Below are 72,089 nucleotides of genomic sequence, written 5' to 3'. Positions count from 1 at the left end.
AGTTCGACAAACCAAACATAGGATAAATACAAAGAGAAATAAACCTAACGCATCATAGTTAAATTGATAAAAGTCAAAGACAGAAAATATCTTGAGGCAGCAAGAGAAAATGGCCCTTCACATACAGAACCAGATTCACTGAATGGCTGATTTTCCATCAAAAGTACCACAGACCAGAGACAATGAAGCAGTAAAATGACATATTTACGTCCCGAAATATTTTTAAAATCTGTCAAACAAGAATTTTGTATCTGGTGAAATTATCCTTCAGAAATGAAGATGATGTGGACATTCTCATATAAACAGAAACTGAGAGAAGTCTTTGCTCACAGACTTGTTTTTAAAGAAATATTAAAGCAAGTCTCTCATACTAAAAAGAAATGCACAGAGTAAATGAACAGCATGGAAAATGGTACTTATGTGGGTAAATATAAACAACAATGTGTGTGTACATATACACACATGCATACCTCACAGCAAAACTGTGATTCCATGTGATTGGGTTCATAAAGTAAATAACTGATATATATATAGTGATGATAGCATGGTGGGTGTGGGATAAAACTATGGTAGTGCAATGTGAAAGCAGATTGTGATAAATCAGATATGTATAATATAATCTCTAGAAAAACTACCAAATTAACTAAAGTTATGTTTAAAACATCAACAGAGGAATTAAAATAATTACAAAGAAGACAGTAATGGGAAACCACACCAACAAACAAACATGTGGCGTAAAGAAAAAAAGCACATGAAAGAAATAAACTAAAGCACATTAAGGGTTACATTAAATGCATGTGAATTAAAATTTCAATCAAAGGCAGAGATTGTCAGGCTTGATTAAAAATCAAGATCCAATAATATCAATAACAAGTTGAGATCTACCTTAAATTCAAAGATACAAGTACATTGAAAGTAAAATAAAAAACATATAGCATGCAAATATAACCATAAGAGAACTAAGGCAGCTATGTAAATATGCCCGACAGGAAAAATGGGTAAATAATTTGTGCTGTATTCGCAAAAGTCAATTTTGTAAAAAAGAAAAAGTAACTGAATGTCCATTATGCACATAAATATGACTAACTTCATGTACTAATTTTGAATAAGAAAAGCAAGTTATAGAGGAATACGCAGAGAGAGATTCCATTTGTGTAGAATTCAAAAATATAGACAACCCACAATGCATATCTCAGGAAAATGAAGGTATTAATAAAATTATAAAAATGCAAGGGATTATTCAACATGAAAATCACAGTAGATAGATTTTGTACACGAACTAATTTATATTTTTAAATGTTCATCAAATCCATGTTTTTATATAACTCCTATTCTATTCTGATTTTTTGATTTGTAAAAAAATTGATATTTTCTCTTTTATTCTCCTAAAACTTTTAATGATTTCTTCATGATCAGAACTCAGGTTTTTTATCATAGTGTGTTTACGTGTGTCACATATTAATTTTCATTTTGTTTTTTCTTAGTTAAAGGTAGAGACTCAACATACAGGTATTTTTTCTCAATTTAGAAACTTTTACATGTTTTTAATTAAAGTAATTTCCATCTATCTCATTTATTCTTTCCCTCTGGATCAAATACTGGATTTCCTCAAACTTCTCTTTCTACTTTGAATTTTCCCAGTTTTCTTTTTTAAAGATGTTTCTCAGATTTACTTGAATATTTAGAGTTTTAAAAACTTTTTTGAATGCGTTTATTTCATATATATCTGTGTTTTTGGTTATTCATTTATTTTACTGATTTTTTTTTTTTTTGAATTTGTGTTTTTGGTTTCCAAGATGATTTAATTTTCTGGCTGCATCTTTAACTTCACAGTACACTATTTTATAGACTTGATAATCACTAGGCTCTCTTAAAATGTTTTCAAATTATCTTTTATTTTCTACTTTATTTCTGTTGTATTCCTGAGTTTAGTTGTTTCATCTGCATATCCTGCTCCTTTTATTTCACGCTCTTAAGTTGCTTCAAGTCCTGGGAAAATAGCTCCTGTTTTGGTTATAGATCTAAGGAAGTTCAATTAGTAGACTGGGTTTACAAGTAGCTAAATAGGTCAAATCCATCCCTCTCTGAGCTGACTGTGACTTGTATAATTGGCTACTCCTTGTCTAAGAGCAGGTTTCAAGGATACAGTACAAGATCAAGAAATAAACAATCACAGAAATAATAGTAGAATAATAGAAACTTTATTAGCTGCCTGGGAATGTTGTTATGCTTGTTACCTATATGTGTTTGTGTGTGTGTGTGTGTTGTTTTTGTTGTTGTTGTTGTTTGCTTGTTTTTTAGTTACTGTAGCAAGGTGAACTTATTCAACTTTTCTGTTACCCTCTCCAGTTTCTCACCTCAGAATGTTGACTGATTTGTGGTTCCATTTCTCTGTTTCATCCTGGGGAGAAAGCATTACCATGCTATTTGTCATGAAGAGTATAGATTCTACCGATTCAGCTCTGCTGTATGTAGGCATTCAGTTAATTTCTATAAGATCATCCTACAACCAATATTAAATTTTGATTTGCTTTATGGAAGATTTTGTAAATAAAATAATGTAAGTGAAACATATCTGTGAGAAAATGACAGTGCTGTGTGTAACATCAGCAACCCCAGACCAAAGTTCATTTAAAAATGAAGAATTTGAGGATACCTGTAGGGTTGGGATTGGGACTTGAACTCCTGAATTCAAGAGATCCTTAAATTCTTCATTTTAAAAGAGTATCATATTAGTATCTAACTCACAGGACTGTACTGTAGATTAATTGAACTAACAGGGTTGAACAATTTGAAGAGTGCTTGGTGTACGGTGAGCAATAAAAAACCAATCAACCAGCCAAACAAATAAATGAAAATGATAATTAGCTTGTATTGCTACACTTTTGATAATTATTTTTTGCAAGAAATTATTGAATGATTGATATATATATATACACACACACATATACATATACACACACATATACACACACTATATACTTTACATTGGAAGGTAGGAAGTCTGCATCACAGAAAATATATATTCTATTTATTTTTTCGCTAGAAAACAATACTAGATGAAGACATGATTTTTTATTTGGAACTAAACAATGTCTCAGTTATGTCTGTCTATTAAAACTTCAGCTAATTATCTCATGTCTCTGGGTCTGTCATTTTTATTAAATAAAGCAAAGTAACAACATCACACATTCACAGGATTACAGCACAGACGGTGAATGAAAACCCTTGAGGCATCATCTATTTACTAATGAAAGTAATGTCTGCTTCCTTCCAGGGAGAATATAAGAGTTAGTGTATCCTCCTTGATTTATTTATACTCTTGGGCATATTACTGTCTTCTATCTACAGGTACCAGATGACTAATTACCACTGTGAATCCTCAGTGAAATCTAACTGAAGACCAAAGTAAGAAACATATTTGATACCAAAATTTAGAGAGGCCAAATCAGAAGATGGTATGGTTATTTTATAGCTTGACATGTAGACCAACCTCTTTATTATTGGGCCAGATGACTTAGGTCTCTCTATCTTTTAAAAAACCTGAAATAATTGGTTTGCACAGATTGCACCATGCTAATAATTTGAAATTAAGCAACTCCTCCATGGAGTCACTCTCACCAAAGAGATCAATATTGAATAAGGAAAAGTGTTTCTGATGCACAGGACCGGATCCCTCTGTTCTCTTTAAAAAGAATTTAGTGAAATACTGCTATTGTGGATAAAGATTGAAGAATGAAAGATTTGCCTTATAGTTTTAAACAGAATAAACTTTTAAAAATTTAGCAACATCTTATAAATCATAAACATAATTTTTCACACACACTGAATTTCTTTTTTAATAATGAGGTGGTGTCACTCACTGAATTAATGTAATTAATAGCTGATTTATTTCTTTGTCAGGAGAATTAATTTTAGCTGTATTGTACTTACGAGCAAGACATGATTTTATTCCCATACCAAATCTTAGTTAATGAAACCTTTCACATTGTATGGGCAGAACTTATGTTGCTTTCTATAACAGTTTATTTTGACTAGAGATGGAAGTCATGAAATAATGCAGGTGTCTCATTTCATAGCTTAAATCTAATGTAATACATAGTCCAAAAACATATAATGATGATATTGGGAAAACAAGTTTAAATCACTCACTTTTCTCCTTTTGTCAGAGCTTTCTCATTGACTTAGAATAGATTTAAAAGCCTCCTGAAATAACAATACTGTAAATTATCTTGTAATGTGCTATTTTTTTGTGTGTCTCAGGGCCTTTATATACAAGAGGGATATGGTTTAGCAGGGTCATTCTTAGCTCAATCAAGTAATACACAACCTGAAATGCTTGGCACTTGCTTGCTTTGTAGAAGTGGTCCTTTTATTCTTCCAACAGTGAGTAAATTTGATCATATATTTTAATAACACACATGTCTCAAGCAGTATTTTTCAATAGTTCATTTGCCTTCTAATAATATTCTGATAAAAATACATGTTTCGTATTTCATTCAATACATTAGGTGATAGCAGTATGGTTTGAACATAACCACAGAATTGTATAACAAACAGGTTCTCCCTATCATTTCATTCAACTGCCAGATAAAACATGAGTAAATGTGTTCCAGAAATATTATAATACAACACAGGACCACAAGTAAGTAGTGAAAATTGAAGCCACATTGCTAATTATGTAGAGCAAGAAACATGGGGGAAAATACAAAAGTGAGTCAAAAAGATGGGACCTCGGGGTGCTGTCCCATTAATGAAAGGGGAATTCAATAAGCTATTTCTACTAGTCTGGGTAGGTGGTCATAAAGAATCTCTCTGCTTAAGATTATGAAAAGGCCTTTTCTACATCTATTGCCTTTGACAAAATTCAACAGCCCTTCATGCTAAAAACTCTCAATAAATTCGGTATTGATGGAATGTATCTCAAAATAATAAGAGCTATTTATGACAAACCCACAGCCAATATCATACTGAATAGGCGAAAACTGGAAGCATTCCCTTTGAAAACTGGCACAATACAGGGGTGCCCTCTCTCACCACTCCTGTTCAACATAGTGTTGGGAGTTCTGGCTAGGGCAATCAGGAAAGAGAAAGAAATAAAGGATATTCAGTTAGGAAAAGAAGAAGTCAAATTGTCTCTGTTTGCAGATGACATGATTGTATATTTAGAAAACCCCATCATCTCAGCCCAAAATCTCCTTAAGCTGATAAGCAACTTCAGCAAAGTCTCAGGATACAAAATCAAGGTGCAAAAATCACAAGCATTCTTATACACCAGTAACAGGCAAACAGAGAGCCAAATCATGAATGAACTCCCATTCAAAATAGCTTCAAAGAGAATAAAATACCTAGGAATCCAATTTACAAGGGATATAAAGGACCTATTCAAGGAGAACTACAAACCACTACTCAGTGAAATAAAAGAGGACACAAGCAAATGGAAGAACATACCTTGCTCATGGATAGGAAGAACCAATATTGTGAAAATGTCCATACTGCCCAAGGTAATTTATAGATTCAATGCCATCCCCATCAAGCTACCAATGACTTTCTTCACAGAATTGGAAAAAACTGCTTTAAAGTTCATATGGAACCAAAAAAGACCCTGTATTGCCAAGACAATCCTAAGCCAAGGATTAGGATTGGCTAATCCTTGATTAGCCAATCCATGATCCTTGGATTGGCTAATCCTTGATTGGCCAATCCATGATACAGTTGGAGGCATCATGCTATCTGACTTCAAACTATACTACAAGGCTACAGTAACCAAAACAGCATGGTACTGGTACCAAAACAGAGATATAGACCAATGGAACAGAATGGAGCCCTCAGAAATAATATCACACATCTACAGCCATCTGATCTTTGACAAACCTGACAAAAACAAGAAATGGGGAAAGGATTCCCTATTTAATCAATGGTGCTAGGAGAATTGGCTAGCCATAAGTAGAAAGCTGAAACTGGATCCTTTCCTTACTCCTTATACAAAAATTAATTCAAGATGGATTAGAGACTTAAATGTTAGACCTAAAACCATAAAAACCCCAGAAGAAAACCTAGGTAATACCATTCAGGACATAGGCACAGGCAAGGACTTCATGTCTAAAACACCAAAAGCAATGGCAGCAAAAGCCATAATTGACAAATGGGATCTAATTAAACTAAAGAGCTTCTGCACAGCAAAAGAAACTACCATCATAGTGAACAGGCAACCTACAGAATGGGAGAACGTTTTTGCAATCTACTCATCTGACAAAGGGCTAATATCCAGAGCCTATAAAGAACTCAATGAAATTTACAAGAAAAAGACAACCCCATCAAAAAGTGGGCAAAGGATATGAACAGACACTTCTCAAAATAAGACATTCATACAGCCAACAGACACATGAAAAAATGTTCATCATCACTCGCCATCAAAGAAATGCAAATCAAAACCACAATGAGATACCATCTCACACCAGTTAGAATGGCAATCATTAAAAAGTCAAGAAACAACAGGTGCTGGAGAGGATGTGGAGAAATAGGAACACTTTTACACTGTTGGTGGGATTGTAAACTAGTTCAACCATTGTGGACAACAGTGTGGCAATTCCTCCAGGATATAGAACTAGAAATACCATTTGACCCAGCCATCCCATTACTGGAGATATACCCAAAGGATTATAAGTCATGCTGCTATAAAGACACATGCACACGTATGTTTATCACGGCACTATTCACAATAGTAAAGACTTGGAATCAACCCAAATGTCCATCAGTGACAGACTGGATTAAGAAAATGTGGCACATATACACCATGGAATACTATGCAGCCATAAAAAAGGATGAGTTCGTGTCCTTTGTAGGGACATGGATGCAGCTGGAAACCATCGTTCTCAGCAAACTACCGCAAGAACAGAAAACCAAACACCACATGTTCTCATTCATAGGTGGGAATTGAACAATGAGATCACTTGGACTCTGGAAGGGGAACATCACACACCGGGGCCTATCATGGGGAGGGGGGAGGGGGGAGGGATTGCATTGGGAGTTATACCTGATGTAAATGACGAGTTGATGGGTGCAGCAGACCAACATGGCACAAGTATACATATGTAACAAACCTGCACGTTGTGCACAGGTACCCTAGAACTTAAAGTAAAATAATTAAAAAAAAAGATTATGAAAAGGAAAGATATGGATTGTCACTTGATAAATTAAACCTTCCACTCACTGAAGATAAATAGTAGTGGTCTAAACTTACACTATTCACTTTCTGCTAGAATGACCTAGAAAAGAGCATGTATGCAGGAATCTAAGGTGGTCATGTGAAAGAGACAACAACAAAGCCTTTCTCAGGAGGAACTTCCATACACAGGCCAAGAATCTCCTGTAAAAACAAGCTCCACTGAAAGTGAGTTAAACAATAGCAAAAATTAATAAAAAAGAAAATATGCCAAAGCAAAGGTCTACCATGAACAAAACTAACAGAAACAAAATAATAGGAATCTGTGTGTGTGTATGTATGTATGTGTGTGTGTGTATGTGAATGTGTGTGTGTATATATATGTATACACACACATATATAACATATATAATATATAAAGGTAAAAAATGATACAAAAGATAGGATGATAATATCTGAAATATATCCAATAAACATATTGGAAGAAAAAATTGAATGAATTGTATAAAAATAGCATTTAATAGAAATGCCTGAGGATTTTATAAAAATAATGAAAGGTCACTTTCATATTTAAAATTTTAAGTGGCACTCTAACCACAAAACATGATAAATTGGTGAGGTGATAGATATATTAATTACCTTGATTGACTCTTTCCATAATGTATTCAAAGATCAAAACGTCACATTGTGCCCCATAAATATACAGAATTATTATTTGTCAATATAAAAATTAAAAATCAATCAATAAATAAAATGTAAGTAAAATTGCTGAATATTAAGGATGAAGAAGAATCTCAAAAGCACCCTGTCTACTTAAAAGGATCACATCAAGGCAAAAAGAATAAAGAAGAGAAAGAAAAAAAGAATATTATTTCTAAATGAAAGAATACAATTTGAAAAACTTATTAAAATACTTACACATGAAAATCCTAAAATATATCAATATAATTCACCATTCTCAAGTCATTTGAAAATTTTAATAACCAAATTAAAGGAAATTAACAGTAAATTGATAATTAAAAAACCCATTTAGCCTCAAGAAGGATTAATATACACTAATTTATGTGAGAATCCTAAAATTCAGTAACAAAAGAAAATAGAAGCATGGTCTCTAATGTATTTTCATTCATAATATTCAATAATATTCTAGAAATCTCAGCCAGTATATTATAGATGCTTTTAAAATGTTTAAAAGTCAAAAAAACAAAATAATATTTCATCACTTTCAAAGAAATTTTCCAAAGAAAATTCAAGTATTTTCTTAACCAATCTACAAAATCTAATAAAAAATGTCAGCAAACTGTTTGGTTATAGGTAACATATCCAAAATCAATGTTATTTTAAAATATAAATTTTAATTATCATATACTTCTGCTACTATAAAACAGGCAGTGGGTGTTCCAGATTAATTATCTTTAGTGAAAGAACTTGTCAACCAGACGAACTATATGAAATGCTTTTCAGACACTGGGCATTAGCCAGTGCAGAACCATGCTTACAGATAGAAGAGAAGCATACAAAGTGAGCCCTTTAATTGCCCAAGTTACTTTCTAGAGAGAATTGTCAAACAGTGCACGATGAAGAAACCCAGAGATCTGTGTGAGTTCAAAAGGTGGAGTTCAAAGTCTAACGAGACAAAGAAGTCTGTAATTTGCAGAAAGAGTACATCACAAGAGCTCTGAAGATTGGCAAGACTCTCCTTTGATTTCATTTAGCGGATATAATCACTTATCAGCACATGCATAAAAGTAAAGCATCTGAAGCTAGATAAGGAATCACCCTAAAGGATTAGAGAGAACAATCCTGAGCTCACCAACCAGCCAGGATGAGTAACATCATAATTCAAGGAACACTGTGTGGAGTACACAGAAAGGTACTGCCTCCATTGTGGGACAAAGCTAGCACAGGACTAAAGGCTGCTCAGATTCTAATTCAGCCAAGAGAACTTCCTTTTCCAGACACGATGAAGTAATAATGATAGATTTACCTTCCTGCTTGAAAGTGTTAGGGTAGATGACTCATTCACTTTAGATGAGACTGTAAACTGGTAAAACTCAAAATATATATAAAAATGTCCATAGCAGAATTGCTCCTAAGAATCCCATACTGGGAACAACTCATATGCATCTCAATTCATATGATGCAACTCACAAACATCAATAGTAGAATGTATATATAAATTGTGATTTATTCATAAAATGTAAATGAGTGAATTATATACCTGCTTGCAACAAAATGAAGCATTCTCAAACATAATATTGAGTGAATAAAAGTCAGGCATGAGAGTAAATATCATGTATTACATTTATAAAATTTTCAAAAACAAGCAAAACGGACCCAGGTTTGTTGAATATTTGGATACTGGTATAAAATCTTTGCAAGGGAGAAACATTTTAGAGATGAGTCCAGCATATAAAAACTTTACAGTGCTGTCATGAGTCTTTTCCTGGAACTGAGTAGAAATTCATTAAGTTGTAAACTTAAGATAAGCATTTATTTGTATACTTGTTGCACTTCATACATACATTTCTGAAACTATGGGAAGAAAGGCAAAAGCATGAAAAAGATGAGCAAATATAAGTGATAAAAATAAGACTATAGAATTCAAAAAATGCTCAAAGTCACCATACATGCAAATAAACTGAACATACCTTTTAAAGAATAGAGCTTGCCACACTGAAAATAAATATAATGTCCTCTTTGATAAGAGCTAACATACAGAACACAGAAATGCTGAAAGTAATGGGATGGTAAAAATAATATCAGGAAATGATGTTCCAACATAAGACGGAGGCAAATAGATTTTATGACATGAGATATAAAGAGATTCTTTAAATATTATATAGATTTCAATTTAACACAGTAAGCATGCTGTTTATATTTTAAAGGGCCTTGAAATAAACAAAGAACATTTTATAAAACTGTATAGAGAAACTAACAAATTGAACATGATCTCAGAAATTTTGAAATTTTCAATTATTAATAGGTCAAACATAAAAGGTAGCAAAAATATACAACATTTAAAAACAGTGAGTAACTTTATTCATTGCACATATAAAACATCTTTTACCTAAATGTTGAGAAAAAGTGGTGTGTCCTCTAACATACTTGCTACATTTTCACAAACTGAGAATGCTGTAGGCTGTAAATTTAGGATTTAAACTCCTAAAATCAGATGAATTAAAAAATTATTATATGAACTACTTTATATGCCAAATGCATGCAAAAATAATATTTGCTTTTAGTGCATATTTGTAAGTGGCAGAATTTTTAAAATTGCCTGGGAATGAGAAATATCAGAAAGTTGTTATCTCTGGATGGGGGCAGAGATGAAGAGAAAAGTCTTAAAAAAGCAAATTGAAATCTAATTTAAAATCTTTATACCTTATAAGTAGGTACATGATTGTCTATTTTATTTTTGTGTGTTATAAAAATATTTTATTTAAGAAAGCAATATAGAATAAATCTTATCTAGATTGTCTGAAGAAACTCTTGTCCTTGGAAAGATGAGAATAGAGAATATCAAAAATGGAAGAAGGTAACTGCAAGCTCAGTAGAATTACCATAGCGAAGGACAGTTGTGGAAGACACCAGTCACTCCAAACACTTATGTGTCAGACACTATTCTAAGCACTGCACTTCCATTAATTCATTTAATCTCAAAATAGTCCTAGGATTTTAACCGCTATTAGAGAGATAAGATAATGAAGGCAAAGTGAGGTTGTTACGTGGCCTGGATCACACAGCTGGGAAGTGTAAGAACGCCATAGATTAAGCTTGATCACCACAGACAAAATCTAGACTTTAGGGCTCACTTGAAGTCAAGACGTCATGTTGAGTTTATGTTTAACTGCTTAAATTTTTAAAAAATACGTATACAAGTATATATTTATATCTTAATTGCTATATATAAGGTGTGTGTGTGTGTGTGTGTATAATGTATTTCCAAAATATATGGTAAGAGAGTGTTAACTAAAATATCATGGAGTCTTTTTGTTAATTCTGGGTATTAGCTTCACACAGAATCTACCATGGAATTAATAGTTTTGGAACCTGTACTCCTTGGCAAGTGAACTTTTTATGCATTTTTTTACTTCCACAAATAAATGATATAGAATTAACGGTTTGAAACATTTCACAGACGTTCTTGAACTTATTTTACACAAAGCTAATAAACTGTCAGGACTGTGCCTTAGAGAACTAGAGTGGTGTCAAATAAGGTTCTGCTGACAAAAGCATAGGAAACAACATCAGAAAGTTTGATTTCCTCCCCACAAAGTCCTCGTGTTTGTTTTAACACATTTCTCAATAAATTTTCATCTGTAAAAGATTCTCAAGCTTAGAAGCCTCAGCAAAGACCCAGTGGATTGATCTTAAATATATTACCAGAGAGTCCTTAATCTCCTGATAGGTGTATAGGAAACTTACAAGGCCATAATTGATCTGTCAGCTTCCACTGCATTACTCAGGGCTGTGCTGCAGTCACACTGAATACTGCAGTCATTCTATTCTCACAATTCATATACATCTGATCTTGCTCTAGGCTGAAATATTCTTCTTTACTTCTTAAATTACTCCTAACCTTTACTAGTTCTCTAAGCTTGTATAGTAGCTTTTTTTTTTCATTTTCATTGACCATATTTTGAATCTTTGCAATTATCCCTTTACTCCTTTGCTTTTTGAGTAATTATCAGCACACTGCTGTAACTTATAAGATACATCTGTTCTGAGGATCTAATATACAGTATAGTGGTGATGGATGTGTTAACTAATTTGATTATGATAATCATTACATAATGTATATGTACAACAAATCATCACATTGTACACCTTGAGTATACATACAATATTTATTTGTCAATTAAATATTTTAGAAAGAATAGATGAGGTAGGCCTATCACATGAGTCTGACTGGGACATCACACCCACAAGATACATCTGGAGGGCTGGAGTCCCATTTTTACAAGTTGAATAGATGGATGCGGTGACACACTCCTGAAGTCCCAACTACCTGGGAGGCTGAGGCAAGAGAATACCTTGAGTCTAGGAGTTTTGGTTCAACCTGGGAAACACAGCAAAACCACGTCTCTAAAAATTAAATAAAACGGAAAAAATTTATGAGTTGAGTTATAAGTAGATTACAAGCTATAGGACGCTATTTGTGTAAGAATTGAACATCAGCAAGATGAAGGATGAGATATTAGACAGACCCAAATCCACGAAGCCTGAGTCTTGACAGGGACACGGGGAAATGGGAACACAAAGGCAGAAGACCGCAATGGTGCTTTGGGCAAGCCTGCTTCAGTGGGGAACCCCATGTTCTGGCATCCATGCTGGCTGAACTCCCTGGTCACAGTGCGAGATTAGGCTGAGTGAAAAGCTATAGGTCTTTCTGGGACCACAGAACGCAGAGCTGATAATGACATGATCAACAAAATATTTCTTAAAATCTTTCTCTCTCTTTTATAATTAATTATAACCTTCCACCCAAAACAATTAAATAATACCATTTCCTATTTTGTATTAGTTTTATAATTAAATTCTTATGAAAGTGTTTTTTAAAATTAATGCCTCCTGACTGATTCATTTTTCTGGGTGTAATCCTAATAGGCTTCACATTTACTTTCTTTCTTTCTTTCTTTTTTTTTTTAGACGGAGTCTTGCTCTGTCGCCCAGGCTGGAGTGCAGTGGCGCGATCTGGGCTCGCTGCAAGCTCTGCCTCCCAGGTTCACACCATTCTCCTGCCTCAGCCTCCCGAGTAGCTGGGACTATAGGCGCCCGCCACCACGCCCGGCTCATTTTTTGTATTTTTTAGTAGAGACGGGGTTTCATCGTGTTAGCTAGGATGGTCTCGATCTCCTGACCTCGTGATCCACCTGCCTCGGCCTCCCAAAGTGCTGGGATTACAGGCGTGAGCCAGCGCACCCGGCCACATTTACTTTCAAAATGGCTGTTCTCATTTTCAGAAAAGTATAATGAATACTGTACCCACAGATATGGAAAACATGACAATTCTGAGAACATATCTCGATAATCTTCTCTATGACCTATTGTAACTCTACTGTGAAGCAAACACTATCTTGGATTAAGAGTATTTTATAGGTGAAGGCAGGGCAAGGTGGCAGAATAGAAAGCTTCACTAATGATTCCTCCCCCCACCGGCAAGAACACAAATATAACAACTATCTACACATGGAAAGCACCTTCATCAGAACCAAAAATGAGGTGAGCACTCGCAGTACCTTTGGTTTTACCTTCGTATCTCTGAGAGAGGCACTAAGGAGGTATAAAAAACAGTCTTGAATTGCTGATGCCACCGCTCCTCTACCCCTGGGCAACAGGGGCAGTGGTGTGGAGTGCATCTCTCAGCAGTGGGGGAGGGAGGGCACAGCAACTGTGAGGCACTAAACTCAGTGCTGTCGTGTTAGAATAGAAAGGAAAATAGGACAAAACTCCGCTGCTGCTCACTTGTGGAGGGAGCATTTAAACCAGCCCTAGCCAGGCCAGAATTGCAGATACCAGTGGTCTGAACTTGAGTTCCTGTAAAAACTCACCACCAAGGGCTGAAGTGAGTGGGTCTCTAAGAAAACTTGAAAGGCAGTTTAGGTCACAAAAACTGCAACTCTTAGATGAGTCCTAGTGCTGAACTGGGCCCAACAACAGTGGACTGGAGGGGCACCTGATCTACTGAGACACCAGCTAGGGAGACTAAGGGAGTGTTGGCAACACCCCTCCACTAACCCTAGGCTCCTTCCTTCCCCTTGAGAAGAGGAGAGGGAAGAGTGTGGAAGACTTTATCTTGCATCTTGGATACCAGCTCTCTGCCAGAGCAGGATAGTCCACCGGTCAGAATTATGAGACCTGTGCTCTAGGCTCTAGCTCCCAGGTGACATTTCTAGATACTCCCTGGGCCAGAAGAGAATCCACTGCCTTGAAGGGAAGGAATCAGTCCTGACAGCACTCATTCTAATTGAAGAGCCCTTGGTCCGTGAATAACCAGCAATGATACATACCTAGGTACTAACTACATCAAGGGCCTTGGGTGAGACTAACTTGTGAGGTAGAGAACCAGGTGGGCTCTTGGAGTCCCTGATTCCAGCATTTCTGGACCTGTCCTGTGCCAACAGGGAGTCCACTGCCCTAAAGCTTGAGTCCCAAGTCAGATGGCATTCATAGAAAACTGACTTAAGAGATCTTGGACCTTAAGGGAAAATTGACGGTAGCCTAGCAATACTTCCCATGGACCTGTAGTAGTGGTGGTCATTAGATAAGGTCTCTCTGCCTTTGGAAAGGAGAGAAAAATGTGGAAAAGGCTGCATCTTGTGGTTCGAGTGCCAGCCCAGCTGCAATACAATAGAACACCAGTTACATTTCTAAGGTATTTTACTCTAGTTACTGACTCCTTATTGGCACTTCTGAACCCAGCTGGCGACCAGGGGAACTTGCCACCCTTAAGGGAAGGACACAGGCCTGGGTGACTTTGCCACCTGCTGATTAGAGAGCCCCAGGTCCCTGATTGTGCATAGGCAGTAGACAGGGAGTAGCTATAGCAGGCCATGGATGGGACCTAGTGCTACACTGGCTTCAATTCTGACCCAGTACAGTCCTAATGGTGATAGTCACAGGGGTGCTTGTGTTACTTTATCCCCAGTTCCAGGTGGCATAGGACAGAGACAGAGAGATTCCCTTTCTTTGGAAGAAAGTAAGAAAAGAGAACAAGTGTCTTCTCCTTGTAATCCAGAGAATTCTTCCAGATCTTGTCCAAGATCATAGGACAGTACCTCTGTGAAACTATAAAAAGCACACATTTCTGGCTTTGAGATACCCCCTAAAGAAAATACAGCTTAGATCAAAACACTCAAGTCCTTTCAAATATCTAGAAAGCCTTTCTAAGGACAGGTATCAACAGGCCCAGACTGTGAGGACTGCAATAAATATCTAACTCTTCAATGTAGACTCGGACAAACATCTAGGAGTATTAACAACCAGGAAAATATGTTCTCACCAAATCAACTATAAGACACAGGGACCAATCCTAGAGAAACACAGATATGTGCCCTTTCAGATAGAGAATTCAAAATGGCTGTATCAAAAAACTCAAAGAAATACAAGATAATACACAGAAATAATTTAGAATTCTGTCAGATAAATTTAACAAAGATGGTGAAATAATTAAAAAGAATCAAGCAGAAATTCTGGAACTGAAAAAATGCAACTGACATACTGAATGTGTCAGTCTTTTAATAACAGAATTTATCAAGCAGAAGAAAGAATTAGTGATGTTGAAGACAGACTGCTTAAAAATACACAGTCGAGGAGACACAAGAACAAAGAATGGAAAACAACAAAACATACCGCTAGAATCTAGAAAATCGCCTCAAACAGGCAAATATAATAAGAGTTATTGGCCTTAAAGAGGAGGCAGACAAAGAGATAGAGGTAGAAAATATATTCAAAAGGATAATCACACAAAACTTCCCAAACCTAGAGGAAGATGTAGATATTCAAGTACAAAAAGGTTGCAGAACACCAAGCAGATTTAACCCAAAGAAGACTAGATCAAGGCATTTAATAATCAAATTCCCAAAGATAAAGGATAAATAAGTGAACCTAAAAGCAGCATGAGAAAAGAAACAAATAGCATACAATGAAGCTCTATTACCTCTGGCAGAAGACTTTCCACTGGAAACCCTACTGGCCAGGAGAGAGAGACATGACACATTTAAAGTGCTGAAGGAAAATCCTTTTTATGCCAGAATAGTATATCCAGTGAAGATACCCTTTAAGCATGAAGGAGTAATAAAGACTTTCCCAAACAAACAAAAGCTGAGGGATTTCATCATTAGAGCTCTCCTATAAGAAATGTTAAAGAGAGTAGTTCAATCAGAAGGAAAAAGACATTAATGAGCAATAAGTAATCACCTGAAGGTACAAAACTCACTGATAATAGTAAGTATAAGAAAAACACAGAATATTATACCACTGTAAGTTTGGTGTATAAACCACTCTTATCCTAAATGGACAGACTAAACAATGAATCAATCAAAAACAATAATTATGACAACTTTTCAAAACATAGACAGTGCAATATCTTAATAAATAGAAACACAAAAAGTTAAAAAGCAGGTGAAAACAGTCAAAGTATAGAGTTTTTGTTAGTATTTTTTGTTTGTTTATGCATATAATGTTAAATTGTTATCAACCCAAAATAATGGGTTATAAGATAATATTTGCAAGTCTCATAATGACCACAAACCATAAAAACATACAAATACACAAAAAATAAATAATAATTTAAATTATATCACCAGAGAAAATCATCTTCACTAGAAGATAGGAAGGAAAAAAATAAGAAAGAGAAGACCACAAAATGACCAGAAAATAAATGCAAAAATTACAAGTGTAAGTCCTTACTTATCAATAATAACATATTAATGTAAATATACTAAACTCTCCAATCAAAAGACATTGACTGGCTGAATGGATGTAAAAGCAAGACTTACTGATCAATTGCCTATAGGATATACACTTCGCCTATAAAGACACACATAGACTGAAAATAAAGGGATAGAAAGAGATATTCTAGGCCAGTAGAAGCCTAAAAAGAACAAAAGTAGCTATAATTGTATTAGCAAAATAGATTTCAAGACAAAAACTGTAAGAAGAGAAAAATAAGATCAGTACATAGTAATAAAGAGGTTAATTCAGCAAGAGGATATATAAATTTAAATATATATATGCACCCAACAGTGGAGCACCCAGATATATAAAGGAAATATTGTTAGATCTAGAGAGAGAAATAGACCCCAATATAATAATACCTGGAGATTTCAACACCCCACTTTCAGTATTGGGAAGATCTTTCAGAAAGAAAATGGACAAAGAAACATTGGACTTAACTGTACTATAGACCAAATTACAAAATAGATATTTACAGAACATGTCATTCAAAGGCTGCACAATACACATTCTTTTCCTCAGCACATTGATTATTCTCAAGGAAAGACCATATGTTAGTTCACAAAACAAGTCCTAACCATTAAAAAAACCTGAAATAATATCAAGCATCTTTTCTGATCACAATGAAATAAAACTAGAAATTACTAAGTAGAGAAATTTTGGAAATTATAGAAATATCCAGATATTAAACAAAATGTTCCTGAATGACCAGTGAGTCATTGAAAAAATTAAGAAGGAAATTGAAATTTTTTGAACAATAAAGGAAGCACAAGATACCAAAACTATGGGGTAGAGCAAAAGCAGTACTAAGATGGAAGTTTATAGCTATAACTGTCTACATAAAAAAAAAAAATCAAATAAACAACCTAATGCTGCATCTTATGGAACTAGAAAAGGAAGAGCAAACCAAACCCAAAATCGATAGAAGAAAAGAAATAATAAATATCAAAGCAGAAATAAATGAAATTGAAATTAAGGAAACAATACAAATGATCAATGACACAAAAGTTGGTTTTATTAAAAAGCTAAACAAAATTGAAAAACTTTTGCCAGATAAACTAAGAGAAATAATGAAAGATACAAATAAATAGAAACAGAAATGAAAACAAAAATGTAATTTGTCTGTTTTCACCCTGCTATTTATAGATTAATTTATAAATATAAGAGGTTTAATTGACTCACAGTTCCATATGACTGAGGAGACCTCAGGAACTTTACCATCATGGCAGAAGGTGAAGGGAAAGCAAAGCACATCTTATATGGCAGTAGGAGAGACAGTGCGTGCAGGGAAAACTGCCACTTTTAAAACCATCAGATGTCATGAGAACTCCCTCGCTATCATGAGAACAGCGTGGGAGAAACCGCCCCCATAATCCAATTACCTTCCAACAGGTCCCTCCTTTGACAAGTGGGGATTACAATTCAAACTAAGATTTGGGTGGGTACATGGAGCCAAATTGAATCATTCTGCCCTGGTTCCTCCCAAATTTCATTTCCTCTCACACTGCAAAATCAATCATGCCCTGCCAACAGTCCCCCAAAACTTTAACTCATTCCAGCATTAACTCTAAAGTCAGTCCAAGTCCAAAGTCTCATCTGAGAAAAGGCAAGTCCCTTATGCCTTTGAGCCTGTAAAATCAAAATCAAGTTATCAAGTCAGTTACTTCCAAGACACAATGGGTACAGGCATTGGGTAAATGTTCCCATTCCCAATGGGAGAAATTGGCCAGAACAAAAGGGTTGCAGGCCCCATGCAAGTCCAAAACATGGCAGGGCGTTCATTAAATTTTAAAGCTCCAAAATACTGTCCTTTGACTCCATGTCTCTCATTCAGGGCACACTGATGCAAGGAGTAGTGGATTAGTCCATTTTCACACTGCTATAAAGAACTACCCAAGACTGGGTAACTTATAAAGGAACAAGCACAGGCAACCAAAGCAAATATGGACAAATCAGGTTAAGTCTTAAGCAGAGTATAAAGGTTTGGAACATTTGCCCCCAAACAGTGTGGTAGAACATAAAAAAGCATTTTCTGGGGAGAAATTCAAGCTGGCTGCATAAGTAATGAGGAGCCGAATGTTAATAGCTAAAGAAATGGGGAAAATGTCTCCAAGGAATTTCAGAGATCTTCAGGGCATCTTCTCCCATTACAGGCCTAGAGGCCTAGGAGTGTAAAATGGTTTCGTGGGCAGGGCCCAAGCCCTGCTGGTCTGTGCAACCTTGGGATATGGTGCCCTGCATTCCAGCTGCTCTAGCTTCAGCTTTGGCTAAAAGGGGCCAACATAGAGCTCAGACTTAAAAATTTAAGTTAAAAAATTTGGGCACAGGTGCTGGGTGCAGTGGCTTACACCTGTAATCCCAGCACTTTGGGAGGCTGAGGTGAATGGATCATGAGGTCAGGAGATTGAGACCACCCTGGCTAACATGGTGAAACCCCATCTCTACTAAAAATACAAAAAATTAGCCGGGCATGGTAGCGGGTTCCTGTAGTTCCAGCTACTCAGGAGGCTGAGGCAGGAGAGTGGCATGAACCTGGGAGGAGGAGTTTGCAGTGAGCAGAGATCACACCATTGCACTCCAGCCTGGGTGACAGAGCGAGACTCTGTCTCAAAAATAAAATAATAATTAAAAAAAAAACTTGGGCACAGCAAAGAAAACAATCAATAAAGTGAAGAGACAACCCACAGAATGGGAGAAAATATTTTTAAAGTACTCATCTGACAAATGATTAACAACCAGAATATATAAGAAGTTCAAACAACCATAGGAAAAAAATAACCTAATAAGCTGATCAAAAATGGGCAAAAGATTTGAATAGAGATTTCTCAACAGAAAACATACAAATGGCAAACAGGCATATGAAAGGGTGATCAACATTATTTACCATCAGAGAAATGCAAATCAAAACTATAGAGAGATATGATCTCACCCAAGTTAAAATAGCTTATATCCAAAGACAGATAATGATAAATGCTGGCAAAAATGTGCAGAAATGGTAACCCTCCTACACCATTCATGGGAATGTAAATTTGTACAACCACTATGAAGAACAGTTTGGAAGTTCCTCTTAAAACTAAAAGCTACCATATCATCCAGCAATCCCACCGCTGGGTACACATCCAAAGGAAAGGAAATCAGTATAGTGAAGAGATATTTGCATAGTTCAACAGGTAACTACAATCAATAATAATTTAATTGCACATTTTTAGATAACTAAGAGTATAATTGGATTATTTACAACACAAAAAAATAAGTGCTTGAAGGAATGGATACCCCATTTTCCATGATGTGATAATTATGCATTTCATACCTATATCAAAACATCTCAGGTACTCCATAAATATATACACCTACAATGTACTCAGAAAAATGAAAAATAAGCAGGAATGTATTATCATAGTTACAAAAGAGATTCTTATGGTGCACAAGGGAAGAGATTAAACATAGCCTGAGAGATAAACTGAACTTGTAAACAAAAGTTATTGCAAACACAATGGCCACAATGACCAGTTGTCCATTTGCCATTTCTGATTGTTTTTGAAAGCATACCAGTTTCACAATCTTTTCTTGTACTTTAAGGCTCAGTCAGTGACAGGTAGAAGATATTAACATGGATCGAGACTTGAAATGTCTCAGACCCAAATCCAAACTTCTGGGGAGACATACTTGTTGAGAATTGTGGATCCCTTCATTATGACCACCATGCTCATGGATGCATTGCAAAAGCCATGGAGTAGCTGAGTGGAGAGGCTAGAAAACATCCACAAGGCTGGCTTTTCTGTACTTCGGGTCACCACATGACTTCTCTGCTAGGTACGCCCTGTGGTGGACATTGTCAAGGGTCACTCAGAGCCACACCTTTTCCACCATGTGGCCATCCATGCATCTTCTGTAGGTCTCTTGCCACCAATCTTCTGATCTTGCCCTTTCTATGCCCCTGACCAACCAGCCAAGCAATTCACTGCTGTACCAATGTGTTTGCATGCTGCAGGTCACCTAACATTCCATACAGAGTAGACACCAAGTGTATTGTCCCCGAGATCTCCTTTTTGAGAAGATTTTGTTCTACCACATCATTCAGGGCCATCCCTTAGTCTTCATCAGTTAACCATAAAGCCACAAAAGTGGGTGAACGAGAGGCAGTGACTGCAGCTCTCTCTAGGTGGCGTAGGAGTCTGGTATACCTATTTATTTAATTTACTTGTGTCTTTTGCACCAGCTGAAGCGTAGCGCCTGACACTGTATTTCATTACACAGCAGATTGCTATTGAACCTGTCTAAAGTTACGATTCAGAAGTCTCAAAAACACATATGATGGACTAGACTGTTCAGGTAAAAGGAACCTTTTTTCTTATCAGAAACTTGGTCTCTACTAGGTGTCAGTGACACGCAAGGAGGTGATTTTCAAGCAGAGCATAACTTTGTACCAGAAGTCAAGGAGTGTGTGCCTGTCTCACTGGGGCTTGTCAGAGACTCACATAACATCATTTCTTACAACATCATTAGCATTTTCCAGTCTTCTGGCCATTAGGCTCAAGGGGCAGAGCAACTTGCTCTATAGCCTAGGTATGCTGCAGAGCATTCTCTTGCTCTGAGACCCACTTGAGGCTGAAAGCATCTCCCAGTGAACAGGTTGCCTCAATATTTCCAAATGTTATGCTGCTTCCATAACTTTTTGAAGCCTGATAAACACCACTGTCTTTCTTAGTGCAAGTTGCAACAACTCGTTCTTTACCTGAGCAGGGATACACTGGCAATGCAGGAGAGCACTAGATTCCAAACACCTGACTGATTCTCATATGTGTCAATCTTTGAGTCATGTAGAGTAAATATCTGCTACTCCCAGTTCACCAATTAGCTGGACTTTATTACAATATGGACTTACGTGATAGTTTTTCAAATAAAAAATACACAAAGACTCTGCAGCTTCTATAATAACAGGAGATCAGGAGTTCACACTGCTCTATAGCAAGATGGTGAAGGTGAATTACTCTCCTTGCCATTAAAGGATGAACTACTGTTTATTTCCTCTGATTGGTATCAGGCAGAAAGTAGCTATTTGTATAACAAAATTCAAAAAAATTACTATACTATACAGTCATGTAGTTTTGTGAATCAGTAGTTAAATCCTGTTAGACTTATTTATGTTCTATCATAAGACTTTGCTGCAATGCTTTTATCCTTTCAGTTGTCAGACATTTGAGTTCTTTCTAGTTTGAGGGTATTGAATAAAGCCACCGTGAAGTTTCATGTAAAATAATTTTTGTGAACATTTGTTTTCCTTTCTTGGGGGTAGGGGTGGAATTGCTTATTCTTATGTAAAGATATGTTTAACTTTATAAGAAATTTCTAAATTGTTCTTTTAAGTGGATGTATCATTTTATATATTCACTAGTAATATATGAGTTCTATTTGCTCCAAATCCTTATCAAAATTGTTATTGTCAGCCTTTTAAAATTTTTACCACATCTCATGAATATGCACAGGTTGAACATTGTGAGTTAATTCAATCTGATGGCCAACGACAGTGAACATTTTTCTTTTTCTGTGTGTTTATTGGCCGTTTATATATCCTCCTTTCTAAAGTGTCCCTGTAAATTTTTGCCCCTCTATTTCTGAGTACGTTATTTGTCTTATTATTATTTAATTATAACTTACTTTATTCTAGGTGCAAGTTCTTTGTCAGATGTTATGTGTTACAAATATTGTTTTCTAATCTATGCTTGTACTTCATATTTTCTTGTGTTTTTTAGAAAGCAGATTTTTTTTTTATTTTAGTGAAGTCCAATTTACCAATTTTGCTTTAGAGTTAATATATTTTGTGTCTTTTCTAAAAAATGTCCTTGCCAATCCCAAGCTTTTAATTGGTTTTTAATCTCACATCATGATCAAAAGAAGATATTTATAGATTGAAAAACTGATACTGAGAGATTTTTAAGAAGTTATTCAAAGTCGTATAATAAAGATAAGATTATTTAAAACAAATTCTTTTCACCTGATGCTTTCACTAATAATGGTGAACAAAATAGGGCTTTTCTTTATTTCCTATATAGGCTTTTATACTACAATATTTACATACCGAAGAACCTGCAAATAGTCAAAAGTCAAAATATCAAAACAACTATTTTATTAGAAAAGTAATGATGTAGTAAACAAGGTGTGCCATACTTAAAAGAATAAGTTAAATTTTCTATAAGATATTCAAATATAAGTGTTAATTCAAAAGTAGATTTTAATATAGTTGTATATCTTAATTTCAAGCTGGAGTTACACATTCGTTAATAAAAATTGCTTTCAATAATCGTTTTTTTCTCTGACACTTTTCCTGGTCTTGTAATTTTCTCACATCACAATACACAACAGAGAATATAAACAATACACAATAAAACACAGTGCTTCGTTTTAAAAGAGAGCTCAAATAGAGGAGTCAACTAACAAAGAGATCTGAGTATTTCAACATACTTTATAAAAGCTTTTTCTTATTCCTGAGGGTAGAAAGAAGAGCTTTTTTCACATTACCATAGAACCAGTAATGGTATGTACCCAGTGAGTTGTGGGTCTGATTCAATTCCTATGAAAAGATTCCCGCTTTAACAGAAATGCCTGCATTTTAAAATGCAGGTTACAATGCCACTTATAATGGCTGCAATGTTATTCTGAGTGCTTTTCTTCAATTTCATCTTAAAATAGCTTTGTAGGATTATTTTTTCTCTAAAAAACTTACACATATATGTGAAAAAAAAAGCAGACCCTTCACCCTCTACTTTCTGCTTGAGAATGTCTTCACTTGTTTTCCCCCCTAAAGAAGGTATGGTTAGTTCTATGCCTCAAGACTGTCAGATACAATCTCAATAAATACAGAGGAAAACTGCCTGCTGCCTGAGAAGTATACCCCTAATTAATATGGTAACAAGGCTACATGTTTCCTTGACTCTTCAGAGTCTTTTAATTATGAAATTAGTCTAATCACTATTGTATTTTACAAACATGTTACTATTACAGGTATGTTGAGAATCAATGGGAAAAGTACAGTTTATATGAATATAATATAAGATGAAATCAACAGTGTCAAATGAACTATATTAAAGTAAATTAAAATCCAAATTTTATTTCAGTTATCTAAACTTGTTTGGCTATTGCTTAAGTAATTAAAGAAAATTATGTATATATTGAGGATGAAATATGATGTATTAGCACAAAGTCCACCAAATAGAAGATGCTTAACAAAACTTGGTTGTTGATCAATTTGTAGCACTATCATAACCTGATATCTTTCTTTCTGACAATCACAAAGATAATTTTAGGTAATATTGTATCAGAGTGTTTAAGGCTGTGAGCATTCACCTAATGACAGACTTCTCCAGAAAGTCTACAACTAACTAATGAAATTATGAAGGTTAATGTTAAGGAAAAAAATTCACATAGCAAGAGCTGAAACACAAATTTCTAATGCAACAAAATGTTGAGTGACATTTTAAGCAACAATTCTCAAACTACAAATGCACTGCTCAAAGTATGCCAAATACCTGCCCCTCGGCTCAAAACCTGAGACTCTTAACATAAAATTTGGGACCTAGTTTTTGATACAATTTTTAATACATAGTAGGATTCATATTTTATTTATTTACTTGAATCAGTGCAATTAATTATTCAACTTTTTTCCATTTATAAAATTATGATGAATGTTTATTAATTTTACTAAGAAATATTTTATTTTCTGGTTATATCCAAATGTCTGATTGCAATCAGTTTTTAAATTAAGTTTTCTGATGGTTCCATGATTTTACATTAAATTAATGAATGTAATGTTGGTTTTCTGGAGACATCTTTGATTCACGAATTTCAGATAAAATACAACTTTGTCCAGCACTGAAAGTATATAAACATTATCTTCAAAAACCCAAGTAGATTTTCTGACAAAATGCGAGGCACAAAGTGTCAAATAATTATTGGTCATATTAATGAGCAAGACATAATCCTATTCAATCTAGAGAAGATAAAATATTTACTCCAAGTACTAACACCAAAGTTACATAAACATTTAAACACCTTGGAATACTTTTTCAGAAAATGCAACTAAATATACTGGTAATGACAACAATAATAAACAATGCAATAATCATTAGTTTTGTCCCTACTATATTTGATTCACCGATAGGGAATTTGTTTTATATATATATATATTATATACAATAAATGTGCTCTTTATTGTATATAAAGCATATGAAAATGTACTATTTAATCTCTATATAAAGTGTATATATACAATACATTTATTATTTATTATAATAATATTTGTATTATCCTGCTGAAAGGTGAGGGAATCAAGGTTTTAACCGATGCATTAACTTACAAATTATCACATACAGTGAGTGAGAAAATTAGCTTTTTATTCAGACTTCAATCAGTTCTTTGAGATATCTTCAACCCTTTGCCATTTAAAGGTAAAATCATTTTATATTTAATATGATTCACAATAGATGATGAATTCAAACAGAGCATATACGTGATCTACTCTTCAAATATATGAATGCATTTTATTTACATCTGTTTATCTAAGGATTATTTCAGTCTGAATGATTAACAAACTCAAAAGAGAAACATTTTAAACTAAAAAGTCATTTCATATGTCTTAAAGTTGTCATGTATCAAGTGCATTGAATTTCACTTAATATAATTTATTTTGACAGTGTATTTTTAGGCTAAGGTCCTTCACCTGCATATCTTGGTTAATGTTTTTATTTCCACTTTTGTCTTCCATTAATTATAATTTTGAAGACAATATATTATTGCTAGTTAACTGTAAAAATACAATGTCTGTTCTGCATGCCTTTTTATTGTCTTCATCCTTTCTTCATTACTCTTAAATCTGAGCCAATTTCCTAAATTTATCACCAATTGCCTTGACTGTATTTTTTCATTGTTCTTTGTTGTCTTTTGTTGTATTGCAATTCTGATGTGTTTGTATTTTTAATGTGTACAGTTATGCTTGTTTCTTATTAATGACACTTTTATTTATACCAGAATTCACCGGGACCATTTCCTAATATCTCCAGTTGCATATAATAAAGATATTTCAGATTAGACACTTCTTGCCTCTTGTTTGCACCTCGCTCTTTTCATAGGACCCACGTGCTGCAGTGTATGCCAGAGGGGTCTGTGGGTGGGAAGGTGTGGTTCCAAGTTGGCGCTTGATTTAAGTTGAGTCCTGACTTGTTTTCAAATTTTGCTGTTTTGGTGTTTACGAGATGTGTCAGTGGTCAATTTTGTGTCAATGACAACTCATTGTCAAAGATAAACATTGAAACATGGATTTCCCTCCAAGATTGTGATTCTCAGCCTTTATCAGCAATATAATAAGCACCTCAAATACCAGAAGGTGAAGTAATTAGAGAGATAAACGGTGTCTCTCTAAACTGCAAGTTTCAAGACTGAGTGAGACCCGAGCTGAGAGAAGAGGCAGAGCTGTAAAACAGATGAAGTTTTGAACGTTTGATGTTATGTAGACTGGGGTTTTTGCTGTCTGAAGGTCAGATAGTTCATTAATAATTAAAAATGTCTAAAATAGCTAAGGGATCTGTCTATTATACAATCCAGAGTCAGATAAGTGGGAACCAATGACGCACTTTGAGCGACAGTAGTTTTGAGAAAAAAAATAAAGCGATTAAATGATCTCTGCAGACATCCCCTCTCTCAGTAAGCCATGTCTGTCTCTGACTGAGCTCCTGTCGATTTGAAAGCCTGTGGACAATGGGGTACAAATGAGCTGCACCTGGCACTTTGCTTCTGGGGATACTGTGCCAGAAAAAGCTACCCAGGCTCTGGGCAACTGAAATTTACTATTGCTGCTGAATCTAAACCTTTCCACTGTTTCATGCATCTTTATAAGTATTTATGGGTTGAAGTTCCTGGTGTTGACACTGAAAACACATTCCAGCTACATTGCAACTATTCTTCACACAATAGAACCTTATAAGGTTTCTTTTTATTTTTCACTAACAAAAAAAGCAGAAATGTATTGTCTCACATTTTTGGAGGCCAGAAATCCGACATCAAAGTATCAGCGGAACTAGGATTCCTCTGAAACTCGTAGAGGAGAGTCCCTATTTGCCTCGTCACAGCTTGTGACGTTTGCCAGCAGTCCTTGCCATTCCTTGGCTTGCAGCAGCAGCACTTCTGTCCCTGCGTCTGTCACCACATGGGTTCTCCTGCGTATATCTCTGTCTTCGTATCTCTGCTCTCTATAAGGACACCAGTCATATTGGATTAAGGGCTTATCCTACTCCAGCATGACCTCATTTTACTCATCTTACCTAATTACCATCTACGATGATCCTATTTCCAAAGAAGATCATATTCTGAGTTACTGGTAGTAGTTAGGTCTTCAACAAAAATAGATTTACTGAGATACAGTGAATATTCAAAGAGATGTGCATATTTAATGTGTACAATTTGATGAATTTAGACATATGAAAATATGATTGATATTACCACAATGAAGGTTGTATGTTTTGGCTGTGTCCCCACCCAAATCTAATCTTAAATTGTAGCTCTTCCAATTCCCATGTGTAGTAAGAGGGACTTGGTGGGAGATAATTGAATCATGGGGGTTATTTCCCCCATACTGTTCTCTCGGTAGTGAGTAAGTCTTATGAGATCTGATGGTTTTATAAGGGGAAACCCCTTTCGCTTGGCTCTCATTTTCTCTATTGTCTGCTGCCATGGAAGACATGCCTTTCACCTTCTGCTATGATTGTGGTACCTCCTAGCCACATGGAACTGTGATTCCATTAAACCTTTTTTTCTTTATAAGTTACCCAGTCTCAGGTATGTCTTTGTCAGTAGCATTAAAACAGTATAATATAGTAAAGTGGTACCAGGTAGTGGGGTGCTGCTGTAGAGACACTTCAACAGGTGTAAGCAACTTTGAAACTGGGTGACAGGCAGAGGTTGGAACAGTATGGAGGGCTCACAGGAAGACAGGAAAATGTGGTAAAACTTTGAACTTCCTAGAAACTTGTTGAATGGCTTTGACCAAAATGCTGATAATTTCATGGAAAATGAAATCTGGGCTGAGATGGTCTCAGCTGGAGATGAGGAACTTATTGGGAACTGGAGTAAAGGTGATTCTTGCTATGTTTTAGCAAAGAGACTGGTGACATTCTGCCCCTGCCCTAGAGATTTGTGGAACTTCGACTTGAGGGAGATGATTTAGGGTATCTGTCAGAAGAAATGTCTAAGCAGAAAAGCATTCAAGAGGTGGCTTGGGTGCTGTTAAAAACATTCAGTTTTAAAAGCATAACAGAGCATAAACATTTGGAAAATCTTCAGTCTGATGATGCAATAGAAAATAAAAACCTATTTTCTGAGAAGAAATTCAAGCTGGCTGCAGAAATTTGCATAAGTAATGAGGAGCCAAAAGTTACTCACCAAGACGATGGAGAAAATGTCTCCAGGACATGTCAGAAGTCTTCACAGCAGCACCTCCCATCATTGGCCTGGAGGCCTAGGAGGGAAAAATGGTTTTGTGGACCAGGCCCAAGTCCTCCCTGCTGTGTGCAGCCTAGGGACTTGGTGCCTTGCGTCCCAGTCACTCCAGCCATAGCTAAATGGAGCGAAGTTACAGCTCAGGCTGTTGCTTCAGAGGTGCAAGCCCCAAGCTTTGGCAGCTTCCACTTGACATTGAACCTGCAGGTGCACAGAGGGCAAGAATTGAGGTTTAAGAACCTCTACCTAGATTTCAGAGGATGTACAGAAATGTCTAGACACCCAGGCAGAGTTTGCTGCAGGGATGGGGGTCTCATGGAAAACCTCTGCTAGGCCAGTGTGGAAGGGAAATGTGGGGTGGGAGTCCCCACACAGAGTCCCTACTGGGGCACTGCCTAGTGGAGCTGTGAGAAGAAGGCCACCATCCTCCAGACCCCAGAATGGTAAATCCATCGACAGCTTGCACCATGTGCCTGGAAAAGCCACAGGCACTCAATGCCAGGCTGCAAAAGCAGCCAGAAGGAGGGTTATACCCTGAAAAGCCACAGGGGTGAAGCTGCCCAAGGCCATGGGAGTCTACCTCTTTCATCAGTGTGACCTGGATGTGAGCCATGGAGTCAAAGGAGATAATTTTGGAGCTTTAAGATTTAACTGCCTCACTGGATTTCAGAATTGAATGTGGTCTTTGGTCCCTTTGTTTTGGCCAATTTCTCCCATTTGGAATAGGAGTATTTATCCAATTTCTGTACCCTCATTGTACCTAGGAAGTAACTAATTTGCTCTTGATTTTACAAGCTCAGAGGCAAAAGGGACTTGCCTTGTCTCAGATGAGACTTTGGACTGTGGATTTTTGAGTTAATGGTGAAATGAGTTAAGACTTTGGGGAACTGTTGGGAAGGCATGATTAGTTTTGAAATGTAAAAACATGATATTTGGGAGGCTCCAGGGGTGGAATGACATGGTTTGGTTGTGTTCCTACCCAAATCTCATCTTGAATTGTAGCTCCCACAATTCCCATGTGTCGTGGGAGATTATTGAATAATGGGGGTTGTTTCCCTGGTAGTGAATAAGTTCTCCTGGTAGTGAATAAGTCTCATGAGATATGATGATTTTATAAGGGAAAACTCCTTTCACTTTGCTCTCATTTTCTCTCCTGTCTACTGCCATGTAGGACGTGACTTTCACCTTGCACCATGATTGCGAGGCCTCCCCAGCCACATGGAACTGTGAGTCTGTTAAACCTCTCTTTATAAATTACCTAGTCTCAGATATGTCTTTATTAGCAGCTCAAAAAATGACTAACACAGAAGGTAATATAGACAGCCAGTGCCTCCCAAAATTCACTTGTTTTCTTTGTTTTCGTTGTATTGTTGTTATTGTTGTTGCTTGTGGTAAGAACATGTCTTAACATGAGATCCACTCTCTTAGCAAATGTTGAAGTGTACATCACTGCATTGTAAACTATAGGCACTATGTTATACAACAGAATAACGTGTCTTTTTAAATCTTTCCTTTCAAAACTGAAGATCGCTCAAGCCAATGTTTCTCATACTGGAATGTGAATATCCAAAAGGGAAAAGAATGGTACATTTTTTTAGTTACTCTTTTCCTTTCAAATATTTTTAAGAAAAAATTAACTATATTACTTAAAATATACTGTAACAAATGGATATATCACACAATGAGATATAAAATTGCAATAAATTTTAGACATTCTGCTACAGGTTTGCCTGTGGCTCCCTTATGTGTAGAGGGGGTCGTGGAGGTGGTACTTCCAATTTCTTGGGCCAGTAGTAGAGCTCTCAAAAATGTAAAATATGAGGACACCTTGTCACTAAACAGCTGCAGTGTTTAAACTTCTACATTAAAAAAAAAACAAATTCTTCCATCACTTCTTTGAAGATAGGAGAAACATTGACAGCTTATTTCTCATGTTATCATTGATTGAACGTTGAAGACAGTTGTTAAATCTTTCATATTATTTTCTATTTTTCAAAAAGCCTGTTACTTAATTTTTGCTTATAAAATTTACTTCCATTTAATTTGGTTTTCCCTTAAGGAAATTATCTTCCCCAATGACATAATGACTATTTGTATATTGTACTGAGAAAGGCAGAAGAACATGTTATTAATTGCTGTGGTTAAACCATTAGGCTTGTACAAAACCTTTCAACTAAAAATATATATATGAAACCTAGGAGACAGTATTTATCTTCACTGTCTTAATCTTTCCTCAAAGATAGATCCTGTTTATCTGTGTTTAGATAATTTTATTTCTACTGAAAACTTAAATCTTAAAATTTTATTTTTCTCATTATTGTTGCTTTATAGTATTATAAACATATGTATACTGCAGGTTACTTATTCTACTGTTGATGTTCGTTTTCTACCCCAATTTCAGCCATTTCCAATTAAATTTTTCTGTGTTTCTTCTGATGAACAAATCTACACATACATGCCTAGCAAAGGAATGGCTAGGACATAGAATATGAGCATGTTCAGCAAAAGTAGATGCTGCCATTTTACCAAAGTGTTTGTACTTTCAACTTCACTGTGAGAGTCTTCCCACCAGTATGCTCCAACAATGCCATGATCTGCTCCTCATACTTTCTACTTGCATTTTCCTGAGGACTAATGAAGTCGAGAAGCTTTGTGTTTATTAGGAAATTTTATATCCACTTAGTGAAGTGCTGATACAAAGAACCTGTCTATTTTTAAATAGAGTTGAATTATTTTTACTTACTGATTTTGAGGACCTCTTTATATATTTTGTAGATGTTTCCTTTGTAAGGATATAAAGAGTATCAGCTTTCATTCATAGATTCTGTATTGGTACATTCATCAACTCACTAAAATTTATCGGTAACCACAAAATGAACACGTAAGGTATCTTTGTGATCATTCACATACATATGCATGGTGGTAAAAAATGTGAGTGGAGTTTTTCTTACACATGTTATCAGCTGAGGTTGAAAAAGGTAATGCGCTGTCTTCCTGTTTCAGCTTCATACAGAGACGAGCAGAAGATGGAGAGGGTATAGGGCAGTGCAGTGCAAGGAACTCTGGATCTCAGGTCAGTTGGACAGGATATGAATTGCAATTCTGACAGGTGTTAGTGTGGGACCCCAGCCAAGTCACTTAAACATTCTGAATGTCATTTTCTTTTTTTGTAAAATAAAGAAAATAGCATCTACCAGGATTTAGGATTATAATTCATGTGAGATATTATATGTATATATACACATATATAAAATATGAACTTATGAACACTAGAGTAATGGTTCAATATTCACTAACTGCAACATTTTTATAAAACATAACCGTATATGTTTTATAAAACATAACTACTTTGATTAATGAGAATTGAGCCTGATATAGAAATAATCTCATAATTTGTGCTTGGCTGTTTACTCTTGTAATGGTGCCCTTGATTAATAGAGTTTTATAGTAGTTCAGAGAAATATATACTTTTTTATCCTTTATGGTCAGTGGTTTTTGTGAACTGTTTATAAAAATCTTTGCCTATATCAAGGCATAAATATATTGTTCTATGTATTATTATATATAAGTTTTATTTTTATCTTCTAAATGTGGATATACAGTCACCAAAAGCTGATTTTTATATATGGTGTGAGATATAGGTTAAGAGTTATTTTCATTTGCTGGATGGATATCCAATTAACCCAGCTAAACTTATTGAAAGGACCATCTTTTCTTGATGACACTTCAGTATTATTACTGCCATTAATCAGATGACTATATGTGTTTGGGCCTGTTTCTGAATTCTATTGTGTTTACTGTTCAATTCGTCAATTCATACACTAATACTAGACATTCTTACTAACTACAAATTCAAAATGAGATTTAATATCTGGTTTTATGAGTCCTGCAGTTTTGTTCTCTTTCTTCATTTCCTATGCCTTCCCCTCCTCTCCTCCTGCTTCTCCATTTCTTCCTCCTTATTCTATTTTCTCCTGTACAGAATTGCTCCAGACACATTATTTTTTAATTTGCATTTTCATAAAAAACAGATTTTTAAAAATAATTTTAGAGCTAAAAGAATACCTCCTGTATGTTGACTGCAATAACATTGTATCTATATTTTAAGAAGAGTTGATATCTGAGTCAACCTACCAAACCTTGAATGTGGTATATCCTCCATTTATTTATTTATTTTTAATTTTCTTATATAATGTTTTGTATTGTTCCATGTGTGGGAATCTTTTATATTTCTTTACATGTATCCCTTGGTATTTGACACTTTTTAAACTATGTTAAATAATGTTTTATACTCTCCATTTTTTTATTTGTTGCTAATATATATATAATTGATTTATTTTGCGTATCAAATTTGTTGTACTGAACTTACTAATTTTCTTTGTTTTTAAGATGAGGTCTGTTGCCCAGGCTGGAGTGCAGTGGCATGATCTCTGCTCACTGCAGCCCCCACCTCCCAGGTTCAAGCAATCTTCCCATCTCAGCCTCCCCTGTAGCTGGGAGGCTAATAGGCCACCATGTCTGGCTAATTTTTGTATTTTTGGTAGAAACGCGATTTCGCCATGTTGCCCAGGCTGTTCTTGAACTCCTGAGCTCAGCAATCCACCTGCCTCTGTGGCCTCCCAAATAATGGGCATTACAGGAGTGAACCACAGCGCCTGGCCTAAATTTACTTATGTATTTTTTATGTGTTTCTTTGGATTTTCTTTGTGTATAAGCTTGTCACCTGTGAATAATAATTATTTTATTTCTTCTTTTCTAACCTGCATACCTCTTCATTCTTTCCCTCACCTCATGGCACTGGCTGGGCCGTCCAGTGCACTGTTGAATACAAGTGTGAGAGGGAACCCCCTGTGTTGTCCTTGGTAGTCATGGGGATAGCTGCCACCCTGTCAACATTGAGTGTGAGGGAGCATGACTGTGGGACCAGACATCAGATTAAAGAAAGAACCTTCTCTTTTAGTTCACTAAGAGTTTTTATACTGAACTATCAAATTCCATCAAATAATTTTCTGCATTTAAGCTATTATCAGAAGATACATTAGTTTTCTATTGTTGTTCCTGGGAAGTCAGGAATTATAATATGCACCTCATAATATTTCTGAGAGGCATTTTTTTTTTTTTACTGTGACTGTCCACTGAAGTTTTTAATCTCCCCATACTATGCAGTTACAGAATTATTTTTAAAATCATGTGCCCAAATTCTCCAGTCGACACCTGTATGCCTAGAACTCTTCTGAATTGTGTCTCCCTGCAGTACGTGCAGTAACTTCCAGCCTGTCAGCCTCCTGCCTGTTGCTCAGCTCAGCAAATGCTCCCAGAGTGAGAGTAGCCACAGAAGCCATTTTATCTTGCTGAGCTCCGCTCTTCAGAGAATTAGCTGTTCAGTTCCGATTCTCTCCATTATTCTCCATTGACTTCAATCCAATGATTAATGTATTTTAGCAGACATTTTGTATTGCGTCTTTGACAGTTCTGTATACAGCCAACTATATTTTAAAAGGGAAAGATAAAGTATCTCTATTTAATTTATTTCAGACACCCTATTCAACTATCGAATATTTTAGAGAAAATATCTGCTTAATTTTAGAGCAATTTTATAGCAATTACATTAATAATCTTATCACAAATATTTTAATATTATTTGTGTCATTTTTTTCTTGATTATTGAAGTACATATTATACTTAAACATAGAAGTTAGAGATTACGTGGCATTCCACATTTTCACTTGACATTATATTATGCATATTTCTCTACTGTCCAATCTATAATACATCTATTACTCTTTGCTTGCTCCATCCCTGTATAACGAATACAGGTATATATATTTTTACCTTCCCTATGATTATAAATTGTAAACACTGTTTGCTTCCAGAAATGGTTGAATTGTTCCTTTGCTTTAACCTTCTATTGACAACAAAGAATCAAATATCTTTAAAATAAGTACTTACGAAAGGATTATAGAACTATCATAGCAGCAAACATTTTCAGGGCAACGGTTTGAGAGGGAAGGGAAGCTCAGATCGGTGACGCCAACTTGGCACCACCTTTTTCCTAGTAAAACATTTGATGACTTATTAGTGAGGAAGAAAGGTAGACAGGATGCAGGAAACAATCCAGTTTGGGGGAAACAGAGAATGGGGAAACTATTTGGAAAAAAAATTTATAATAGCTCTCAAAATTTGAAATATGCAAACACTTTGAATAAACTTTGAACAAATAATTTCATATTTATAAATCCAAACCCATAGATCAGAAGTATGAAGAAGGGAAAAAGAAGGTATGAATAAAGCTGGCCACAAATATGTGTGATATATACACAACGTGTACAAATGTGTACAATATCTTAGAGCTTTTTACAAGAGAAAGAAACTTTCATGAAACTATTATGATCTAAGGGAACATGTACTATCATAAAGGTATTTTATATGTATTAATATTTGTTATTTAGAAAAAAGTACTAGATTTAGTAGATATAAAACAATAATGTGTATATGTACCTCTGTGTGTGTACTTGGATGAGAAAGACTCTGTACCCACCAGCTGTAAAATGCAGCATGCCACCTGTGTGGATGGGGGGAGTGTAGTCAGAGTGGGTAGGGTAAGGAAGGGCCTTAACCATTTTATCCTATGCATTTTGGTGTTGCTCAAACATTTTGTAATCAAACATTGATGAACAACTTGAGCATTAAGATCTATATCTGCAAATAAAATATTGTTCTTGGGAATGCTGTGTTTTTCCCTTTTATTTTTCAAATAAGTCTGTGTTCCCATTATTCCCAGGGGAGAAAATTCACTGAGGTCTCAGTAACAGAAAATTCTATAATTCTATGTATATTTTGTTTAACAAGTTTTTTTTTTTTTTTTTTTTTTTTTTGGTGACAGAGTGAGACTCCGTCACCCAGGCTAGAGTGCAGTGGTGCAATCTCAGCCCACTGCAAGCTCTGTCTCCCGGGTTCACACCATTATCCTGCCTCAGCCTCCTGAGTAGCTGGGACTTAAGGCGCCCACCACCACGCCCGGCTGATTTTTTTTGTATTTTTTTAGTAGAGACGGGGTTTCACCATGTTAGCCAGGATGGTCTTGATCTCATGACCTCGTGATCTACTCATCTCGGCCTCCCAAAGTGTTGGGATTACAGGCGTGAGCCACCGCGCCCCGCCAGCAAGTTTATTTTCATTGTATTGTCCTGTAGATCGTTTAACTGATTGTGTTCTTCTCTTATGGTCTATCGTCTAAGTAACTTAGATCCATCTTTATGGTCTAGATTTCAGGTGTAAAGCGATTACTAAAACAGATCAGAAAGAAAAAAATAGAAATTGTAAGATAATAAGATTTTATATATTATGATCATGGATCATTTGAATATTTAGGAAGTTGACTATCTTTGGCAGGAATAGATGAATTGACTAATGAAGTTGAAGAAAATGTTGACAGTAAGGCAAGCTACCAGGAAGATCCCCAAAGACATAGATATGGTCAAGACAAAATTGTGGCACTATCCTGGTGTTTTTGCATCCCAGAAGGAAATGGAGCACTTGGAAGGTGTTTGAGTACAGACTTTGTCTGAGACTCTGGATGGAGGAGAAGCAAGGCACTGTGCCTCTACGCACTGTCCCCTTCCCTAATGGTTCAGACCTTCGTGACTGCACCATGTGAAACAGGACCACTGCCTGTGCCCCACTGGAGAGCTCCCTGAATAAAAATTTTCTCTAACAGCAGATCTGAGTCAAGCACCTGCAGGGGGCTGGGCAGGCCACATAGAGAGAAAAGGATGACTGAGAAAATTACCTGCCAAACTAACCAAACTTACTTTCTTATATTTTATTTATTTTTTATTCTTTTACGATGTCAACATTTAAAAAAAGAAAGCAAACCTTTTTTCCATTTATAATATAGTCTTTTTGCAAATTTATTCACTTATTTATTTTAAATTGTCAGATATAATTATATGTATCTATTGAGTACAGCATGATGTTTTGAAGTATATAGTTCAAGAGATCTGTCATATAGCATAGTGTCTATAGTTGATGATATATTTTATGCTTAAAAAATGTTAAGAGAGTCGATCTTAAATGTTCTCACTATAAAAATGATAACTACCTCAGGTAATGCATATTTTAATTAACTAATTTTGTACAATCCAGATTACAGAGACCGAGTGAAACTGCAGTCAGCACACAGCTGGAGTGTGGCTGAGAAAGCCAGCCTGCTCTCACCAGGCCAGGGAGAGAGGCTGGCAAGGTTGCTCTAGGGTCCCTGAGGTGGCAGCCAATATGACTGTGCCTGAGTCACCTAGGGAAGGGGTTCTGAGCTGTGGGAGAGATGTTGCAAACAGGTCCCCATGCTGTAACACTTGGACTTCAAGACCAAGAGGATGCACAGCTTCAATGCTGGCTGCTTTCCTTGTGGAAATGCCTACGAAGGATTCATGAGTGTGCTGCAGGGATCCTTCCATGAGTTACGATTTCTCTTCCTTCCCTGACCAGAGTTTGACCAGTGGCTCACTCAAAACAACAGGAAATTTGCAAATTTGATGCAGACGGGGACTTGAGTGCTTGAGCTGTAGGGCTCACCCTATGGTCTGCTGCCCTGAGGCCACGTGTGCAGCAGCAGCAGCTGAGGGAACACAGACACAGGGAAAAGCCCATCAGATTGTGAGAATTCCTACAGGTACACCGGTGTCATTTGCACCACTCACAGTTGGCTGGTTTGCTATGCAGCCGTCGGTGACTTAGGCCCCTTGCCCCCACCCTGGAGAGCTGCTGGCATGGAGTACTCAGTCCCAATGCCACATAGTGGCATTAGCCCGTTGAGCCTGTGCCCCCAGGCAAGAGTTCAAAATGCATCCCACCCCTATGTGTTCCTGATATGGTTTGGTTTTGTGTCCCCGCCCAAATCTCCTGTCGAATTAGAGGAGGGGGTTGGTGGGACATGATTGGATCATGGGGGCTGATTTCCCCTTTGCTGTGCTCATGATAGTGAGTCCATTCTCATAAGACCTTATGGCGTAAATGCTGCAGTGTGGCACTTTCCCCTTTGCTCTCTTTCTCTCCTGCCACCATGTGAAGAAAGTCCTTGCTTCCCCTTTGCCTTCCACCATGATGGTAAGTTTCCTCGGGCCTCCCAGTGATGTTTCCTGTTCAGCATGTGGAACCGTGAGTCAATTAAACCTCTTTTCTTCATAAATTACCCAGTCTCAGGTAGTTATTTACAGAAATCTGAAAGCAGACTAACACAGTTCCTTAGCAGTACACAGAGTCTCTGTCACAGAGATCAGACCATGGCTTCCCTTCTCCAACTCCCACACCCTCTGTCTCAGGAAATCCATACATATCGACCCATAAAGAATCACCCCACCTCCTTGAACCCTCAAAAACTTGGCGGTAACGAGCTGCCCCTTTCCATAGAGGGGGTGTGTGCTCAATCTCACTTCAGGCCAAATGACAGTTGGGGCTGCTCCTAGTCTACTGCCACACACCCTCCAACCTGGAGGTCTGGCATTTCAGGGAAGTCACTCAGACAACAGATTAAAAGTGTTTCACCCCTGGAAGCTCCAGTCTGCTTTACTGGGAAGTCTTCCCTGAGAACAACATGCAGGAGCTGGCAGGAAGTGAAGCTTTGGTGCTATTGGGCAAGAAACCACCATGGCATCAATAGCCGCTAAAATAGCCATACAGCCTAATGATTGATTGTGGGTTCTAAAGTCCAACAGCCTGCGTTTAAATCCTGGCTCTTTTCATTAATAGTTTGTGGCCTTGTTCAACGTTCTTATTGTCTATATGCCTTAGTTTCTTCACTTGTCAATGGGTTTAATAATAATATCTATCTCGTAGAGTTGCAGTGAGGATTCATTGAGTTAATACATGTACAACCTTGTCAATATCCGGTACACACGGAGCATATAAAGCATGTGAACTGTTATTAGAGGTGCTCGGGGATGTGTCCTGGTTTCTGTGTGCCAGCCTGATTGGTACTCAGCTGCAGCTAGAAAACTGAAGTAGGGTTGAAGACAGTTGGTAATCTCCCCAGCTTGGAGACAGGGCTAGACTGGGCATCTGCACTTCTTGTTTTGTCATAGAGCAGAGCCTTCAATAGTTGACTGAGAAAAGTATTTGCATCTCAGTTTATAGTGGGACAGCCAGTTACAATATGATAACTGTAAACCTATAAATATGGCATGTGATGCAATGAAGAAAAGAATAAATGTAAACACTTCATCTAATTATTTCCTGGGAGGAAAATAACAAAAATATCAAGTTTGTTTGTTTATTCTATTTTTCCTTCTAAGTTAATTTTGGTAATTGCATACTTTCATCTACATTTTGTTGTCTGAATTAACGATCTGAGCACATTTCCAGCTATTGGGAACATGAATGAGCTGTACATTCTCTCCCACCAGGTGGAGATGGCCTCTTGGGTCCTATCTATAACATAAGGGCATTGTTGCTTTGGGGATGTAGTCATGGCAATGCAGTCACAATATGGCCCTTTGATATCCAAAAGCAGCCTGTGACCCCAATACTATTAAACTCTCCTTCGTGTAAAGGGCTATATACAGTATAGTTACTATCGTAACATTTTACCTGTAAAACTGTTGTTAATTTCAAAACTTCTATAAGATTGTAACCCAGATGGGATTGGGAGAGTTCAGGGTGATATAAAATTACTCAACAAAATACTAGCTAATTGAATCCTATAGCATACTAAAAAGATAATCCACCATGAGCAAGTGGGTTTCATACCAGGGATGCAGGGATGGTTTAACATCCACAAGTCAATAAATGTGATACACCACATACACAGAATTTTTTAAAAATCACATGATTATCTCAATAGATGCAGAGAAAACATTTGACAAAATCAAGCATTCCTTTATGATTAAAATCCTCAGCAAAATTGACATAGAAGGACATACTTTAAGGTAATGTAAGCCATCTATGACAAACTCACAGCCAATACTATACCAAACAGGGAAAAGTTGAAAGCATTCCCCTGATAACAAGAAAAGGGTGCCCACTTTCATCATTTCTATTCAACATAGTATTGGAAGTCCTAGACAGAGCAATCAAACAAGAAAAGGAAATAAAGAATATCCTTTATTGGTAAAGAGGAAGTCAAACTGTCGCTGTGTGCTGGCTATGTGATTTTATAGCTAGAAAACCCTAAAGATTCATCCGAAAACTTCCTAGAACTGGTAAACGAATTCAGCAAAGTTTTAGGACACAAAATCAATGTACACAAATCAGTAGCTCTGCTATACACCAACAGTGACCAAGCTGAGAATCAAATCAACAACTCAACCCCCTTTACAATAGCTGCAAAAAATAAAAAAATAAAATACTTAGGATTATACCTAACCCAGGAGGAGAAAGACCTCTACAAGGAAAACTAAAAATCACTGCTGAAAGAAATCATAGACGACACAAACAAATGGAAACACATCCCATGCTCATAGGTGGGTAGAATCAATATTGCAAAAATGACCATATTGCCAAAAGCAACCTACAGATTCAAGGCAATTTCCACCAAAATACTACCATCATTCTTCATAGAACTAGAAAAAATAATCCTAAAATTCATACGGAACCAAAAATGAGTCAGCATAGTCAAAGCAAGACCAACCGAAAATAACAATCTGGAGACATCTCATTACCTCACTTCAAACTATACCATAAGGCCATAGTGACCAAAACTGCATGGTACTGGTATAAAATTAGGCAAATAGATCAATCAAACAGAGTAGAGAACCCAGAAATAAAGCCAAATACTTACAGCCAACTGATCTTCAAGAAAGCAAACAAAAACATAAAATGGGGAAGGATGCCCTATCCAACAAATGGTGAAGAGATAATTAGCAAGCCACATGTAGAAGAATAAAACTGGATTTTCATCTCTCACCTTATACAACCTTTAACTCAAGATGGATCAAAGACTTAAATCTAAGACCTGAAACCATAAAGATTCCAGAAGATAACATTAGAGAAACTCTTCTAGATATTGGCTTAGGCAAAGACTTCAAGACCAAGAACCTAAAAGCAAATGGAGCAAAAACAAAGAGGAAGGGATGGGACTTAATTAAACTAAAAAGCTTCTGCACAGCAAAAGAAATAATCAGCAGAGTAAACAGAGAGCCCACGGAGTGACAGAAAATCTTCACTATCTATATATCCAACAAAAGACTAATATCCAGAATCTACAAAGCACTCAAACAAATCAGCAAGAAAAAAATCCCATCAAAAGTGGGCTTACGATATGAATAGACAATTCTCAAAAGAAGATATACAAATGGCCAATAAGCATGTGGGAAAATGTTCGACAGCACTAATTATCAGGGAAATGCAAATCAAAACCACAATGCCATACCACCTCACTCTGCAAGACTGACCATAATCAAAAAATCAAAAATGTAAACTAGTACAACCTCTATAGAAAACACTGTGGAGATTCCTTAAAGAACTAAAAGTAGATTTACCACTTGATCCTGCAATCCCAATACTAGGTATCTACGCAGAGAAAAAGAAGTCATTATATGAAAAAGATACTTGCGGGGGAGGGGGGAGGGATTGCATTGAGAGTTATACCTGATGTAAATGACGAGTTGATGGGTGCTGACGAGTTGATGGGTGCAGCACAGCAACATGGCACAAGTATACATATGTAACAAACCTGCACGTTATGCACATGTACCCTAGAACTTAAAGTATAATAATAATAAAAAATAAAAAATAAAAAAAAGAAAAAGATACTTGCACACACATGTTTATAGCAGCACAATTATAATTGCAAAAATATGGAACCAGCTCAAAGGCCCATCAGTCAACAAGTGGATAAAGAAAATGTGATATATGTATGCGTGTGTGTGTGTGTGTGTATGCACACTGTGGAATACTACTCAGCCATAAAAAGGAGAAATAACAGCATTTGCAGCAATCTGGATGTGAATGGAATTGGAGACTATTATTGCAAGTGAAATAACTCAGGATTGGAAAACCAAACATATGTTCTTACTCATAATTGGGAGTTATGTTATGAGGACACAAAAGGCATAAGAATTTACAATGGACTTTGGGGACTGAGGGGAAAGGGTGGGAGGGGAGTGAGGCATATAAGACTACACATTACATACAGTGTGCACTGCTTGGGTCACGGGTGCATGAAAATCTCAGAAATCAGCAATAAAGAACTTATTCACGTAACCAAACACCACCTGTTCCACAAAAACCTATTACAATAAAAAATGAATTTAAAAAAACAGATTGTAACCCAGAAGTAGTACCCAGTTGACCTGACATTTTTCTTCAAAGTCAAGATGTTCATAACAAGTATTTAAAAAAACAGAGAGACACTTTTATGCCGCTACCTAAAAACACTTGCTGAATTGTGTAGAGAGGACAGAGAGTGGAGTACAAGATATGTCATGTTCGTGAACCATGCATCAAGCTCCGACTGTGTTTCCAGGATGGACCACTCAGTAGAATCACTTGCAGGGCCATTCCTCATATTTTCTCACATTCCCTGCCTTTGACAAGCCTACTGAGAACAAAAGCCAAAGCAAACAACTGCATTAGCATTTTTCTGCTCGACAGTATCTAAATGCTAACATTATTGAATCCCATTTCTTGGTAATTGTTCCCATCATTAATTTCCTTCTATGGTTATCATTTTCAGAATTAAAGATAATATTATTATGTAAATTTCAGACCCAATTACAATGAGAGCTCTTTTGGACACAGTGCTTAGGGCATCTTATCGGAAGACTAAGGTTCTTGGTGAATGGACATACAGTGGGATTCAGCATCCACATCCTGCCAGGAAGGATGAGAAGACTATTTAATGAAGAGATTGTAAATCACAAGAAAAGTGAGGTTGAAAGAATGAGACATTGCATAAACATCATACGAATCAGCATATAAAATAATGCCAAGGTATTTACATTCATCAGCAACAATGAGATAATGCTATTGTTCTTTCTGAATTAAGTGTTTAATAATTTATGAGAAGACTTTTATAACAATTTTGTCCATGTTCATGATGTTCTTTATGAGGTGGAAAGGAAGGTACTCATGAACAACTTCTAAAAACGATGGACACTTCCTATAGAATTCATGTCCATGAGGGGATTTTGGAAAACCCCTTTTTTGCCTCAAGGAAAAACACTGTTTAATTCATCTTGGACAGATCAACTTCCCAAGGCAAGAGTGCTTAAACAGAGGCAGGAGGCTGTAGGAGGAAGCACAGCCCTTCTCAGCTGTCCAGCAAGCTTTTCTATTGGGACATGTTTCTTTTCCCAAACTGTGATCTTCATGCTATTGTCTATCATCTTTATCCCCTGATTTCAGGCCAGTATCGAACAACTCACTCACTCTCTTCTGAAGCCTCTCAGTACCTGAACAAGAGTCAATCTTCACCAAGACTCACAAAGAAACTCCTCCATGTGGTCCAAATCCAGGGGAAAAAAAAAAAAAAAAAAAAATCACCACTGCAAACTATGGCCTTGGAGAGCCTTCAAGAACTTCCCAGACACCTGTGTGTCCAGAGTTGCCTTGTCTCCCTCCCTCGTTATTTAAACAAGTCAGGAGCCTATACCCTCAGGGCTGCCATCTCCCTGAACTCTGTTCAACTCTGCTGAGTTGCAGACAGTAGTCAACCTGCCTTTAATTTAGCACTCAAGATTAAGGTTTATAAAGTTTCCTTAGCAAAATGCTTACTCTTTGGATGAATTGTGTCTTCTGGGAAGAAAATGTACATCTAGTAAATTGGGGACACCAAGAATTTTACCTAGGGATCTACATGGAATTTTAATAACTCTGCCTTATGACACATTCTAAAGAAATTTGCTTCCATTTTTTATAACTGCTGCCTAAATCAAATATTAATTGGGACTTATGGTATTCCTATAAACCATTTTTCTTTCAAGTTTGTATGCAATTGACTATAATAGTTCTAGAAATAGGTATTTATAAAAAGTGACTCTGTCATCAAAAGGGTTGTGAAAGTTTGCATTCTATCAGTTTGTTAGGAAAGTCACAACACCTATTAGTATATTAAAGACATTAATACATTTTGCAGAGGAAAAACATGTTTCACTCATTGAAACCAACATTGTTAAAATTTATTCTTGCGATAACCCAGTAATCCATTGACTATTCGGCCAAGAATAATATTCTAAGACCTATTTAGGAAGCAAATTTCCAGATCACTTCTTGAGCTTACTATTTTGACTTCTCTCATTCCATGGCAAACTCTGATTCCTAAACAGGTTAAAACTTTTCTACATCCACTTGCCTATATCCTTCACCTCTATATTTCTTCTTATATATCCCTCTACTCTCTAAGGTTAACCTGCACATATGTATGTATTTCTCATAATGCCATCACATCTGCGGCATGTTTAGGACTTCCTCGTCGATGTCTAACTTGGGTACCATCCTAGCACGGCACCCACTCGACTGTGAAGATACCCTGTGCCTGTGATGCTCAGTATTTCTAGTCCTGAACACAGAGTTTCTGCTATGTTTTCTTTTGTTAATTCTGATTAGCACCCTCTCTCCATTTCAGAATAATGAGAGGTTCAGAGCTTCTGATTTTGGTAGTTAAATGACCTTATATTCAGATTCCCTCTACAAAGTTAAGAGAATAAATGAATGAGACTCATTTCTTAACATTTTCTTTCCTTCAGATTACACAAATCTACTTTTGTACTGTGGTATAGCCACTTCCTTTCTACCTTCCCAACCAGAGTAAACTTATTTCTAACTTTGTCTTCAAGTCTTTTGGATGTTATAAATGATAAAATGTAGTTCACTTCAATCTTAACGTATTAATAAAATACAGATGATTTGTCACAGCAATAGAAAAATGAATACTTTTTTTTTTTTTCCAAATGTTTATGTAGTTCCACCTGGTCACACAGTTTCAAAAGCATGTCTTAACAAATATGCTTCACCTTTATGGAAAGAGCTTACCAGAAGTTAGGCAAAAAGTAAACAAACACACAGCAAAGCAACAGAACTTTTCCAATGACTTCGAAAGAAGGAAAGAAAGCAAACAGCGACAACTTGGTGATTTATCATCTTGTTTATGGAATATCCAGGCTGTTTTTAAGGGGAACATTCCACTCCGTTTATGATTGTATAAATTATGGTTGAAGGCAGTTTTTGTTTCTCTCGGTTGCTGCAGCTGTGTGGGACTATGTTGGGAGAAATTTGATATAGTATTGACATTATTTTATGAAAGCTGTGTCAGGTTTTATTTGTGCAAATGATAGCTGAGAGACCCAAGTGACTGTCACTTATTACTGAGGACATCAAAGGAGGTAAACAGATGGGGATGAAATAGACTAAGCTTGGGCCACAAACTAAAAAGGAGGAGGAAAAAAAGTTATGCTAATTTATGTCATGTAAAAATAATGCTTAGTGAGTAGTTCATTCTCTAATCGCCCTTATCAAATGTGGCAGAAGACTAGCTCCTCAAACTAGACTTTATGGAAACATCTGCGGAACAATCTTTAGTGTGTCTGATTTCTTTTTAATTTTATATTTTTAAAAGCAAGTTGCTTTTCTTTTTGTTTTAAACTAATGTAGCTACTATAGGACTTGCACGTATGCTCTAGAGGAGGCAAATCAGAATATTTTAGAAATATGATAATTAGCAGTTCTGGGCATTGTTGGTTTATTCCAAAAGTACAGATGCTGACACCACATCTTCAATAAAAAGGTTTAAAGGTGCCCTGTTACTAATGGTGCAAAGCCTATCTCTTTCCAAAGTATTCAAGGCTATTTGAGGTCTGTCCCCAAACTTGATCCCATGCTATTTCTTCAACTGAATCACAGTTCTTTCTCCTCACTCCATTCTTTCCAAGGCATCCAACTTCCAGTCTCACATAACTAATTTCCATTACTAAGAGAAACTTCCCCTTCTCAGGGTCAATGTCTCATGTAATTATGGCTGAGGACAGAGGGCCTCTTTGTCTACCGTGTACTTCCTTGCAAAATCTTACCTATCCTTCTCACAGGGCTGGAAAAACTTTTGGAAATTCTCCCCTTAGTCGCTGTTGTTATTATCATCTTCAAAATCAGTCACTATTATCATCATCAACCACAAAAACAGGATCAAAAGCGCTTTCATTTTCATCATACTCATATTTCTACTCCAAAGCATGAAGTTTTCCTGAGTATTGACATTTAAGAAGTTTACATAATCCCTTTAAGAAAAATAACAAAAGAATTACACATAAAGGCCTGGCACGGTGGCTCATGCCTGTAATCCCAGCACTTTGGGAGGCCGAGGCGAGCAGATCAGAAGGTCAGGATATCGAGACCACGGTGAAACCCCATCTCTACCAAAAATACAAAAAAAAAATTAGCCGGGCGCAGTGGCGGGCGCCTGTAGTCCCAGCTACTCGGGAGGCTGAGGCAGGAGAATGGCGTGAACCCGGGAGGTGGAGCTTGCAGTGAGTCAAGATCACGCCACTGCACTCCAACCTGGGGGACAGAGCTAGACTCCATTTCAACAACAACAAAAAAAGAATTACACATAAAATGATCTTAGGTATAAAAAACAAATATAAATTTAGAATGACAAAAAATACCACAATGAACTAAAAATTTTTAACCTGACAAATACTTAAAACATTATAAAATCTGAAAATATAATCTATTCTCCTAATAAACTACTTGAAACCTTGTTTTAGTTTTCTTCTTTTGGGTTGCATAGACTTTGATAGTTTTTTCATATGCAATTATTTTGGAATATAGTTCTTTGGTCGGGTAGAATTTTAAAAATTAGTCTTCCTCTAGAATAGTTGTTCAAAAGTATTATTGATAACTTGATTTTTTTCCAGCCACACAATTACTTATTGGTAAAGTTACATAAATTTCAAAAGTTGTTTTAATTTAGGGAAAACCCCAACCAAATCCTGCTTTCAAATCTTGTTTTCCTTCCTTTATCACACATGTGCAGTGTCCTACCCTCACCTGATGCAAAGCCAGGTGAATCCACAGAGGGATAGGTAAGCATTCTTGGACCTCATCCCTCTGGAACCCAGCTAACAAAGACCTAAGTGTTCAGAATGTAACAGCAAAGCACAAAAACAATAAAACCAGAATACAAGCATCCTATTTAAGTGTTTCATAGTGGCTCCCCAAATGCCCAAACCTTCTGCAACACCAGGAATGTATATATGTATATATATGTACACATAGGTACATACATATTTATGTATACACACATACACATATATACATAAATATGTATGTAAATATGTATGCATGAGTATATGTATATACACATATATGTATGTGTACATGTATGCATATACACAAATATGTGTGTATGCCTGTGTGTGTCTGTATATATATGTACACTAGTGAACAATTACTGTGGTGCCTCCCAGAGCCTTGAAAGGTTGAAAGGTGCAGGCAAAAGCAGAAGCTGTGAAGCCTAGGCCTCATTGGCAGGACAATCTGTCCAGCACTGGAAGGTTTAAACTCCTTAACTACACAGGAAGCTGATAGATGGAATGCCCCCTCCCCTGGGCTCCACTGCCCAGAGTCCAGAGCCTTCCTGGACCCTTGCTTCTCAGGTGGAAGAAGGCGAGTGACTGAAGTCTGCAGCCGTTCTTGGCAATTTCTCCTTCACACTGTGGTCCCCGTGCAGTGAGTGAGTCTCCTCCATGGGTCTGGCCAGCCCTCCTTCCCCACTAGCAATGTCAGCAAAAGATACTCAGCCATTCCCTACCCAATAAGAAAGAAAACATACGCCTCGGGGCTCTAGAGTAAACACCATCTAGACTGCCTTATAAAGCAGTCTTTATTTTATATTTGCCTATTGATAATTGTGCATGTGTTACATCCTTTTAACACAGGTCCTTAAAAGAAAAGAAAAAGTGGCAGGTGGTGTAATTTCATTATTAAATGTACCCTGAACCCCCAACAATTTGAGCAGGTTCAACTCTCAGGTATATGGGACTTGCCAATTTATGTACAGTCACAGCACCGAGACAGGGGATTTTATCAATCTTTTGTTTACCAGCTAGTAATGATTCAGTAACTGGATAAACTATTAGAGAATAACGGGGTATTGAGATTACTAATTAAAATGCTGTCTTATTCTACATTGTATTTCCTGCTTCATTAAAGCTGAAGCATTTTTAAACCTGTGAGACATACTTGGGTTTTCTGAATAATAATAAGTTAATACTGTGATTTTGTTGTTCTAATTGTTCTAGAATTTCAAATTTATTTGCATAAAAATGTTCTATTTTTTTAAATCACAGCAATTTCATTCAAAATTGACAAACTGCAAAATTCGCCCCTGAGGGGAGAATTTATTAGCTAGTAAAGAAAACTTGTCAGTGTCGGTGTTTGAAGCTCCTTGAAAAGAAAAATTGAAGCAAATTCCAATCTTTGTCATATCGTTTGTAATGATAAGGCAATTTAAAATGTAACCTGCATAAGCCATTATAAAATATTTCATAAAATAAATAGCTCTATTGTTAATAACTCTTGTGATTAATATCAGGGCGTAGCACATCCTCAGAAACTAGGAAACATATTTTAAATTCGGTGCGACATTTAAATTGCACACCATTATGTTTACACACAGACAATAAGAAAAACCATACTACTTTGCCAAATGACCTACTTAAATTATGATTTACTTACTAATTATTTAAATTACAATTAGTGTCTTTTACTGATTTTAAGGTAACAATTACAGGATAAGAAATTAAGTTTACTGAGTATTACTCTTTTCAAAGAAGTGGCTCATTTCAACACAGTGAGGAACTCAGCTATGAAAACAAGAAAAGCCGGCTAACACTCCATCATTTAACAACAATGGCTGGTAGAAACAAATATGTGACATGCAGATTTGTACTGGGAAAAATACGGACAACAGAAGAAATAAAGGAAGGAGGTTGATTACCCCAAAGACAAGTATTTGATGACACATCCAGGTTTCAATTTTTAATAATTCAATTTTGCATGCTTTTTACTAGAATATAATATATGGAACAAATATGTTATTGCTATATTTGCTAATATGAGGAGGCATTTGTGAGACTAAGGAAGCTCTTGCTATTGAAGGACTACCTTCTAGTCAATGAAATAAATCACTACACTATGAAGCAAAATGCCATAATTTTCTAGGAAAATGTAACAAGCTGAATGACACAGTGGTACCCAGGAAAGTGGTCATCAGCACTTAAAGAAATCAAGGAAGGCCTCATAGAGGTGGGGATTTGTTAACTGGCCTTGAATCTTTGGAAATGGGAGAAGAGGAGAAGCCAGCACAGGAGGCCTGGGAGATGGGGTAAGAGTCACAATAGGAGAGACGCATTAGCCCAGTGCTGCATTCTTTTCCAGAATAAAAGAAAGAAGGAAAAGTGAATGTGCTGAAGTTCCATGAGAACTGGGTTGAAAGGGCTGAGAAAAGTCAGTGGATGTAGCAAAGACAGAGGAAAGAATGAGAGACTGGATAGATGGCATTTTAAAGGGAACCTCATTTTAATCCCATCTAAAATGGCATTTGTTTCCAATTTATTCTCAGCTAAAAACCAAGTGTTCAATACTGGGATGTTCAACTACTACGATACTCAATGCTGGGCTCACAGGGAATTGTTCTTTCTTCTGTCTCTTGCAGGAATTTATTATTAGCATTATTGTTTCCCCCGAAAAGTGTTATTCCCATACAAGTGAGTTTAAGGCATTATCCTTTTAAATTGATGATCTGTTTTTATTTGCTCTTTATCCACTATTTAGGAGGAGTCTGGGTGAGCTCAGAATCTACTGTACACAGGCAAGGGGATGGGCTCTTCAGCTTTGATCAGGGCAGCAGCATAGAGGACTGAGGGCACCCAGAACCTTCCCACCGAGCTACAGCAAAGAAAGGCATGGGTTCCATGAGGCCTGAAACACGTCCTGAGAGTTTGATGCCTGCTTCATACTTGTGGTTACACAGTTGGAATTTCATCCTATAGTTTATCTATCATTTACATATATATAATCATATCTAATATGAAGTGTTTGATGTTGTACCTGCTAACATTGCTGGTGTTCTGCAGTTTTTTAACTGCTTGTAATTCCATCTGCCTGAGGAACAATTCTCCTTCATCCTACTATCTGGTTCACTTAGCATGAAGAATCTAGTTTATTACTGCATAACTGAAAGTACTATGTAAGTCATAAGTAAATTCATCTCTTGAAAAACAGTGGGTTAGGCACACATAAACAAGTGTACACACACACACACCCACACACACACACCTTGTAAACACAAATCACACCATCTGCTTTATCCTTCCAGGCTCTACAATTTCATCTTCATTTCACCCAGGAATTCAGGAACTTTTACTAGGTTCAGCAGCAGAATCATTACTTTTCCGGAAACCAAAGTAGCTGTACCAGTGTTGAAGGAGGACTATCCACAGACGTGATACGCTGGGGTGGAGACATGCCCCAAACTCCTGGCAGAGAACTGCCTATTTCTATCTTTGCTGAGTGAGTTCCATTTTTTGGTTAAGGGTACCACTGAGTCTTGGTTAGTAAAAATTTCTCCAGCTATTTGTCGGCTGTGTCACTAAAAGTTTGCTCTTCTTTTTTATAGTAGTGCATGTTTCTACAGTTGAAAAGATGTGGGGACAAATCATGCTCATAACTTTATGTCCATTACCCTGAATTTCTTGACTAATGCAAACATGTAGCAATCAATTAAAAGATTTTTGTTATTGAAATAGGAACTTTAGTCCCGTTTTCTTACTTGATAAGCACTGAGTATTTGCTTATCTGCTGTTTCCTTTAGGTGTGGTATATTATTACTACAGCATATTAATATTCTGGCAGGGTGGCACCCTGAAACAAAATAGACAGGTAGGGATATTTCCACTGGTGGAATCTGCTCCCAGTGGTACCATGGAGTCAGTCCCTCTTAACCGTGACGCAGGAACACATGTGACTTTCTACTTCTATACTCGACAATGATATCACATTTCTTCAAACTGAACTCTAGTCAATCCCAGGATTTGTGCAAAAAGTTTATGAGCACTTCTTTTCAAAGTAAATTGATGTATTTTAAAAAATCAAACACTTTTTTTTCCTTCACCTGTGCTTTTTTATAGCTAAATTGCCCTCAGCATTCTCTGAGAACACAAAAATCTAGTGAGAGAGAAACGTACAGCAAGCAGCAAGACTGACAGAGGCTGTGGTTTCAGAATATTTGGGGAAAAGTAGGGGAGAATGATGTCTTTTCAAATATGACAGAGGTAGCTTTTTAAACTATCAGCAAAAAGTGCCTTTGTACTGTTTTTTGATTGTTATTATTTATAGAGGCTTACTTTTCTCTATTATTTGGTAACTGAGGACACTATTAACTTAGCAATCTTAAAATAACACACCACAAGGTGACAGGTATAAACTGGGAGAATAAAGTAAAACTTTCTATTTAGAGAATGATTCTTAAAAATACTTTCAGTGTGGTGGCTATTCTTACGCATTTATCATGACTTTCAAGAGCCATCAGGATGGCGAAGATCAAACCACCTTCCAGGGAATGTCTGGAGTTCATATCTAAGCTGGCCAGAGGTCATGGAATCTTTATGGCCTAAGAGCAACAGCTTGCTTACCTGTAGCAAAGAGAGCAAGAGGCTTCCTTCCTTTCTCCCTCCCTCCTTCTCTTCTTTCCTTCCTTCCCTCTTGTGTGTGTGTGTGTGTGTGTGTGTGTTTTTCTGTTGGCTTCTTCAGTTAAATTCCATCTTCAAATCCTAGGAATACACTTGACTGATATGCATAACCACACAGCTTTCATTAAAATCATAAAGGAAGGGCTGGTCGCAGTGGCTCACACCTATAATCCCAGCACTTTGGGAGGCCCAGGCGGGTGGATCACAATGTCAAGAGATGGAGACCATCCTGGCCAACATGGTGAAACCCCATCTCTACTAAAAATACAAAAATTAGCAGGGCATAGTGGCACGTGCCTGTAGTCCCAGCTACTCGGAGGCTGAGGCAGGAGAATCGCTTGAACCCGGGAGGCGGAGGTTGCAGTGAGCCAAGATTGCACCACTGCACTCCAGCCTAGGCAACCGAGTGAGACTGCGTCTCAAAAAAAAAAAAAAAAAAAAAATCATAAAAGAGGAAAGAATGATGGATAAACTCCTTCCATGAGAAAAAATGTAAAAGAAAGAAGCCCACAGTAACTTTTATTTACTAACATTGAAGAAAGAATCAATATATGTAGACAGAGACCACCACCATCATATATTTCGGGTAAATCCTCCAAGCATGCCGTTCATCCTAAGCCCTGTTGTTTCTGCATGGTACTTAGCAGTGATGCAAAGGGCTTCAAGTTCAAAGGTAAGTTTGATAAGAAGAACCTCTACACCTTCATGGGAAGAGTGGGACACGGCCACACTAAAAGACAAGAGGGAGGCTAAACTGTTGAGGTCTCCATCCGGAAATTAACATTGGAGAGAATATGAGCATTCGTGTGACTGAGAATGTCCAGGAGAAAGACCAGAGGGAAATTCTCACCCTTCACTTTGTGTAGGTAAGAAATCTGAGGATCTAGGAGGGAGAAACCGTGTTCCATAGCACACTGATGAGAGCAGGCTTCACAGAACTTGAGTGTGGGTCTCATACCCCATTGCATAGCTTTTTTTTTTTTTTTTTTCAGATGGAGTGTCGCTCTGTCGCACAGGCTGGAGTGCAGTGGCGTGATCCTGGCTCACTGCAACCTCTCCCTCCCTGGTTCAAGCAATTCTCCTGTCTCAGCCTCCCTAATAACTGGGATTACAGGTGTGCACCACCATGCCCAGCTAATTTTTATATTTTTAGTAGAGATGGGGTTTCATCATGTTGGCCAGGCTGGTCTCAAACTCCTGACCTCAGATGATCCACCTACCTCAGTCTCCCAAAGTGCTGGGATTACAGGCGTGAGCCACTGTGTCCGGCCTGCACAGCATTTTTTACTGCAACATTTGGGGGAAGACAATCAGTTGAGCTATCCATGTGTGGTTTCCCCATACTTTCCATTCCTCTCTCCCATCAGGCAGCCATTCATATTGTGTTCCTCTGTCTTAGGGAAAGTAAGGTTCCATGGCATGAAGGACATCAAACAATTCCTCTACCTTTGTTTTTGTAAAAGCCAAACATAATCAGATTGCATTAGGTTTGTCCAGAGGAAAGAAGAGAGGCCAAAGGACTTTGGAGGACTGTAGGTAACAGCTGGAAACAAAATTGGATGGTGATAGGTGTCCTAAATTAAAATGATCAAAGGAAAGGAGACATGAGCCCCCAGTTACTTCTCAGAACTTCCTGGACCCTTACTGCTTATGTGAGAAAATCCAAGAACTGACCTAATCACATACTGATAATGACTATTTCAAGAAACACTGTAGCCTTTAGCCAATCATCTGCCAGTTTATCTCTGTTAACAAATGATATTTCTATGTGAACAGTCTGAGACTGCCTTGCTGTACCTTCTAATTTTGGCTTTTAAAACATCCTTGTAACTGTCCTGACTCAGAGCACCTCTGAAGCTTAGTTTACTAGAGTATTTCCTGGGTTGCAATCCTCAAATTTGGTCCAAATAAACTCTTTGTTTATATGCATTCCCCTTTGTTCTTCCTTTCAGATTGACATTCTGGCATACTTATTAGGCGTCAGCATGGGATTTTTCTTAGAAAGTAATGCTTAAAGCTGGCATGGACCCACTGTGTTCTCCATCTTCACAAGTCCCACTGGGCATTGCGGGTGAGTCCTCCTGAATTCAGACCTCCCTTTCTTTGCTTGAGGTCTAGATTTTATTTGGGTTGTTTCTCTTTTGACTCTTTCAGAATGAGGGTCTCTGTCTCTGACTTTCCTATTTATGTTAGGAGATAAGGCTATTTTCCCACCAACATTTAGGTTTTGAGTCAGAGGTCTGCTTTCATCCTCAGCTGAGATCTTGTTGTGTTGTGACATTTCATTTTGGAAACCTGACTTGTTTCACTCATGATCAACCTCTCTTGGATTTTCTTTCCTTAATTTATGAGAGTGGATTCTTCACTCTGAAGATAATAGTTACTTGCTTCCTCTGGCCCGTTAGGGCACTCTCCATAATTAAAGACTTGATAGCTATGTCAGGACTTTCCTCCATGACGTGCAGCAGCCTTACAGGGCTTCCTCTCTCAGAGGAACATCTGTAATTACTCCCACTCTGCCAGCCAGTGCACATAAAGACTGGACACTCAGCACTTGTGAGTGCTCTGTGACCCTCTGGACACTTGTGAGCCTCTGTGATCCTCTAGGGACACAAGAGTTTCTGAGACATGTTCAAGAGTGGATCTGAATCAGTGGCGACACACTGAGGAGCCACACTGATAAGCAGCACATTTCCTAGAGCTTGGTTGTGAGTGATTCAGGCCTCTAAATTTTGGGTGACAATCATCCAAGTCCTAGGGCTTCCTGAGGAGGCAGCTCCATTTGGAGGCACCAGCTGGGTTTATGTACAACATGTACAGAGCTTTGTCTTCTAAATATTGGACAAATGCTCCCTCATAACTTGAGATCACCACAAATTACAATAGCCATAACAGGGGTTCCTTTAAACTCCCATGTTAGTTTATTTGCATGCACAATTATAAAACACTGGGTTCAGAATCTGTTGAAGTGAATGGGAAACTTATTTCCAGTGCTATGCTGATGCTTCCAAGTGAGGGATAGACAAAATTGCCTCCCTCCAAGAAATTAACGAAAAACTTTCTGAAGCGATTTCTGAACTTAAGAAACCCTCAGAAATTCCTTCTGTCTGTCCCACAACTGTTCTTTATCTTATCTGCTTATCTGCCCATGATCCTGATCTTCCTGAACTCTCTTGCCTGACTTATCTTCTCTCTCTTCTCCCTCTACTCTTCAACTAACCTTCTTTCACTTCCTGAAACCTGTCATAATGGTTCCCATTGAAACCAAACACATAATGAGGTGAGAGGAGCCAGGTCAGATCTATACAACCTGTACTAGAATTGGACTTGAGAATATTGTCAAGAATTTCTCAAACCCTACAAAAGACCCCTTGGGCTTTCTAAAAAAAAAATATTTGATTTGAAATTGTCGTAGTAAGTGTCATGATAAGAATTTCCCAAGCCCTACAAAAGACGCTTTGGGGTTTGCAAAATAATTTGATTTAAAATTGTCATAATAATGTCATTGCATTGTCTGCACCTATGATCCTGGATACTTAAATTTTTATCTGTTAATTCACATGTTAGTCTCAGATTGAAAGGCCACAGAATGGCTGAAGTGAGCTAATTGGGTTAATCCACTAGAAGATTTTTTAAAATGCAGAGGAGGATCAGGAATGGGTTTGTCACTTAGGGAATGCATTCCACTGGGCTATACTGCAAATTTTCCCTAAAAATGTTAACTGGAATAAGATCTGACAATGTAAACAGAGGCCAGATGAACCCATCCTTGATAATTGTAAATAATTTAAGAAAACATTTGAGCAAAATTTTGGTGTGGCCAATGCCAGCCTTTAGAATTATCACAATGGCATCCTTTTAAACTCTGCCTTCCTTAATGGGCTAACTAAAAACTTAGCCATTTTAGTAAACTGACACCACAATAATTGGGTCACAACCTAAATGCATGACCTTGTCTGTCTAGCTGACCAACTCTCTAAAGTTCTCCAAAGAAGGAGAAAAACAAGACTTTAAAGGTCATGAATGTACATTTCCAGCAGCTAACATGCCAGAATAAGACCCCTGAGACAAAGCAAGCAACCCCTAATGACCAGCGGGGCATCTTTTATTACAGAGACCCTGATCACTTCAAGAGGGATTGCCAAGACGTAAAATGGCAACTCCAGCAAAAACTGTCTTCCAAGGAAGAATGAGGCTGCTTGAGGATTAAAAGGAAGCTTTTCTATTTCTAGTTACTAACTAATACTCTTGGGGAAATAGACATGTTAATAAAGGGAGAAAAGACCTGGGACCTCATTGATTCCATGCTGCTTTCTCTGTTCTCAACCCCACTGCCTTAAAACTGTCTCCTTCCTCAGTGTAACAAATACTGTCCAATGATGGGGGTATGTAGACAACCTAAGACTGTCTATCAGTTCCAACTTTTGGAATATCAGTAAGAGATATTAACTGGTATTCTTTCCGTTTTGCTTGTTCCTTCAGCTCCCATGCATCGTCTTAGTAGAATTTATTTTTTTTTAGAAATTTCCAGTGCACATATTTCCTTATTTCGAAAAAGGGAAATAGTTGTGAACATGGAACATAATTCAAAGGAATAGAAAACTCAACCTACAGATATTGAAAGCGTAGACACTGGAAATGTTACTATGCAAATCCAATGCAACATTTCAGAACCAATGGATGAAACTAAAAACACTACCAGACCATTTATGGCCACAATCATTCACAAACATTGGAAAAATAATTTCAACCACTCCTATTAAGGTTGAAGTAAATCCACCTAAACTTTTACCTAAAATAATCCAGTTTTAGGTGAAGACTATAAGCCTTTACCTAAAACCAGATACAATTGAAGAAATAACTCCCTTAATGCAAGATATAAAAAGGTACGTAATTACCTTTCCTATTAACGCCTGAAACTATAACTCTTCAGTTTAGAAAACCAAATAAAAAGGGTGGACATTTTGTTCAATATTTGAGGGCAACAAATAATATTATAATTTCAAGACATCCTATGGTTATGTAACACCCATACCCTCTTTTCAACAATATCCACCAGGCCGGGTGCGGCGGCTCATGCCTGTAATCCTGGCACTTTGCGAGGCTGAAGCAGGTGGATTGCCTGAGCTCAGGAGTTCGAGACCAGCCTGGGCAACACGGTGAAACCTCATCTCTAGTAAACACAAAAAAATTTAGCTATACATGGCAGTGTGCACCTGTAGTCCCAGCTACTCAGGAGGCTGAGGCAGGAGAATTGCTTGAATCCAGGAGGTAGAGGTTGCAGTGAGCCAAGATCTTACCACTGCACTCCAGCCTCGGTGACGGAGTCAGATTCCATCTCAAAAATAAATAAATAAATAAATAGAATAATAATAAACAAAACAAAACAATACTCCCCAGGAGTCAGATTTTATTTATCTATTTATTTATTTATTTATTTAATTTTTTCCTATGCAGTGATTTCTTAATATTCTAGTGGATACAGACAGCCAATACCTGTTTGCTTTCACCGAGAATGACCACCAGTGTAGCTGGACTCCCCAAGGCTATACTTAAAGTCCAACTAATTTTCCCAAATGTTGAAATCTGACCTAGCTGATCTGGACTCCTGAGGAGTCTCTATGCTTATGCCTACAATATGTAGATAATGTTCGTCTCTGTTCCTACAGCTTATTGGTTCTTAGAAATAACAATATAAAAGCAATTGGCCCTAAAGGGAAATAGCTCTTTAAGGAAAACTTCAGTTCTCCTAAAACCAATTAGAACACCTAGGATGTTTAATTTTCCAAGATAGGTTGCTAATAAATCCAGAAAGAATCAAAATAATTCTGGCCTTTCCTGAACCTTCTACCAAAAAACAACTCAGAGGGTTTCTAGGTCTGGCCAGATGTTATTAGAATGAGATAACCAATTTTTATTTGCTAGCTCTGCCCCTATATGCCTTGCTAAACACAATCCAACTAGATCCTCTTATGTGGATCCCAGAAGGACTATTAGCAACAGAAATCATTAAGGATAGTCTTATGACTGCCTTTAACCTGGGCACCCTAATTACAATCTCCTTATTTTCTTATTTGTACATGAAGATAAGGGAAGTGCTCTGGGGATTCTAACTCAAAAACATAGGGACAGTTACAGACCTATAGGATACTATAGGTTTCTACGGACAACAGATGCAGTAGCAAGAGTTTACTACACTGCATGAGGGCAATTTCAGCTACTATCATGCTCCCCAAAGCAATAGAAGAAATTATGATGGGTTCCTCTCTCCCTGTCTATGTCCCCCTGTGTGAAAGATCTGCTAAATTCTCACTAGCCTAGCATTTTTCTGTCAGCAGACTTGCTTCACGTGAAGTTCTCCTCTTGTCTTTCCCAAACGTTACCATTTCTTGCTACAGCAACCTTAACTCTGCCACTCTGCTGCCATTACCCTCCCATAAAACACCTCACAACTGTGTTTTCTTGACTGAATAAATCATTATACCCAGACAGGACTTACAATAGACCCATATCCACAATGTTGACCTAATCTGGTTTACAGATGGTTCATAACTTTGGAATGATTCAGGAAAATACTGCAAAGACTAGACTATTATCTCCTTGACTGAAATCACAAAAGGCAACCCTTTTCCAGAAACAAAATTAGCTCAGCAAGTAGAATTGATTACCTTAAATAGAGTATGTCAATGGGTGGAAGATAAAATTGCAAAGGTTACACAAATAGAAGGTATGCATCAGTAGTCCCTAATTTGGGGGATGCTCTGGAAGCAATGTGGCTTTTTGACCTCTTCAGGGCAACCCATCAAGAATGGCCAATTGATTATTTTTAGCAAAAAGTTTAATATATTAGAGCAGTTTTATGCCTTTGGCAAGTGGTAGAACAATAATTGGCATAGGACCGATAGTAACAATGTTGTTGCAAAAAAGAAAGTGATAACTGGTTGAAAATGTGGCTGGTGTTTATCTTATAGGTGGTGACAGTTTAATTATCATGAAGAGTAAGATGGGTTTTTTCTTTATTATAGGTGTTGATAGATGGGTGGTAGTAGCCATCTCCCCTTTCTTAAAGCAAGACTTGGCTGTATGTGTATATGGAGTCAATTTGAATCATGGTGTCTCTGTTGTCCAGCAAAAAATATGGTCTTCATAGGTGGTGTTATAACCTTATGGTGTGTCACAGTGAAGTTGGAAACTGTGGAGAAGGCAGAAACAGGGACTACTACAACATGATCTGAGTTCCTGCTAAGACCCGTAGTGGGAGAATGGTGGCAAATATGAGAGATTTCCAGTGCAGGCTGCTGCCTGAAAGGGCTGGATCAAAGTATTATCTTGTCAAGCTAGGGACAATGTAAAAAGGGTGAGAATAGGAAGAAAATAGAGTAGAGACATTTCTATAGGAGCATGTCCTTAAGGTACGGATCGCTCATGCTATTTTTGTGGTTTAGGAAGGCCTTTGAGCAGTTTTCCTCCCTGGGTGGGCCAGATGTTGCGTGCCTTCATTCTGGTAAACCCACAACCTTCGGCGTGGGCATCATGGCCATCATGAACATGTCATACTGCTGCAGAGATTTTGTTTCTGGTCAGGTTTGGGGCCAGTTTATGGCCAAATTTGGGGGTCTGTTCCCAACACTGTCCTACTTTACCTCTTCCTCCTCCACATTCTTATACAAGTTATCTGAGATACAATCTGGGATTTTTCTGACCGAAACATATAATTTAACCATATTCTCTTGACCAGAACAGATGATTTCTTGAATCAAAATAATAAGGTCAGTTGACTAATTACATGTTGAATAAGTTGCTGAAATGTGAATCTCAGATGTGGATTAGAGGACAAGTCTTAATGCTGCAGCAATATGCATTCTTATTTATTTATTTATTTATTTTGAGATGGAGTTTCACTCTATCGCCTAGGCTAGAGTGCAGTGACTGCAACCTCCCCTTCCCAGGTTCAAGCAATTCTCCTGCCTCAGCCTCCCAAGTAGCTGGAACTACAGGCGCCTGCCACCATGCCCGACTAAGTTTTTTGTATTTTTTTTAGTAGAGACAGGTTTCGCTATGTTGTCCAGACTGCTCTTGAACTCCTGACCTCAGGTGATCCACCCGCCTCGGCCCTCGCAAAGTGCTGGAATTACAGGCGTGAGCCACTGCACCTGGCCACAGTATGCATTCTTGAAGAATCAGAACTGACTTTGGTAATGATGGGGATTATTTAACATTTACCAGACAAACAAAACCATCATCACCAACAAAAAACAAGTGATCCCTCCAAAAAAAAATACAATTAGACATAAGCTCTTTGAAATATTTCTGGTGTCTGATTATGTCATGGAGGCCAACAAGATACATGAATTTTGGAATATGTTAGGTAGAATATATCTTGAGAGGTCAAATTATTAAAGTCTTTGTAAATTGTAACTCTCATTACTACAGAAATAAAAAAATGATGAACTTTTTTAGCTAATTTAAATGGAATCCATCAAGAGTCAAATCAAAGGCAGGAATCAATTGGGGTTTCTATTATTTTGGAGACAAAAAGTACTTAGACTGTTCAGATTTGGAAGCCTAGACATTTCTTTCCAAATCCAAAATCATTAGTTTAGCAGTCTGTTAATTTCTAACTCCCAATTATGTGATGATTCCAGATTTACAGAGTTATTTTAGTGCTTTAGACAAGTTAGGTTGCAGACTGCATTTTAAGTCAACATTGCTGAGGTAGACATTTCCAACACTACTCAAAGGCAATTTATCAAACCTTACCTTAATTTTTACTGAGTTTTACTTAGGGTAACTTCATGTGTGTATTAGTAGTTCATTCTGTTCCATAGCTGACATATCCCATTGTGTATATATACCAAATCTGTTTACCTGTTCCTCACATGATGAATATTTGGGTTGTGTTCACTTATTCACATTTAAAAAAATTTCTTGTATCCATTAACCATCCCCATTCTCCTATCCCTAACTACTCTTCCCAAACTCTGATAACCATCATTCTACTTTGTATCAACATTTGTACAATTGTTTTGATTTCTATATCCCACAAATAAATGAGAACATGCAATGTTTGTCTTTCTGTGTCTGGCTTATTTCACTTAACAGAATGAGATCCAGTTTCAACCATGTTGTTGCAAATGACAGAATCTCATTGTTTTTTTTTTGAGACAGAGTCTCATTCTGTTGCCCAGGCTGGAGTGCAGTGGTGCAATCTCAGCTCACTGCAACCTCCACCTCCCAGGTTCAAATGATTCTCCTGTCTCAGTGTCCTAAGTAGCTGGGATTATAGGTGTGTGCCCACACGCCCAGCTAATTTTTGTATTTTTAGTAGAGACAGGTTTCACTGTGTTAGTCAGGCTGGTCTTGCATTCCTGACCTCATGATCTACCCGCCTTGTCCTCTCAAAGTGCTGAGATTAGAGGCGTGAGCCAACATGCTCAGGCCTCATTTTTTTATGGCTGAATAGTATTCCATTGCGCATAAGTATCACATTTTCTTTATCCAAATACTTGTTGATGAACATTTAGGTTGCTTCAAATGTTGGCTGTTGTGAACATGCTGCAACACACGTGGGAGTGCAGATGTCTCTTCGATACACTGTTTTCCTTTCTTTCAAGTATATACCCAGCAGTGGGATTGCTGGATCATATTTTAGTTCTATTTTTAGTTTTTTGTGGAACCTCTGAACTGTTCTCCATGCTTGTTGTACTAATATACATTCCCATGAACAGTACATGAGGATTCCCTTTTATCCACATCCTCGCCAGCATTTATTATTGCCTATATGCTGGATATAATCCATTTTAACTTGGTTGAGATGATACTTCATGGTGGTTTTTATTTGCATTTTTCTAATGATCAATGATACTGAACACCATTTCATATGCCTGTTTGCCATTTGTATGTCTTCTTTTGAGAAATGTCTATTCAAATATTTTGCCCAATTTTAATTGCAATATTTGATTTTTTCCTATAGAGTTGTTTGAGTTCCTTATATGTTGTGGTTATTAATCCTTTGTCAGATGGGTAGTTTACAAATATTTCTCCCATTCTGTGGGTTCTCTCTTCACTTTGTTGATTGTTTTCTTTCCTGTGCAGAAGCTTTTTAACTTGATGTGATTTCATTTATCCATTTTTGCTTTGGTTGCCTGTGCTTGTGAAATATTACTCAAGAAATGTTTACCCAGAGCAGTGTCCTGGAGCTTTTCTCCAGTGTTTTCTTGTAGTAGTTTCACAGTTCCAGGTTTTAGATATAAGTTTTTAATCGATTTTGATTTGATTTTTATATATAATGGGAATGGGAATCTAGCTTAATTCTTATGCATATGGATATCCAATTTTCCCAGCACTATTTGTTGAAGAGACTATCTTTTCTCCAGTGTATGTTCTCAACACTTCTGTCAAAAGTCAGTTCACTGTAGATGTGTGGACTTTTTTTTTGGGGGGGGGTTCCCTATTATGTTCCCTATTGGTCTAGTTGTCTCTTTTTATGCCAGTACCATACTGTTTTGGTTATTATAGCTCTGTAGTATAATTTGAAGTCAGGTAATGTGATTCCTCTAGTTTTTTTCTTTTTGCTATGAATAGCTTTGGCTATTCTAATTCTTTTATGGTTCCATATAAAATTTAAAATTGTTTTTCCTATTTCTGTAAAGAATGCCATTTGTATTTTGATAAGTATTGCATTTAATCTATAGATTGCTTTGGGTGCTATGGACCTTTTTACATTATTGATTCTTCCAATGCAAAAACATGGAATATCTTTCCATTTTTTGTATCGTCTTCAATTTCTTTAATCAGTGTTTTACAATTTTCATTGTAGAGATCTTATACCTACTTTGTCAAGTTAATTCATAGATATTTAATTTTATTTATAGTTATTATAAATGGGATTATGTTTTTATTTTTTTCAGATTCTTCACTGTTGGCATATAGATATGCTAATGATTTTTGTATGTTTATTTTGTATCCTGCAATTTTTACTGAATTGGTTTATCAGTTCTAATAGTTTCCTAGTGAAGTTGTTTGGGGGGCTTACTGTTTATCTTTAGATTAGGGATTGGAAACATCACAAAGGCCAATTTTTAACCTACATTCAGCCATTTTTGTTGATTAAATGCTTCCCAACTTGCTGCTACCCTTAGGTTAATTTTCAGATATGTTAAATTGATACTGACATTTTTTTCCATCTTTTTTGCTGCTTGCATGAAGAAGTCAAATTTCAGAGGTGCTTGCTCCATTGTTTTCACTGACATCAACCCAAAATACAGGTATGCTTTTAGAGATTTAATGTTTCAAATTAGAACTATGAATATTATTATTTATTGTTTCCTTTTTGTGTCTCTTTTGATGTTTTGAAATTCACAGGACCGTTCCCATTTTATCTATATTGTCACATTTGTTGGCACTGTTTTGGTCAAAATATCTTTTTTTTTCCTTTGGATATTTTCATGATCTGCATTTGTCACCTTTTTTATTCCTGATATTAAAACTTTAAATTTCTCCATATTCCTTTTATTCTTGTTAAGTATTTCCAGGTATTTATCCATTATATTAGTCTTCTATAAGGAATCATCATATGGTTTTATTTGTTTCCTATTACTGTATCTAACTGCCAAAGACTTAGTGGTTTGGAACAACAGGAATTTACTATCTTAGCATTCTGATAGTAAAAATCCTGAGATGGGAATTATGGGTCTAAACTTAAGGTGTTGGCAAAGCTCTGTTCCCTCTGAAGTATGTAAGGGAGATTCATTTTCTGGACTTCATCAGTTTCTAGAGGTCATCCACATTAAATGACTTACGTCTCCTAGTCAGTAATCACATTACTCCAACCTCTATTTCTATTATCACATTTCTTTTTTTTTTACTTTCCTGCTTCCCTTTTCCTTGTACATAGTTCCTTGTTATTACACTGAGTCAACATGTCTTCTTCAAGAAAATCTACCATCATAAAATTCTTAATTAATCTCATTTGCAAAGTCCCTTTTGCCATGAGATATAAAAAAGTCACATGTCTTTGGGATTAAGATGTGGACATTTTTAGGAGGGGCATTATTCTGCCTACTACATGATTTTAATGATTCCTTCTACTGTACAATTGTGTTTTAGTTTATTAAGTTCTACCTCTTATATTTATTATTTTCCTTCTATGCTTTGGGTTTAATATGTTGCTTCTAACTTTCAGAAACTGATAATGATTTTTCTTTTCCAACATACGTATTTAAGATTACAACCTTCCCTCTATGTACAGTTTCATCTACAACCTGCAGGTTTGCCTGTGCTCTGTTTGTATTATCATTCCACTAAGATATAGTCTAATTTCCACTATAACTTTATTTTTGTTCACTGAGGTATTTGAAAATGTATATAGTGTTTTTTTAAGATATCTAAACTTTTTTTTTTTTTTTTTTTTAGATGGAGTCTTGCTCTGTCCCTTAGGCTAGAGTGCCGTGGCGTGGCATGATTTTCGCTCACTGCAACCTCTGCTTCCCAGTTCAAGTGATTCTCCTGCCTCAGCCTCCCGAGTAGCTGGGACTATATATGTCTGCCCAGCTAATTTTCATATTTTTAGTAGAGATGAGGTTTCACCATGTTGGCCAAACTGGCCTTGAACTCCTGACTTCAAGTGATCTGCCCGCCCGTGAGCCACCACGCCTAGCCTAAACTTTTATTATCATTGTTTTTAAAACACCCAAAACTTGGCTGGGCGTGGTGGCTCACGCCTATAAACCCAGCACTTTGGGAGGCTGAGGCGGGTGGATCATGAGGTCAGGAGATCGAGACCATCCTGGCTAACACAGTGAAACCCCATCTCTACTAAAAATACAAAAAATTAGCCTGGCGTGGTGGCGGGCGCCTGTAGTCCCAGATACTTGGGAGGCTGAGGCAGGAGAATGGCATGAGTCAGGGAGGTGGAGCTTGCAGTGAGCCGAGATCATGCCACTGCACTGCAGCCCAGGTGACAGAGCGAGACTCCATCTCAATAAATAAATAAATAGATAAAAATAAATAAATAAAATAAAACACCCCAAACTGTCAAGAATATCAATAAATCATCAAGTTAAGGGCAAACAACCCAATAAGAAGTTGGAACAAAACATACAAATAAACAGATAAATAAAGAAAAATCCCAAATAATTGAAGAATATATGAAGATATTCTCAAAATGACAAATATTCAGATGAGTGAAGACAACAAGATGGCACCATTTTATCAGCAGCATTGCAATGGTTATTTAGATAGAGAATGCAAATTGTTGCTGATGCTGTGAGGAAAATGTTTCCATGGTTTATACTATTTTTAAGTGCTTTTTAAAGTCATAATTTGTGAATGTGTTCAGTTTGACATTCTGGTAAATGAGAAGGCTAGCAATTTTTATTTAATTAGGAATACACACATACACAGCCAGTTTCTAATAGATTTTTAATATTTCATTCTTGAAATTATAAGCAATTCTAAATGTTATATCATCCATCTTTCTGTGCATACGAAAACATATACAAATATTACATTTCTAGTGGATACATTATAGGGACAAATAGTTGGATAGTTCATTGAATCAACTCAAAGATACCTTATGATTGGAAAATTCCTGATTTTATCAGAAAGCATCAAAAAGAGGTTTTGTATGGGTTTCACAAGTTTTCTGTGTTACAATTATCCCTTGATTGAGTGCAATTGTAAGTGGCATTCAATTGTTAGATGATCTTCATTTCAGAAATATACGTTGTGAAAAATCTATATTGCAGAGGTGATGAGATAGAGTTAGCATTATCAAATTATTCAGCAGAATATTCTGCACATTTACATTACCATCATCTGTGTATCACCAGGCCTGTTTTCCCTAAGTACTCAAAAACTTGCCATTAAACTGTTTCATTATTATTTTCCTTCTGATTGGCTGACTTGATATCTCACTTATATCCATATTTCTGTGATTTATATAACAATTATTTCATTTTTCTGAAATTTTTATCTCATTCAATTTTAAAAACAAACAAGTAAATGTTAAAAAGGAGGAAGAATAATTAATATCAAGAGGTGAAGAGATAATATTATATCTGATAATGTTGAAAAAATATTAATAGAACATAAGATATAGTAAAATCATTCTGTTTCATGATACATAGAGATTAAATTTCTGAGTGCAGAATATTTTTAATTAAACTCATGTATTATATTTTTGTCAGCACCATAAAATACTGTGATAATCTAAAAACACACTCCACTATATCTATATGGATCTTGAAACAGAATGATGTTTCATGAATAAAAAAGGCATTATAAGTCATGTTCCAATTTTGTATAGTACAGTAACAGAGATCCCATTTTGGTTAGTTAAAATAACTTACACATATACACACATTCATATGTGTGTATTCATAATGAAATTCCTGGAATTATGTGTGCAATAAGTTCATTTCTGTTTTATTGGATTAGGTTATATTTTCTACTACATTGGCTTTTGCATATATTATAATAATTATGTTTTATAGAAAATAAAAAATACAAATAAATGATTATTTTAAATTAACTAGCTTTAACATCAGCAACTGTTTTTCATCCTTGGAATGTAAACAAAAGCAACCATGACTAAGAAACTGTCAAAAAAAGTTTTACTTGCCAAACAAATATCAACATCAATTATAAGAACCAACAAAAGCTCGATATACCCAAAAATGGAAACTCCTTAAAGCATACATCTCACAGGGCCTATAAAACAATAATGAAAAAAACAAAGTAGGTAACTAATGTGATGAATAGAACAATACCTCATATCTCAATATTAACATTGAATGTAAATGGCCTAAATGCTGAACTTAAAAGATACAGAATGGCAGAATGGATTAAAAAATCACCAACCAAGTATCTGCTGTCTTTAAGAGACTCATCTAACATGTAAAGATTCACATAAACTTAAGGTAAAGGGGTTGAAAAAGATATTCTAAACAAATGGAAACCCAAAGCAATCAGGAATAGCTATTCTTTTATCAAACAAAACAGACTTTAGAGCAATAACAGCTAAAAAAAGGCAAAAAAGGACATTATATAATGATAAAAGGATTAATTCATCAAGAAGAAAGTATCACAATCCTAAATTTATATGCACCTAACACTAGAGCTCCCAGATTTTAAAAGCAATTACTGCTAGTCCTAAGAAATGAGACAGACAACACAACAATAGTGGAAGACTTCAATAATCCACTGACAGCACTAGATAGATCATCAAGACAGAAAGTCAACAACAATGAAAACAATGGACTTAAACTATACTACAGAACAAATGGACTTAACAGATATTTACAGAACATTATTCCCAACAACTACCAAATATGCATTCTTCTCATCAGCACTTTAAACATTCCCCAAGATAGACCATATACTAGACCACAAAACAAGTCCCAATCAATTTCAGAAAACTGAAATCATATCAACTATCTCAATTGAAATTAAACTGGAGATCGGTTCCAAAAGGAACACACAAAACTAAACCAATACATGGAAATTAATCTGCTTTTGAATGATTTTTTGGTTAACAATGAAATCAAGATGAAAATTTAAAATTATCCAGGATGAATAATGGTGACACAAATCATCAAAACCTCTGGGATACAAAGTAGTGCTAAGAGGAAAGTTATAGTGTTAAATGTCTATATCAAAAAGTCTGAAAAACACAAATAGACGAACTAAAGTCAAACCTCAAGGAACTAGAGAAAGAAGAACAAACCATCCCTAACTCAGCAGAAGAAAAGAAATAACATTGATCAAAACTAAATAATATTGAGACAAAAATACATAAAACAAACGATGGTCTTTGAAAGGGTAAAATTGATAGACCATTAGTGAGATTGACCAAGAAAAGAGCACACCCAAATAAGCTCAATTAGAAATAAAACTGGAGATATTACAAATGATACCGCAGAAATACAAAGGATCATTCAAGTTTACTATGAACACCTTTACACATTCAAACTAAAAAATCTAAGGGAAATGGATACATTTCTGAAAATATACAATCCTTCTAGTTTAAATCAGGAAGAAATAGAAACTCTGAATAGACCAATAACAAACAGTGAGATTGAATCAGTAATGAAAAAAAAAAAAAAAATGCCCAAGACCAGAGGAACTCACTGCTAAATTCTATCAGACATTCAAAGAAGATTTGGTACCAATCCAACTGAAACTATTTCAAAAGATAGAGAAAGAAGGAATCCTCCCTAAATTATTCTGTGAAGCCAGTGTCACTCTAATACCAAAACCAGAAAAGGGATATAATAACAACGAAAAAAGAAAACCTACAGAACAATATTCCTGATGAACAGAGATGCAAAAATCCTCGATGAAATACTAGCTAACAAAATTCAGTATAATATCAAAAAGATAACACATCATGATTAGGTGGATTTCATGTCAGGAACACAAGGATACTTTCATGTACGCAAGTCAATAAAGGTGATACGTTACATTAACCAAATTAAAAACAAAAACCGTATGATCATATAGATGCAGAAAAAAGTCGATAATAGTCATCATAACCTTATGATAAAAAACTCTCAACAAAATAAGAACAAGAGGAACTTATCTCAAAGTAATAAAAGCCATCTCTATAAAACCCCTGACCAACATCATAGGGAATGGGGTAAAGTTGAAAGCATTCCCTTCTAAGAACTGGAATAAGACAAAGATACTCATTTTCACCACTTCCATTCAATACAGTACTGGAAGTCTTGGCCAGTGAAATTATATAAGAGAAATTAATCAAGCAAGAACATCCAAATTGGAAAAGAGAAAGTCAAACTGCCATTGTTTGCCAATGATACAATTGTATACCTAGAAAATCCTAAACACTCATCCAAAAAGCTCCTAGCTCCAATGAACGAATTCAGGAAAGCCTCAGGATATAAAATCAATGTACACAAATCAGTAATAGTGCTGCACACCAACAATGACCAAGCTGAGAATTGAATCAAGAACTCAATCCCTTTTACAATAGCTGCAAAAATAATCAAAATACTACGAATATACTTCAGCAAGGAGGTAAAAGGTCTCTATACGGAAAACTACAAAACACTGCTGAAAGAAATCATAGATGACACAAACAAATAGAAACACATCTCATGCTCATAGATAGGAATAATGAATATCTTGAAAATGACCATAGTGCCAAAAGTAATCTAAAGATTCAGTGCAATTCCCATATAAACACCACTATTATTCCTCACATAACTAGAAAAAAACAATATCAATAAATGAAAATTCATATGGAACCAAAAAGAGCACACATAGCTGCAGCAATACAAAGCAAAAAGAATAAATCTGGAGGTATGACATTATCCAACTTGAAATTATACTACAAGGCTTTAGTTACTAAAACAGCATGTTACTGGTATACAAATGGCACATCGATCAAACAGAATAGAGAACCCAGAAATGAAGCCAAATACAGCCAACTGATCTTTGACAAAACATGCAAAAACTTAAATTGGGAAAAGAACATCCTATTCAATAAATGATGCTGGGAAAACTGGCAAGTCCAATGTAGAAGAACGAAACTGGATCCTCACCTCTCACCTTATACAAACATCAGCTCAAGATGTATCAAAGACTTAACCTAAGAACCGAAACCATAAAAATTATAGAAGATAATATTGGAAAAATTCTTCTAATTCTTCTAGACATTGGCTTAGGCAAAGAATTCATGACTAAAACCCCAAAAGCAAATGCAATGAAACAAAAATGAACAAATAGGACCTAATTATACCAAAATATTCTGCACAGCAAAAGAAGTAATCAACAGAGCAAATAGACAACCCACAGAACAGAAGAAAGTATTCACAAACTATGCATTCAACAAAGGAGTAACATGTAGAATCCACATGGAACTCAAACAAATAAGAAAGAAAGAATCCCACCAAAAAGTAGGCAAATACATGACTAGACAATTCTTCCAAAGGAGATATAAACAGCCAACAAACATATGAAAAAATGCTTCAACAACACTAATTATTAGAAAAATGCAAATTAAAACCACAGTGAGATTCTACCTTACTCCTGCAAGAATGGCCATAATAAAAAGTCAAAAAACAGATGTTTGCATGGATGTGGTGAAATGGAATACTTTTACACTACTGGCGGAAATGTAAATTAGTACAACCACTATGGAAAACAGCATCAAGATTCCTTAAAGAAATAAAAGTAGAATGACCATTTGATCCAGCAACCCCACTCCTGGGTATCTACCCGAAGGAAAAGAAGTCAGTATGTGAAAAAGACGCATGTACATGCATGTTTACAGCAGCACAATTTGCAATTGTGAAGATGTGGAACCAACCTAAGCGCCCATCAACCAATGAGTGAATAAAGAAAATGCGGTGTATATACACCATGGAATACTACTCAGCCATAAAAAGGAACAAAATACTGTATTTTGCAGCAACTTGGATGGACCTGGAGGACATTGCTGTAAATGATGTAACTCAGGAATGGAAAACCAAATATTCTATGTTCTCACTTATAAGTGGTAGCTAAGTGATGAAGATGCAAATTCATAGGAACTATATAATGGACTCTGGGGACTAAAGGGGAAAGGTTGGGAGGGGGATGAGAGATAAAAGACTACATATTGGGTAAAGTGTACACTGCTTGGGTGATGAGTGCACTGAAATCTCAGAAATTACCACTAAATAACTTATTCATATAACAAAATCCACCTGTACTCCAAAAACTATTGCAATAAAGTGTTTTAAAAAGCCATTAGTCCAGTAAGACTCCTCATTACAGCTTTGTTATTTTGCTGTAAGTGTATTTGATATTCTGTCATGAGTGGATTCCAAGTCTGTATATACTATTTAATTGTAAAATAACTACATGTAGATGTTTTGTGCAGCTTTTCAAAGCACTCAAAAGCACCACAGAAGGAGACTTATAATGGGACAATTCTGTATTCCTTGTGACAATGGAGCCACCGACAAGTGTCTTCCCTGTTTCTATTTCTCTTTCACAGCAGGGAGTCCACAGGGCAAATGTGTTCAGGGCACTCTGGGAACAAGAAACCTTCCAGTTTAACAGCAACTTGGCTCACATTTCTATTCCCCAATATGAAATCAGCCCTTTTCTGGGGCACCTAATGTCACCACTGACAAAATTAGTTTCACTGCTAGGAGCACAGCCCTGTTACTTTTATTTGGTGTACTGCAAAGTAAAACCAGTGAGCTCTGGAGGAAGGTTGGCCACCAGCACCCAGGCATCTGCTTTAAGGAAATGATTATTCATAGCCCTTCAGCTTGTCTCAAAGACACGTTCTTTCCAGAAAGCAACCAGCATTTTATCTGTCAGTTTCAAGCAAGAAAACAAGCAGGTTATATATCTAATATGGAAATAAAGTAAAACTTTTATCTTCTGAGATAAATATTTATGATTGTTCAACATCTGGTAGGGAGCATCTTGTCTGACATCATTTATTATTTCCATCTGTCTCATCTGAACCTCACCCAGTGACCAGAAATAATCATTTCTGAGGCTTATTTCATTAGAGCGATATCATACCTCTTTTATTGGCTGTCTCTGAGGGAGGTTTTTAGCAATAAATTGTTGCTCATTCCATATTAGCTCTCCATCATAATACGAAGATCAAAACAAAAATAACACTCTTTGCTGTCAGCAGGCTGCTTAGCATGAATTCCAAAATATTCTCACTAGATTGGGGAGAAAATGTAAGGGCAAGCAGCTTACTAAATCTGAGAATTAACAATCCTCAATATTTACTCATGTTTTAAATGAAGGACTCTCCACAAGTATGCTTTAGTAAGAAGAATGGCTTCAGCTCTCCAATGCTTGAAAGATGTTCAAGAATATATGCTGAAATCCACTGAAAAAAATGAAAAATCAGGACATACCGTCCCCTTAATCTTAATGTCACCCAGACACACAATCCTGTAATTAAGAAGTAACTGAATAACCTAAGTACCAGGTGGCCTAATTTTATATCTAAAGTATTGTAATCAGATTAACCATATATTGAGATTGCTTTATTTAATTCCTGAGCAGACAAAACAACAACAACAACAACAACAACAACAAAACCTTGCTTTTCATAGAGGAGCTTATTTAGTATGTACTTATTTAAACTCTGCAAACAGTCTCATGCTCCTCCCAGGAAAGAATCCCAACTCCCAGGAGCAGTTTGCTCAGTTTGTTGGCAACTGGTGAAGGGAAAGGCAAGTACTATCTTGGCCATTTGCTTTAGAGAAATTAGTTTAGTCACTAAAGCCTGCAGTCGTCAGACTCTCCCAAAGGAAGACCAAAACGTCTCTCAAACATACATCCTACATTGAACTAAAATGTGTAGGATGCAGTTAAGTCAGTGCTCGGGGGCATTTTATAGCAATACATGCATGTAGTGGAAAGGAAGAAAAGTCTAAAATCAGGAAAATGAGCTCCCACTTCAGAAAACTATGAAAGGAAGAGCTAAATAAACACAAAGTGACAGAAGGAAGAATATAATAAAGAGAAACCATAAATAAAGAAACTCTGGAGAAAAAGTTGACACAAAACATTTATTAAAAGAAAAAACATGAATTACTAGAAGCAGGCATGAAGTGGACTATCGTTAGAAACACTGCAAATATCGAAATGATAAGGGAATACTATGCACAGCTCTCCACACAAAGATTTTACAACCAATGAATGAATTCCTCTAGAAGCACAAACCATCACAACTCACCAAAATGTAAAGCAAATAATGGCCAAGTGTGAAACAAATAATAAGTATTAAGGAAACTAAATTCATAATTTTAAAACTTATGAAAAATAAACTCACAGGCCCACTAGAATTCATTGAAGAACTCAACAAAATATTCAAAGAAGAATTAACTACGTTAGTAAACTAAATACAACAATATAAAAACACACAGTACAATTAAGTGGGATTTTTTTCCAGTTATGCAAGTCTGTTTCATCCTTAGGAAATAAATCACTGTAATTCGCCATATTAACCAACTAAAGAAGAAAAAATTATATTACATATATTGCACAGAAAGCATTTCACAAAATCCCTTCATCTGTACACTAGAAGTAGGAGGAAATGTGTGAAACATTATTTTTAAAAATCTACAAAATCCAAAAGCTAACATCATTATAACAAAAGGTAATGTTTTTCCTCAAAGATCAGCAACAAGGCAATGATATCTACTTTCCGTCCTTATTCAACATAATAGTGAAAATTCTAGCCACTGTAATAAGCCACGAAAAAATAAGTCAAATAGTTTGGAAAAGAAATAATGCTCTTGCTCGTTGCAGAT

The sequence above is a fragment of the Theropithecus gelada genome, chromosome 3, assembly GCF_003255815.1.
Source record: "Theropithecus gelada isolate Dixy chromosome 3, Tgel_1.0, whole genome shotgun sequence".
Classification (NCBI taxonomy): Eukaryota; Metazoa; Chordata; class Mammalia; order Primates; family Cercopithecidae; genus Theropithecus; species Theropithecus gelada.
The sequence above is the reverse complement of the archived record's forward strand: the minus strand, read 5'-3'. Positions refer to the sequence as shown.